We start from the raw sequence: 71406 nt of genomic DNA on the forward strand, positions 1-71406 counted from the left end.
ACTTCAACTTCACTACAGTAGATGGGGAAGGAAAATATTGCTCTTATTATGTTATGCTAATGTCTTATTTAACATAGTCAGATTTTTGTATACACTGCATATTGACAATATATGAAATGTACACAAGTAAAGCTGAGATGATTACTCAATAAATAAATGGGGCAAAATAGAAAAAAAATGAATCTGTGGGAAAAATTGTTGGAATAATTTGAATAATTTTGAGGTCTGGACTAACATCAGTCATCAAAAATCAATTGAAAGTGACTGTGAAAATTCCCATGGAAAAAAAATGAGCTGCAGCCTTTAATGAAATTGCCAAATTAGTTCCATCTCAACCACCGTAAAACCCAATAGACGAGACAGAACATGTTGATTAGAGACCTGAGACAGAGGCAGGCTTGTTGTTTCATCCCGTCTCCAGTCTTTATGCAAAGCTAAGCCAATCAACAGCACCATACTTTGCATACAAAGATGAGAGTGGTATCTATTGTCTCGATTCATGCGCTCAGAAAAGAAAAAGGAATAATAAGTGCACATTTTCCAAAATCTCTTTAACTACTAGTTGAATTAATCTCCTCTTCTCCACAACTCTAAATGATTGCAGTCTTTGCGAGGGATTAATAATTCAACCAACGCGGAGATTTCATGTCTTTTTGGAATTTGAATTTTGCTGTTGTTTCTGCTTGCGGAGGTGAGACTCGATCTCGTGCCTGAAGAACAGCATCCCCAGCTGGCCGTGCGAGGCCTCGTTCATGGCCTTGGACTGCATGCACATGCGGTACTGGTCCGGGGGGAGTTCGTCGGCGCAGTGCTTCTCGTGCCACAGGTGGAACAAGCCGCGTGACGGAGCTCGCACCACTAGGAGGTTGCTGTGAAGGTACTTTCTGTAGAGGTGGACATCTTCACCACCCCAGCCTTTGATGTCAATATCAAATCCCCCTACGGGAACAGAATATAACGTAAAGCCTGTTATTATATCATCATTAAACATGCAGATATGTAAAGTGGAAAAATTCAAAGCTCTTTGCATGCAGACACTTTTCTGAGCACTGTTTGTTTTCTTCGCAGTGTTCCCTACCTCTTAAAGGAATGCTGATTATGAACCCTGATTAGACTCAACAGTGTGTGCGATGATAATCAGTTGTCTCCACACTGCCTGGTTTGTTGTTTCGTGAGGGGGCAGTGAAGAAATTCAGGACGGATGGCGTGCTCACCAAAACATTTTACTGATCAGATATGTTTCTGTATCATCTAAATCACACATGTCTGCTTTTGCTCACACTCACTCTTTTTTATTTTTTCATTTACTTATTTTATTCTCAGTTTTTCTCCGTCTCCTTTTTCTAGGGTTAAACGTTTGAACCCAGCAGATGAATTGCTCATTAACTTGTTGATAGATGAGAAGAATGGTAGCTCTCTGATGTCTGTGTGGTAAATATAAAGCTACAGAAGCTGGTCAGCTTCATTTAACATTAAAAAAAAGGGGAAAACAGCAAGCCTGGTCCTGTTCTTACAAAACAAATCCACCTGGCACCACTTTTGCCCGTATAATCGATTTAAAAATGAGAAATTGTCATTTTATGGGAACTCTGTCTGCACATAGCCCCCCATAAAACTACATTTTTTTCATTTTTATGCAGATTTAGCACACGACAAGTCGTCCAAATGAATTTTCTATGCCGTCTGAAATGTCACGCAAGTATGAGCTCATCTCCGCTACTGGGTCACTGCACAAAAACATCTTGGTAGGGATCAGTTTTGGTTAAAGTTACCTCTTCATGAAAGTTGGTCGCCTTAAATAACCACCCTGGTCACAATAATAACTACTACTTAATTGTGTTACTTAATGAACTTAGAGACGCTAGTAGGCTTACCGTCAGAGTCAGTCCAACTCAATATATACAATATAAACAAAGTGAAGCTAATATAACCATCTGGTGGCTGGGGCTACATATTAACTGGACAGACATAATATTTGGATCCCCATTAGATGTTGCCTATGCAACAGCTATAGTTTTGGCTCCATATAAAAAAAATCATTAAAGGGATACTTCAACATTTTGGCAAATTGGCCCATTGCCATAATCCCTATAGTCTTAGCAGTAGGTTTGTTACCTTTAATTGTTGGTGCAAGCTATTTTTAGATCGACGGAGCAGAGCCGCGAGCTGCTCAGAGCTACTCTACGGAGGCTAACAGGATTTCTTGGTTTCCCTCATCAAACTCATCAAATACACAATCCAACAACTCCAAAACGCTCTCGTGGACAAGTTGTGACCTGCACATTCACCACACTATGAGATAATAACAGAACGTTACGAGACGGCGTTGTTTTCTAGGTAAATTCATGCAAAACAGCTGATGCGCGTTCCCGTCAGGGGCAGTTTTCCGGCAAGCAGTCTCTGCATTTGCCTCGAAAACAACTCGGTCTATGTTTTTGTATATAACACTCAGCTGGATGGTGAATGAGAATATTTTCCCCAAAATATCAAACCATTAATTTCCTACAGAATTCTGGCCTTTGTGTGTTACACCTTTGGCACAGTTAAGAAATTTCATTTGCATGCCTGCGTGTGTTTGTTTGGGTTCAAAACAATAAAACCTGCTGTATTTCACTGAAGCCTGTAATTGATTTCACTTTGGAGAGAAACTAAATTGATGTAAATCTGCTTTGAGAGCCAATATTCCTCACCTAATATACAGATGGAGAGGACATGGGGCTATGAGATATGCTAATATATGCTGCTACTGCTCCTCAGAGCTGTTTCCTGCAGAGTAATGTAATAAAATCCCATCCAAGTTAAGAAACGTAATGTAATATTGAACCATTTGTGTTCTGATCATGTTTTTCATATCCATTAAGCGATGGCACCATTAACGTAGCAGTGCATGTTGCTGGAGCCATTCAAGGAGGCGCATTTTTACTCTGAGTTATGCAACGCCTCTGCACAGATAATCAACCCCCAGGAGCAACTGTTTATAAATTCCAGCATTGCAAAGATGATGTGATGGATAGGACTAGAGTGCATACTGTGCTTTAAATGCAGTTTTTCTTCTTTAATATTTACCTATGTTGATGAAGTCTGACCTGTACTGGCAGGTCATACCGAAGCCGAAATCCCTCCAGAACCCTGTGTCTTTCTTGATCACCTGGAAAAAGAAGTGCAGTGCTTAGACTGTGAACAGAAATATATATCAGCTCACTTCACATGGGAGGTCCATCAATACTTCTTTGGATTCCTCCACTTAGCAGCTGGAGAGAGGAACTATTTCCCCAACCTCCCAGCTATAAGGCATCACACAGAGTACGATAGTTTCCACAAGTGGCAAGCAGGAAAATGGACAGGGAGAAGGTAGATTTGATTGCTGTGTGTTACCAGCTGTTGCTCCACAGGTGGGACATGTTCAGGGCTTCCATAGATCAGAGTGGGGTTGTACTGGCTGAATAACACCGGGTAGAAAACCTTTTTACCTGAGACATAGAGAGACAGTGTTGTCAGACCAGTGTATGATACGATTTTACAGGAAGGTGTGTATATCTGTAGGTTGCGTATGTATGTCTCACCGGGCTGTGTGTTGAGTCGGCAGCTGTTGAGGAAGTCGGCGGTGAAGTAGATGTCTACATCACAGAAGAACAGCAGCACGTTGCCGCCTTTCCAGGCTCGGGCCCCGACGTCCAGACCTCGGCCCCGAGAAAACTCCTCGTCCAGCTGCAGCAGAGTGTAGTTCTTAAAATTCGCTTCCCTGCGGACACAGAGAGAGGAGAGAGAAGAGAGAGGAGCAAGAAAAATCAATTTTCTTATAGCAAAAACTTGGATTTTAAACAAAAAATAAACTTGCTTTGCCGACATGCTTTGGCACAGCTCAACTGAGGTGAGGTGAACTGAAAGACAAAAAGAGATTGATGTGTTGGCTGAAAAACTTCACACCCTGAGATTAAAAAAACAACAACTTTAAATCCACATTAGTGAAAAGTAGAAAACTAACACTGAACAAATCAGTGGAGCAGCTCAACAACACTTCCTTTAGACAGCTTGAAAGATATTCTTCCGTTTTGGTTTTTAACAGTGTGGTAGGCTACAGCTAAGGAAAAATCCTACATCTAAAATCATCTGTGCTCCACTCCAATCTGTTGAATCCATGCAAACTCACAGAACTGTAAAGCAAACAGGAAAACCACAACCTGCTTATCAGCTCTTGCAGCTCCTTCCCTCAGGGAGGCGCTACAGGTCACCTTCCGCCGAAACTAAACGTTTCGCCTGCAGCTAATTTCCCCCTGTAAACTCCAGGTTCCACTAACACGCATTACCATGATTGTTTGCTGTAGGGCATTAATGTACTCGTCTGTTACGACCTATTTATATATTCCACAGTAGCAGTAACATACTGTAACATTTCAGGTGTATGAAAGGTCACAAAGTCCATTATAGCTCTGCAGCCAAACCGGCGTCATGATGTATCGGTTTAGAGGGGGGAGGATTAACAACAAAGTAAAACTGCTCCAAGCTCTCTGATTCTCTCTGTGGTAATTATTTAATTTGTCACTTAATTTGTTTGAGAATATGCAACGCTAAAGCACAGCGCACTGCTAACAGAAACAATGACGGCCCTTAAGCGAACATCCAGCGTTTTTACTTGATCAAAAGGCTCGTATTTGACCTTGTTTTTTCGCAGAGGTAGCCTGTGGCAAATTCCAGTTTAAATACGTTCATTATTCCAGTTAATTTTGTGCCGACGTGATGAATGCTCTTCCCTAAATAAATTTGCGTTCAATCAAATTACCACAAAACCACTACAGCACGGGGTTGGTGTTTCAGAGCAGCAGCAGCGCTGGTTGGATTGCATGACTCAAAGTAAAAAAAAAATATATATACAATGAAGCTGCCACATGCACTGTGGCTGGTGTGTATGTAAATGCAACACAGTGGAGAAGCTAAAAGTCAATGGGGTCCCACAATGCAATTTTGCCGCGGGCTTCTGAAGTGGCTTAATTCTGCCCCTGGTAATCCTCAGTTTTCGGGCCTTTAGTATTTTCCACCCCAAGATTAAAACATAATGACCTCACAAATCCTCTCCCAAGAACTTCACATCAGCACAAACTTTCTCGGAGACTGACTTCATTTCACTCCCCCGACATGTTCATGAGTCAGCTCCTGCTGCTCTCACTCTGATCCTGCTCATGATATGAAACGTAAGCTCCGACTGTGAACAAAAAATTAATTGCGTGGCCCATAACAAAGCCCCCTCCATCGCTGGACTGACGTTTGTCTAGCGGGATGTGGTGAGAGTAAAGAGAAACAGCTGGATTCAGATGTGCACAGCTGTGGCATTTGCCTCAGCCATAACAATTCACACTGTTAGTGACTAATCCTTTATTCACACACATCCACGCACGCACACACACACACACACACACATACACTTGTATCAACTTCAGATAAAGGATACTGAGGAAAAACTGGTTCACACGTTTGAATGCAAGGCAGAACAAACAGGATCAAACCTCCTCCTTCATTCATGTGATGCTCTGTGACATAACACATGGGAAACAGCAGGCAGAGGCTGCGAGTAGACAGAGGCAGACATACACAGCTTTGTTTAAGGAAACCAGGATGACCAGAGGAAACGCGGTCAGTTTTGTTTTTTCCCCTTCAGGCAGCTTGAATCACACTCCCCACATTTCCAACTCACTGCCGTGTGTTTGTGTCTGTGTATCAACACATTTATTCACGTCTATTAGCCTCCTGTGTGTAAAAAAGCCTTTGTCTAGCTGCCATCCTTTCAGCCTCTGCCATTAATAAGACATAATAAACCCTTTTCAACCTGAGTGGCTCTTAATCCCAGAGAAACAGAAACATGACGCCACTTGTGAGCATCTTGCCTGTCTTGTCCGATTAATAAACGTCTTAATCGTCTGCACGGCTAAAAAAAAACGTCTCAAATTGTGTTTAACTCCTCAGAAATGAACTTCTGAGGATGTGCTCACACATCTGTCTGTCTACTGTCAGCGAGTCCACACTGTCAGCAGACAAAAGCCAGTCTCCCTGCGTCTGTCCACAGTTTGTGAATCCAAACAGACTCGATCTGTTTCTCAAATCTACACGGAGTCCCAGGGGAGCTGGTCCCACCCACTGGCACTAAACTGTCCACAGATGGCAGAGACAGAGCACAATAGCTCTGGTTGTCTCAAACAACGTTTTAATGCAACACCAGCAACACTCACTTGTTGATTCAGTCTCGACTTTAATGGGGCAAGAGGCTCATTTGTCACAGACAGAGCCAAAACCTCAGAACAATTGTGTCTCACGAGAGAAGCTAATACCTTGCTACTTTTATTTTGCAAATTAAGCAAAACTGAATGATATGTTGAGTTGAGACAAGATTTTTTGTGCATATGAGCATTTTGTATTTATGTTTATTAGATGTTATTTGAAAAGATCAATACCACTCTTGTGTCTACTGTAGATATGGAGTTATGGCCAGCGGGTAGTTAGTGTAACGCTTAGCATAGTATTAAGACTAGAAACAACAATGAACACCTGGCCTGGTTCTTTTCAAGTGATAAAAAAAGAAAAGAAAAAAGAAAACAGCGCCTGAAGTCCATTAATTAAAAAAAGGGGGAGTTGTGATTTCCTACAAAAACAAACAATATTGTCTATGTATAGCTAATTGCTAATTGGTAGCAAATACCTTTGAACAGAGGTTAACTGTCTGTTTCCCTCTGCTCCCAGTTCTGGTAAACTCAGCTAACGTTACACATTACAACAAAAAGAAAGTATTTCCCTGAATTTAATATTATTAAAACATAAATCATGATATTCATATTTTTATACTGCCAACATATTCTATCCAGAGCATTTCTGTTGCTATACACTTGTGCACAAATTGTGCTGAAGTACACAGATGTAGTTATAAATAATTCATACATTTCTTATTAGCTATAGGTGAAAATGTGTTTGTTTCAAGCGAGCTATAGTGACGCTGTATTGTTCTTCCTGCTAAGTGCGTGGTTTGTGTGCATTGGCCTGAGCTTATTAACTGTTTAACTAATCCCCACAGTCAGACGTGCATTACTATTGTGTGCCAAGTGTAAAAGTCCACTTTAATGCTGCGATATCCTTGTTTTCTAAATGACTTCTATATCCTGCTTCTTTTTTTGTGCTTCCCTCTTTCCCACAGGCAGCAACACCCTTCTTAGGACCTAAAATAGTCAATTTGTTTACTGTAGGCGTGATGGCTGGTATCTAGTAGCGGCCAAATTATTGAAATTGTGTCAGAGTGAGACGCCTGTAAAGAGCTGTCGTCGTGTTGTGTCTCAGCAGCAGGCATGATCCTGTTAGTTCTGCTCAGGACAGGGAGGGGAGACCAGATTCCCTCTTTCTTCCTCTGTGAATCTGTGCCTCTGTATAATCATTTTATGTATTTGCTTGTGTGTGGTGATACTGTTGCTAGAGGCCTGACTGCAGACATGGTGCTTACTGGATGTCTCAACTGTAAACCCTATATATGCATCCAAAACCAGGCTGCTTTTCAGTCTCAGCAATTTAAAAGATACCAAAGAAGACGCATGCCTGCTTTTTAGCCATGCTGCATGGTGACAAGTAGCCCATAGCAAGTCAGTCTGTTAATCACTTTGTTACACATTGAATTACTTCAACAATTATACACATGACCATGAAATTTTGCACAAGCATGCATGTTCCTCAGAGGATAAATCCTACTGACATCAATGACCTTCTGACCTTTGCTCCAGCTCCACCAACAGGTCAACGTTCTCATCATTCATCCACTTAACTATTGTTTGTGTTCCCCCAGAGGATGAATCCTATAGACCAGTGGTTCCCAACCTTTATTGGCTCGTGACCCCATTTGACATCACAAATTTCTGGTGACCCCGCTGACGTGATTGTGGCCGTCAATCAAGATGCACCAGCTCAGATATTTTTATTATTCTGCATTTTAATTGAACTCAATTTATAGTGTAAGTGAAAGTGAAAAGTAAAAGTATAGAATACAGATGTTTAAGATTGTGTGTGGTGTTTTTAATCATGATATTTTTATCAGTAATTTCTTTTTTTTAAATCAATTATTAGACATTTCAGGCGACCCCATTTGAATTCCACGCGACCCCACATGGGGCCCCGACCCCAAGGTTGAAAAACACTGCTATAGACTGTGGTGATGCCGTGATGGATAATTTACAAATATAGCGTGCGTCTTGTGCAGGTGCCGGCTGTTTCTGTGAACTCGGAGGATCTAGTTTTTGCAGAATAATTTAAAACTTCCTTTCACTTTTATCCGTAGGGCAGTTTGAATCTTTCATTACATCACACTTCACTTTCAGATGTTTCTGTTTTGGCTGATCAGTACACCATTGTTTTAATGTTTTGATTCTTGTTCAGTTTTTATTAATTCTTGAATTTTTTTTTGTGGCTTTTATTGTTGTTCTATTTCTTGAAAACCCCTTTTAATTTGATGGCATTTTTGTTTCCAGCCGCTTTGATGTCAGAACAACACTGCTGTTTCTTGTCGAGGAACTTTTAATTTACTGCTATTTTATAAATGTGCTCTCCAACTAAGTGTATTCCTGAGTTAAAACAAGGGTTGAATTAACAAACAATGGTGAACATAGTCAACATTACCAACAGAATCACAATGTTAACATTACCGTTATGAGCACGATTAATGCCGATGTTAGCGTTTAGCTCAAGACACCACTGTGCCTAATTGGATCCTCACAGAGTTTCTTGCAGTCTTGTTGCCTCATATATATTTCCTCATCATCCCTGCACGCTCTCGGTAGCTTTCTTCTACCTATAGGCATTTTTTTTTTGTGCTTGCAATATTTAACAAGTTGTTTTCACACCATGTGACTGTCACCTTCCTGCTGTTTACAGAGCAGGGAGGCTGGTGTATCGTCTCTGGGCGAAGCTCAACAGCGAGTTGGAGGATCAGCAGTCTGTGCATGTAATAGAGAGGTAAGAGCAAGCCATAAAAATATGGTCTTGTGATCACACTAAGGGCTGAAAAAAACAAACCAAACAGCCACACAAGTTGTTAACATTGAGCAATTTCCAGAATGGGTTTGCACGGGCGATCTAAAACACACGCTCTCTTGGATACGAATATTTCAACAGCTTTCTAACTGCTCAGATTTATCGTTTCATCTGCTCATAATCTTCCCTCAGTCACCTTCTGCTCAGCATTATCCTCTTGCTTCCTCCGAGCTGTCAGTGGCTCTTCAGAGGGTTGTTGACCCATCTGTGAACCGAACGAAATAGCACAACAGCATCAAAGGCTCGTCGGAGAGGGTGTCGCAAGTTGGTACAAGGGGAAGATGAGAGAAAGGGTTGCAGTCGATGGGCGAGATGAGCGTGATCTCATCTTCCGTTTCTTTGTCTGCCCCAACATTTTTGGTCCTTCTCTTTCATCTGTGTGTCCAGTTTCCTCTGAGATGTGGCTGCTGACGCTCTTCTTCCATCCTCAGAAGATCCGTCTGTTTTTCCAACTTTGCTTAGCTCTCCCATCTTATCTTTTAACGTCTCCTCCTCTTCCTTTCTCACTTCTTTTCCCCTCTGCCGTCATCCTCCCCCCTGTTCTTGTGAAGCACTGTAATTATTCATACCTATCAATGGGTATCTCATTCTTCCCCCTCCGTTACACACAATCTCCCTCTCCTTATTTATTTTTTCTGTATCTCCTTCGTTTTATCTCACGTTGTTGGGAATCTTTATTCTTGAATATTCAAGCCTCAGAAACGTACAAGCCCCCCGATGGTTGGAGCCCGAGTTCAGGCTTTTGAAGTGAGGATGTGTAAGCGATATACTTGAAAGTTCGGCAGCTGATCCTATCTATTTTAAACGATATCCCTGGTGTCTGCCAGACTGCTTGAACGCTGAGACTCTGATGCAGACTCTCTTGCTCTTTCTGGAGCAACGTATTCCTTCGCCTATAGTCTACTTGTTTTGGCTTTTGTTACTGTCAAACTGGTATAGCTGTTGAAACGGCAAACGGCAATAAAAACCAACCCTTTTTAACCTTTATAAACCCAGTAGACGTTGATAGGGTTAGAAAACTTGGTGTAGTTCCAAGACAATTTAAGATCTTTTTTAGACTCATGGGAAATTTGCCTCGAGTAGTTTGTATTGGCTGTTGATACTCTAGCAAATGCTTCTTTGGAAGAATTTGAGCAGAAACGCTGTGGTACTAAAGCGCCTGGAGTGTGACTGCATGTGATCTCACAGGAAAAAAAAAAGGACAAATAGCTGGAGGTGATTTGGGAGCAGATTCAAACGAAACCAGTTTGTGGAGGTGAATTTAATTTGTAGGAAGGGCAGCGTGGAATCAGATCAGCCACTAATGATGCCATCACTGCTGGGAACAGATATTGACTTGTTTGTGAGTGAAGATGTCTATGTGTGTGTGTGTGTGTGTTTGTGTGTGAACCTGTGTGAGTTTTTCACAGCGAGGACATCATAGTTGACCCTCGGCTCTTCTGTTAGTGAGTTAGCAGCTGGCTCTTGGGGTTAAGCTTTTGAACTACAGCGTCCAAACCCTGGAGCACCTTGGCCTTGTGGAGAGGATACATCAGCTGTGTTTTGGTCTCTACTGGACTCGGTTGGTTTTCACACAACCTTGACAAGTGTAAACAATGTTTGAAACTTTCAAGCCTCATGATTCTTTCTGTGCAGAGCGTTTTAGGCTCCTGGTGCCATTGCAACAGTGGTATTTGGATTTTTTTTTTTTAGATGATTAAATGAGCGTATGTTGTTTAGGATTTCAGTCAATTAGTTAAACAGATCAGCCGATAAAAAAGCAACTGTGATAGTAACTGATTAATTATACTGGCCATTCATCAAGGATAATTACCCAAAACTGTCTCAATACAATTAATCACATGTGGAGACTGGTTTGTGCTTGATGTATTAGCCATGGTAGCCACGTGGCACAAGGGAGGGCCGTGTTGTTTGGTCAGTCTAATGCTATGGTATATATACATAGACTGAAATACGTCAAAAAGCACAGGAAATGTTATGAATGACTGTCATGGTCCCTTAAAGACGAATCTAACTTTGGAGTTCCCCTGACTTCTGTCCTCTAACACCACCGTGGCGTTGACATTTTTTCTTTTATGTGACATGTCTCAGTAATTATTAAACAGATTACTATGGCATTTAGTCCATTCATCCATGTTCTCTAGAGGATACTTTGATGACTCTCCTCCACTGGCACCACCATGAGGTTCACATTAGTGGTTTTAAAATGACATTTCTTGCAGACTGACAGAATGATTACCATGTAATTTGGTGCAAACAATGATTCCCTTTCTAAAGATCGACTGTAATAACTTGTTGAACCCATGAATTTTCCTCCAGCGCCAACGTTTTAATTTGTCTAGCCTTAGTTGTACTTTGTGTTTACTGCTAAATAGCTAATATTAGCATCCGCACACGCTAAACTAAGACGGTGAACATGGCAAACTAGATGTTTTCATTGTTAGTTTAAAGAGACCCTGAGGAGTTTGCTTTTGGTTATAAAATAGTCTCATATTAATGTGGATGAATCTACATAACATTACCAACACTTGTTAATGGGTCCATTTTCGATAAATATATCTTTTTGTCTTTGGTCCTAGTTTTGGTTTTCCGGACACTGCGCCGCCGGATCGCCATTTATGGTCAGAACTACGACGGTATCTGATCGTCTTCAAACCTCCGACTTTCATTCTTGATCAATGAAAACAATCTTGGAAAATGTTTTCACTTTCGTCCGTCTTGCGCCGGTCCAAGAATTCACAGTGCGCATGGAGGCTCATGGGAAATGTAGTGTGAATACACTTCGCTTTCCAAAACTCCTCGTAGTCCCTTTAAAAAAATAAGTTTTAAACATTGCTTTGGGATGTAGTAACTACTTTTATTATTCTTGGCAACTTATCGATGAAGTAATCAAGCTAAAAAAAAAAAATCAATGTTGCTAATTGTCTTTTTAAGGGTAATCATCCTTTAGCTTTCTGCCAAATTGCAAATGCACATATACTATACTTTCCACTGTGCCCACATCCTGAATGCATTATGGGATTGTATCTGTGTGGATAAAGCATGTGTGTATTATATATGTGTGTGTATGTGTGTGTCTATCCGGGGGTCCCACATAATGGAACTATAGGTAGTTATCTTCAATGATGACTCCCATTCATTTCCCCCGTCTAAAAGCCAGATAAAAGGAAATCGTGGTCCGGGGGTTGATTACAGGAACTGATTCAGACTCAGATAAGCTGCTACATAACTGATGAACACATTGTTAGACTGAGAGAACAATACAAAAAGCCTTAAAAAAAAGGGAAAAAAAGGGTTCAAAGCGGAGCCGCAGCTCAGGAGTAGAAATTACATGTCAGTGTGCTTTATTTAACACCCTCTCTCCCTCCGACTGCACCTTCACTTACCTTTGCTTCAAATGTTTCCCATTCAGTGTGTTTCTCTTACAACCTCCTCACTCCTTTAAGAATCCTCCCACAGTAAAATCAATACTACAATATCACGGGTTTTCTGGATGTTTGTGTTCTTTCTACACTCTGAGGTTTAGATTTTTTTCACCTTCTTTGTGACTCATGTGACGCTTCACTTCAGGAGTATTTAATGCTGCCTCCTTTTTGTTTTTTTTTCTTTTTTATCTCCACAGTTTCCCCCCTTAGCGACAGCAACAGGAGGAGACACGGAGAGACAAAGAGACGCTGTGTGATACTGGAGATAGTCCGACTGATTCAAGGCCGCACAAAAAACCTTCGGGGCTGGGAAATCGACAAGCATCACCATAGCAACTCCCTCAGGGAATCTGTGGCTCAATCCACAGTGGATCTGACTCCTGATCAGCCACACACACACACACACACACACACACAACGATCATCTCCAGAGGTGTGGGTGTCGAGGTCCCTGTCGAGGGGGCAGCGTGAATCAGGGACGATCACAGGCCCGTTTGTAATTTATCTGTGTTGGCTGGTGTAGCTCTCCGCTCCTCAGCATGGGTGGCACACTGCTCCATTATTCATCAGGCAGATGACTGGCTATGGCAGGACGCCGATCCAGGAGGTGTGTGTGTGTGTGTGTGTGTGTGTGTGTGTGGTGTGTGTGAGAGAGTGTGTGTCGTGAGAGAGAGAGAGGGACAGATTACAAAACAAGAGGAAGAGAAGAGGTTTCTGGTGCATGTGTGGAAATAGCAAAAAAATGTTTTCGCAGCACTCCACCGCCGGCGAGTGCATGACTGCGTCGGTCTTCATTTCATTACATTACATAAATTGCATTTCATATTCTGTGTTTTGGCCTCTAATTCAAAGATCTGATCTTGGCTGCGGTTCCCCCACCCACCTGGATGTGTTCTCCAGAGTGCTGCGGACTTCGCTCATCTGCTCCTTCCCAAAATACACCACCGTCAGATGGACCCGGCCGTCCTGACGCACACACACTTCCCTAGACAGACACACAAAACACACAAAGGAGGGGACATTACGGATGATGGCACTTACTGGTTTCAGCTTCTCATCTCCGTTTTACATCATCATACGTATACCAGCTCTGGAAAAAATAAAGAGACCACTCCAAAATGTTCTTAATAAATCGGCTTCTCTACATGTATGGCAGCCATCGATTCCAGTGTCTATTGAACTCTAACACAAGCACACCTCACTTTACTTAGCTGATCATCTGAACCAAATCATATTTAATGAAGAAGAAAGATTATTAAAAAAAATAAAAAAAACACTGCTGCAATAAAAAATTGGGATTATTCCACCAATTTTGATTTCTAAACTCTTCCTAAGTTTAAAAAAGTAGTGTTGTGTTGTTTTAAAATGAATATGAACTTGTTTTCTTTGCATTATACAAGGTCTGAAAACGCCATTTTCTGCAAATAAATGCTCTAAATGACAATATTTTTATTTCCAATTTGGGAGAAATGTTGTCAGTAGGTTATAGAATGAAACAAAAGTGTTCATTTTACTCAAACACATACCTATGAATAGTAAAACCAGAGGAACTGATCATTTTGAAGTGGTCTCTTAATTTTTTCCAGAGTTGTACTTTTGAGATTTTGGTTTTGTTAGTTGGATGAAACATACAGATAAAAGGTTAAGACACTGTAATGTGTCATTTCCTGATATTTATAGACTAAAGGATTGATTGTTTGTTAATTAAAAACAACATGTAATCCAACCCGGACTCTTCTCGTTGCGACACTTCACTGACACACACACACAGAGGGAAACGTGTGCGAGTTAAAGAGAGACCAGGTGGGAGATGCCTGCGAGCACTTTGATGCAAACGTGTCAAATGCATCACACACATGCTGAAGATAATTCACCGTCTTCTCCCACAAGGCGCACAAACATTTGTCTGAATTTCCCCCCGGAGCACAGGGAGGGGAAAGATGTCTCATAAAACTCAACCAGATGAACACAGGATGCTTAAAAAATGACTGAGGATATGCAGAGGGTAATGAGAAGTCATGAATAAAACAATACTTACTGTCATTTTAGATGCTGTTGTGTAAGAGACTCCATAAAAGATGGTATTATTAGACGTAAATAGATTTTTTTTTACTGGGATCTCACATGATGTTCTTAATCATATCATTCAGACCACAATATAGGGAGATAAAACTGTTATAATGATTTGATCATGTGGTAAGAGCGAGGATTTCTTTTGAAACTCGAGAGAGAACCAGACTGCAAATGTTTGCTGTTTGTGTGAATTCACATTTTATCTCTGGATGCTACACCGGGGAAACGGACCACAGAGGCTCAGAAATGCTGTTATTTTGGGGGGTCTAAATGTAAATAAAGAACATTTGTTGAATACACAGTTACTCACTCAGACACAGACACACACACACACACACACAACCTTGTTTGACTATATCTGTGAGCACCCACCAGTGGCATAATGCATTTCCTAGTTTCTGACCCTAACTCTCACTCTGACTGCAAGCCAAATTAATTCTGACCCTTAAATTAAGTTTCACCCCTCAAACATTTTTTTAAACCAGTGTGGGCCATTATTTTATTCACACAAGTATCCTGGACTCCCAGTTTCCTGACCCTATGAATATAATAAAACAAGCCCACCCACCCAGCCACACACACACACACAGACGCAGCACACCTTTAATATGGATGAGAGTAAAGTGTTTGCTCAGCGACTCGCCGGCTCTTTCAAGTAAGTACACTTCTTGCCATGCTTTATATCAACTTCTGCCGGTCTGCCCAGGGGGGCATTTTAATGGGCTTCAACACTGCTACTAAGCAGGATTTACCATGTAAAAAGAGCTGTGATAAGCAGCAGCGGCAGCACAATAAATCACAGACATTAAGGAGGATGTTTCCTCAGCTGATGGTGACGGACTGGGGAGCTGAAACAAGCACATTTTCCTTTTAGCTGATGAATTCTGACGGCTTGTTTTCTTCTTAAATGACAGCATTTCATTTTAATTTCACCTCGCTATAATAAACCCTTTATAGTTTTCATTTATCAAGATTTCCATTTGATCATTCATCACATACGTACACGTGGTAGCCTGGATCTGTTTGTGATGCATCAAAAATTGGATGAAATTGCATTTCCTGCAGCCACATAGTGAGTGATATAAACTGAGCTCCGGCCTGTAAGGCTATGTGAGGTTATCTTTATTCATAGTCTGGTCTGACTCATTATAATCTCTCAGATTGTTTACATGCTGATGATGCCTACCAGCAACCAAAATAAATGATGAAAGTGATGATTTGAAAATGTTAATTACATGTAGCCTACCTTCAGAAAAGAAAAATATCCCCTCTCATTTTAATTTTCCTTCCTCTAATCGCCCCCCTCCTTGTCCCCATCTGCCTGATCCCCAATTAAAATGTAAGACAGGAATCAAAACTGGGTTTGAAGAACAGAGTGTCACATTTCCGGCATTAGTTATGTGTGATACAGAGATCCGCTTTGAATAATTTATTGTGGCGTGTCTGTCTCAGTCACAACCGTCACAGAAGCTCAGTAAATAAACCTACAATCAATAAACAGCTCCAATCAATTGACTCTCACCTGAAGTTCTGCATAAACTGTTTGAACTTGTCTGTTCGCCTGGACAGTGGGACGATGATGTTGATGGGGACGTTGGCCGTGTCCACCCTCTCGTTCTTCACCTTCATCAGCGGTCCGAAGGGTCGGAAGAGGACCAGGCGCCTGAATTCGTTGGTGGACTCCCCCCTGAAGGTCAGCTCGTACAGCGTCCCCTTGTCCCTCTCTGTACGAGTGATACCTGACGGGTGACATGAACTCCTGATCAGACAAACTTAACAAAGTACATAGTTTTTATGATAATTAGAGATTGTGCTGGTATAAACGAGTATTATAAAGTATATAAATATTATAAAAGTATGTTTAAAAGAACAGTGAGATCAGTGTCAGTCTCCTATCTGTCTATTAAATATGAAGCCACTGGCAGGAGTTGTACTTTCTAGCTAAGCATAAATCATGCTGGAGATCACCAATCATCCTGAGGGAGGCATCAATGACTGCACCAACATGCTGCTAGAATATAAAGGCTACCTAATTCACTAACATTATGTACACAATGAAAACATGTTATATTTCATTTAGCCTATAAATTAGTTAGTTATCATTTGTGTTTTTATAAGATAAGTTGTATAAGTTGTAAGTGGCCTTTGCTATCGTTTTTTTTATGCTAAGCTAATGGTCTTCTGGCTCCAACTTAGGTAACAAAGAGGGCTGAATATATATTTTTATATATAATTTAGTGAGTTTTAATGTCACATGACACGTTTCTCTGCCTGTTGTTCCTCTGCGCTTTTTTAAAACTCCTCACAATGATTTAGTTTACTTTACTTTTCACCAGGGTGCGGTTTTGTTTATAACCCTTAGAGATTTCTGAGTTTCGAGTGCCAAGGATGATGTTTTTCTTTTCCCAGTTAGTTAATGTCTAATTTTAAGAAGAAATGCACAAAAAAATAAACATCTTTCAAGGGAATATCATTTTTAGCATCAGCTGCACCATTATTTCTCTCTCTCTCTATGTGTGTGTGTGTGTGTATGTCATCAATTCTCTGTGACAGCCTGATACTGTGTGTATATGTGGGAGAAAAACAGAAAGGAAAACGAGGGCATATGAGGCCAAATGAGACATTGTCCATGCACACTGCTGCTGCTGCTGGGCGAAGAGCCATAACCGTACATACACATACTATAACACACACACACACACACACACACACACTGCAAGGGAGACTATTGCGGTCATCAACACCATTTTTTTTTGTTGCTGTCACAGGCTTTGAGTCAGCTTTATCCAGAAAGACAGTTGTTTTGCAATTACTGCGCTATTCCTCGGATTATTATTACTTGCCCATTGAGGTCAGTGGTGGTAGAAGGAGAAAAAAAAAGGGAAATGGGGAATTATTAAGTCAGAAAAGAGTCCAGAGACAAAAGAGGTGGGCATGGAGAAAGGGGAAGAAAACACACCATTGGGAGGAAGTGTGGTCTTTAGGGAGAGTTTGGATGACAGAAAAAGAACAGACAGACACCCAGAGAGAAAGCCAAAAAAAAAAAAAAAAAAAAACGACAGAGAAAATGAAGACGCCAGAGAACAGAGCGATGACTGTGGGCTAAGAGTTACATCTGATAGCGGCTTGAATTAAACCTTTTCCTGTTAAGTTGGCCAGCTCCCTCTGATGGGAGCCTTCGGTTCCCAGGGGCAACACGATAATCTTTCATTTAGTAAATATGTAGAACGGTTTAGACTAAAATGCCTCCACTTCCTGTCTCACTCTTTGTGTCTGAAGTGAAGCTCCCTGTCCCCTTCTAAGGACTCAACTCTGTGGTTGGTCAGTTGATTTTGCATACCTCCAGTGTTTGTGTGCAGTTTCAGCTCACTAGACTTGTGAATGCAGCCCTGACAGCTCCCTGAAGATGCTTTTTGTCAGTCTGGCCGTCTGGATTGCCTCTTTTCTCTTGTCTGGCAGTTTGGATAAAAAGCTGCTTTTTCAAAGATTTGCTCAAAATCGATGGTTGAATCCATTAAGGAGCACTAAGAGCTAAATATGAACAGGAGGGAGTCGCAATTTCATTTAAAAGCACAATGCACTCTCCTGCTGCCTCACCATGGAGGCTCTTAATGTGAATATACACAGATGCAGACAAATGTATATGCATCACATAAACACACACTTACATTACATAAGACCACACACACAGGCTCGTGCACATGGAAGAGGCTCCTTATAGTGACCTATGGCTCATTTCCTCCGGGCCAGGTGCCCCTATTACTCACTTTTAAACCTCCACCCACTCACACAGTGAAGATGGTGACCTTCAAAGAGCAGATCACACACACACACAGAGACGCAGCAGATATATACATGCACACACACACACACGCTAAAATACCACGTTTGAAGAGATGCTCCACTGTGAATGAGGAGCAGCTGTGTTCATTTCCTGGGGGTGTGGAGCTGAGTAGAACAATCTAGGAGGATATCCTGCTTCTACTAGTACATGGAAACGCTCACAGGTTTTGACCTTCTAGGGATTCGTGTACCAAGACAAGATCAAAGTAACTGAAGGTAGCAGAAGACACTGGAGTAAAAAAAAAAAAAACTGAAAAGAAGTGTAGTAAACAAAAAGTACTGCACCTGTTTCCAGGAAATGACATTTAGATATAGAACCGGTTTGTTTTCCCAACTATCTTGTAATGATAAAACAGAGAATAAGAGACCGAGCTCTGACTGGCTGAGGCAGTAGGCTATGGTTTTTTAATGTGGAGGCCACCAGGGAACACTATGGCGGCCTCAGCAAATTGTTCTAAGTGCATTATAATAAAATACATTTCATATCATATTGAAAACTTATTTGTCAGGCTCATATTTCCATTTCCTACCAGTCAAAATGTCATTGAGCAGGTCATAAACTAGTGTTGGCCCGGTTCCTGCAGCCGCCATCAAGATGCTCTGGTTCTGAAATAGCTCCCTTGCTAACAAATCAACTAGTGTTGCAAAATGGACACACAATACAGTAATATTGCTTTGATAAAAAATATAAAAACATATTACGAAATTGGCCTTTTCTTTTTGCTGCAGGGGAGCTTGCAAAAGAAAGTCCCCCAGCCACAGGCTGATAGTATTCAAGAGGTCTTGGCATGGACATTTTGGGAACCCCTGGGCTGAGGCAATCAATGATTTACAAAGCACAAGTGTTGCAGAGTGGAGTTCATTGTGTTTGGGGAGGTCAGGGAAAGACTGTGGTGGTTTCTGTTGAATTTTAATAAACAAGTTGTGTGTGTCGTGTGTCCTCACCTTCTATGAAGTCAGACGGCGCGTACACTTTGCTGGTTTGACTCTTCTCCGCTGCCGCTCGGCCGTCCTGCTGCGATGACGGCGTGTTGAGGCTGTGCAGCGCCATCTCCAGCACCTCGCCCAGCTCCTCCCGCTTGTCCTTCCTCACCGGCTTCTCCTCGGGGTGACGCGTCAGCCCCATCTCCAGCTGGTACACCCTCTGAAGGGTGAAACTCTCAAATGGCACCACCGCGTACTCACTGGGGAGCCTGATGCCGGCGGTCACTTCGGCCTTAGACAGCTGGCTCTTCAGGAACTCCTGGAGATCGGCCTGCTGGCTCTTGGCTCCCGGAGCGTCCCCGAGGCCGCCGCCGCCGCCTCCCTGAGCCCCGGCCTCCTGTCCCTCCGCCGTGCCCCCGGCGGCTCTCTTCAGACTCTCCTGCACGCCTTTCAGCTGCTGGCTGCGCTCCTGCAAAGCCTCCTTCAGCTGAGCGATCTCCCTCTTCAGGGAGGAGATGTGGAGGCGGTGCTGCTCCTCGCGCTCCTGAAGGAGCACCTGGTACGACTGGACGCCCGGCGATCCACCGCTCTGAGCTGGCCCGGCTCCGGCTCCTCCTGCTCCTCCTCCTCCTCCTCCTCCTGCCCCGCCGGCCCCGGCTCCGACCCCGGGCCCTGTGCCCCCCAGGCTGGGGTGATTGGGTCCAGCACGGGGCAGAGCGTGACTCAGCGGGGGGTCGTCGGAGTGCGGAGGGCTGCAGGTCATCACGTAGAGCAGCGAGAGGGAGCAGCAGAGCAGCACCAGCACGCCCCCAACACGGGACACCCAGGCTAGCAGTCCACGCCGCAACATCGCTGCAAGTAGCATCCAAACCCACTCCTCTGAGTTAAAGAGCCATCCACCCACACACACTCACACTCACACACTCACTCACACACACACAGAAATATCATGTAACCTCACACACTCCAGCCTCTATGATAAGAGCCCATTTGTGATTATGTTCCATCACCCAGTGAGGAGGCAGGCCACTTATCAGTGTGAGGTCATATAATCTGAATTAGGTCATTGCCTCTCCGCCGCCTTGTTTCATTTTAACTTGTTTTGTCATTGGCAAAATAAATGCACGACGCTCACAAGCTGTTAAAAAGCACCGTTTTCCCTTTTTCCGCTGGTGCAATTAGCTCCATGGTCAGCAAGACGACCGTCCCAGACGCTGTTACATCATCTATCACTCATATGTGACTCATCTGTTCGAATGCGTCTCAGTCAGTCCATCGTGTCCTCTTCCTGTCTGCGATTTCAAACGACTGGATACGAGGCTGCCTGATGCACTGAGAAAAAATGTTCTGCTCCATGTGAAGACGAATCCTTGTTGGTCAGCGGGGGTTTCTTCATGTTGTTTTCCTGACAACAGAGAGAGAAAGAGAGAGACAGACAGAGATGTTTTTGTCATTAGAGAGATATTCATTCTTCCCATCCTGACCTCCACTGTCTGACTCGGTCTCATTACCGTTAGTCGTGTTGCTCGTAACAAATCAGAAACATGCCAGACTGCTTTGACATGTTAGTTTAGGATGGCAAAGGGTTTGACTGCCTACGCCAAACTAAGCATTCCTCCAGGACTACAGCTCCTGGAAAACAATGTTGTCACTGATGTGTGTGTGTGTGTGTGAATACAAGGCTGTGTGTGCAAGGGTGTGTGTGTTTGACACTGTAGCGTTTGTGTTCAGTCAATAAACAGCAAAGAAACTAGGACATATACCTGTAACTGGAGTATACTATACACACAGTGGGTGAATGTCGTATCATACTGACAGACAGCTCACTATCGGTGTCCTTGCCAATTTAAAACCATTACGTTCATCTGGAGGCTTTTTTTTATGTGCTGTTTGAGTAACTCATACAAACATAGCAATTCCCAAATGAAGTCTCTCTCAAAGTTTATTTTAAACCCTTTGGGTGCAAAACTGTTTCTGTTTTGCTCCAGTTTCTTCCCACAATCCAAAGACATGTGGAGTAGATTAATAAAAAATAACCCATAGGTGTGATTATGAACGTCTGTCTCTCTGTAACTGTCTCGGTAGAGAGTTGTGCAACAGGATAGTAGACGACCTTGCAGAGGATGTGCCAGTATTGATAATGGATGGACTGAATTCAGCATGGGCATTAAAATGAGGCCATGGCCAAATGATTAAAGTTATATCACATAACCCTGGTAAAAAAAAAAAAAATCCAATGAACAGAATAACACTGCATGTGTTCTTCTCTGATCTTTCTCAGATTCTTTCTTGAGAAACACTGGATGAGTTTATTTCTTCAGGCCTCTAAAAATGTGAAAAATGATCTTATCTGAAATAGAAAAATCACCCTCATGGTTCACGACCACACTAAGGCCATAATCTGCAATGAGTGGCCACAAGTTTACATTTGCTTGTTTACACTGAACCAAACAAAGTGGCGTGACGAGTAATGCGACAGAGTGGCCGCCTGTGCTTTTACACAGATGTTCATACCTTTTAAACAAAATGTGGAACGAAGCGCATCGTTCCCAACGTGCTACAGCTTCATTTTTATGGGATCTGAAGCCAAAAAGTAGATAATGATGACCAAAAAGCTAAAATTGTAAGAGTTAGAGAGTAGATACTGAGTTATAACCTGCACCAGCGTAGAGAAGGTGAGTGACGCTGATGTGCACCTCGATGTGGATGTGAGTGAGCATATTTTCATGTTTTTTTTCTGGGTAAGTGGTGGAGTGTTTGACTTACAGTACATATCTGTAAATGTATCTCTGTGTATCAGTCCCGGTCTCTCTCGACTCCCCACACAGTCGGCTCTTTTACGGGGCTGCCAGAAGCCGAGCCGACTGAAAGGATTAGTATATGGCAGGAGTGAATACTGGACTGTGCTCCAACAGACGGCTGAATCAGGAAAGACAGGGCGTCTCTCCAGCAGGACCTCCGCTGCCGACTCAGAGAATGTTTGAGGTAGAGAGGGTGCTCGGGGAAAAGTGGGTGAGTGAGTTGAAGTGATGGGAGTATCATCCTTTCAATTACAGGAAAAATCCTCATGATGTCATTATATGAAGCCATAAATCCTCAGATATATGACATTAATGACATTAATGGTGTGGTGGAGGTTTAATCACTTTCTTTCTTTCACAAGCGGCTCTCATTAGTTTCGCAGCCATGTGATCGCAGCCTGGGAACCTCCTTTAAAATAATTACATCACCTCTCCCTGATGACTTTGACTTTCCCGGTTTCATGATTTCCTGTAACACACACACACACAGAGAGACACGCTCGCTCTGGTGCCAGGGAAAGTGACCACAAGCTATTCACACAAATGAGAGCATGCACTTAAGCTCTGACATTGTGAAGGTCAATTTCCCTTTTCATTGGGGAGCAAATGCACCACATTACATTTTTAACTACACCCGGCCTCTGATGTTTGCACTTACATACGGAGCACACAGTGACCCTCATCAACACGCCACAAAAAAACATTAACAATAACATCAAAATGTCAATTTTTATATGACAATGTTGGACTTTAATGCTGGGACATTGCTCTCTAAATATACACTGGACTGGAACACAACATTTAATGAGCTTATTATCTTAATAATAGCTTGTTTTCATTATCGGTTAGTCTGTTAATTATTTTTCCGACTCAGTGAATCAGCCAACCGGTCTCTTTTAAAAGAACCAATTAAAAAATATTATATCTGAATCATAAAAAATAAGTCTAACACCTTTCATTTGAGGATTTTTGTTACCTTCACACTGAGCTGCTTTTGCTATTTCAATCTGCTTTCACCCTCTCCTGGATTCATATTTAATGGGTGTGAGGGTGTGAATCCTTCAAACAATTAATTGACTATTGAAGGTGATTCATTCTCTGTTCAACTAACCATTTCAGAATCAATACAAATACTGATTTTATACATGGCACCGAACCAATAATGATGCATATCTACACTCGACAGCGCTGTATTTCATCTCCTGACACCGCTCGGGCGCACTGCTTTTAGAAGCTCCTGCCAAATATATCACAAACACAATAGGAGCTGATCCCGGCCCCGGCGAGGCAGTCCGTCTCTGCTGCTGTAAAGTTATGAGAGAGAGATTCATCACCGGAGAGGAAACTGGTGTGACTGAGATTTACGAGCAGAGACTCACAGTCAAACCACTGAGTCTCACCGGGAATGAATGAGTTGATTCAGCCCTGGTTATTTGACTCCCCGTGGGGATAGGTACCGCTGCAACACGGGAACACTGGCAGGCAGCTAAATAATCATGTTTGATTTTATTGCCGCTGGTGATGTCTGAACAGTTGTCTCTAATTTCCTGCTTTGTGCCACTGCAGTCGTGCCCTTGTAAAGCTTATCTGTGACATTTACCGAAAGAATGATGTGATATTTATATTTCTTGTACAGACACTGCATGAGGCAGTTATTATTTTAGAAATGATGAAGAATCCACAGTGACAACACAAACATGTCACACTGGCAGAGAATGAACTGCAATGAACTTGGATAAACTTAATTTAGCCCTATAGGCTAGTCAAACAGTTTGTCCTGTACAGTATTTCACCAGATAAAACTACCACTAACATCAGCCTCAGCTCCACTTTGTTTTGAGTAATAATTAGCAAACAACATTATACTAACATACTAAACTTTGATTGGTAGCTAATCTTAGCTTGTTGATGTTAACACATGTTGATGTTAACACATCAACAGCTCAAAGCATTGTTGCTTCAGAGATCCGCTAGCATCGATATTAGCTCATCTGACCACCTGCAACTTTATTACTCTGGTTCAGTCTGCCTACTCTAACTATTTTCTTTCAGTGAAAACCAAGGGGGGAGTTGTCGGTCTGATACTGTACATCCATGGTCTGAGAAGTGAAGCTCACTTCCGGGTTAAAAAAACTGCAATCCTCTCGGCTGCCACTGGGGGCTGGTACCAGAAGGCAGCAACTCTCCATAGACCCCCATGTTAAAATCGCCGATTTTACATCCTCAATAAACATGATCAAAGCCTGGTGTCATCACGTTTTTTGGTCTCAACCGATAGTTTCTACCCCCGCACATACTCTGAGGGGGGTGAATTTTTTTTAACTCTACCGTTTTACTATTATTAGGTTTAAAATTGTCGCAGAAACGTTGAGCGACAGGTCCGGAGACAGCTGCTTCGAGGCCAGTGGGCGGGTTCTCGGCTGGTTGACCCGTTGAGTTACCGCCTCTCCTCCAAATATGGAAAGTACACGACCACCAAAATCCAACATGGCGCTGTTCAGGCTGCCATATTTCAGTCACAAAAACAACTCCCCAAAACCAATGGGTGACGTCACGGATGCTACGTCCATGTTTTTTACAGTCTATGGTGAAAACACACAGTTAAACTGGCGAACAAAGTGGAGCCTTGAGCTGCCAAATGACCAGATGTTTCCTTCCTTCAGGAGATGGTGGAGACCAAAAATGGAGCAAAAAGGCCGTAAATATAGACTCTCAATCATCAGGTGGACAGAAATCTGACTCCAAATAAATGCTATTGCTATTCTGTATCTGAAGGGTCACTTGAGTTCCACTTTATCTCCACTATATGATATCTGATTATTGTGCAGAGAACCGTGTCAGACTTAAGCTGCATCCATGAACCACAGAAGTAAAGATTTCCAGTAAACCCAAACTGACACTGAGAGGAAATTACACCATTCAACTGTGACTTTTCGTTTGGCACTTCCCACAACACCCTGTCCTGACTTCACCCTCACTTTTTTTTTATTTCTTTTTTTTTTATATAATAATCATTTTACAGTACATTCACAGTTGCAACAGAGACAAAACTCACACACATAAAATTTAACAGTTCCTGTTTTCTCTGTGTGCAGGACTGCGACTTCCCTCTCGAACTGTGCGCCTGGCACCTGATAACAGTTTCCTGCCGTTCCTGCTTCGACCTTAACTCGTTCGTGTACGTGCACACAGCCTATAATCAAAGGTCCCATGTAACTCCTGCAGACTGCTTTGCATTATGCAACTTATATAATACATCTTCGTGCTATAGAAACAGTGTCACGCTTTGTTTACCAACAGCAAGAACCAAGGCAGAGAATACATTTCCTCCACTTCCTGAGATGACATAGCTGATAAATGTGTTTTCCTGCTTATCACATATTTCATTCTCTTAGCTAGAAATAGACACACAGCTATGCCGAGATGAGAGTGGGAGAGGGTCAGAGAGACAGAGAGATGAAATAAATAATCAGGCTGTCATAAAGAAGAGAAGAAGAGAGAGGAGAAAGAGAATGATTTAGTATTTGGCGGCCAGAGATGTTTCCAAAGCATAACTCTGCAGTGTCTGGTTCAGCCTCCAAAATCACTTCCTCCCCTCCTGCTGCAGCTTCTGCCCACAGGGCATTTGTGTGTATATGTGTGTGTGTGTGTGTGTTGATGTGGGAATATGTGTATGTTTGTATCAGTAGTACTAGTACTGAGTGAGGAGTGGGAGCTGCAGACGTCTGCTGTGGGAAAACAAGAAAGAATGAATTTCTTCTCAGTCCTACGCTCCATGTCTGGTTGGTTGACAGTCACACTGGTGCAGCAGAAATCACACACAGGTGACAGGTTATCGCTGCACTCCAGCCCACACAGGTCAACCTTTACATGTACCTTTGAATGTCTGAAGCATCTGAGAAAAAAAAAAAAAAACCTTGTGACCCCTCTCATCATGAAAAATGTAGCATCTGAGTCCTGCTGTCAGGTTTCTCTTTGCTCTCCGCTGGTGTTAAATATATTCAGGCTGAGTCTTAAAGAATAATGTATGCAGTAACGACATACAGTATATAGTCTTCTCAAATGCAAAAGCCATTTGCAGATGCATTAATTGAGTATGTATGAGAGAGTCTGCAGGAAGGAGAGAAAACAGACCGCAAACCATAGAGGAAATAGTCTGTATCTCTGCTTTAAAGGATCTTATCAGTGATTTTGCACATTTCAGCTCTCAAACTGCAAATTCTACACTTATTATATATATATTTTTACTAATGATGTTCAAATGCATGTTTAAGGATTCATTTATTTATTTTTTAATATACTGGCCCCCCCTGTTCCCGGAACCACTGTTTTCCATTCATGAAAATGTATTAGCAGACAAATGAAACTTACTTTAGTTCCTTTATAACCCATCACAGTGAACACCAAGTCTGTATTAAGTTTTGTCAGTGTTTCAGACTGATAATTGTGAGGTTATTCATTTTAAAGGAGTGCACCTCCCCCCTGATTTAGTGCTGCACTTCCATGATGTCGGCTGACTTTAAAAGTGAAAAAATTAGATAAGAATATATTTTATTATAGCCGTATATCAAGCAGGAAGCGGCTGATATGGTTTAACGATACTAAAATAAAAAAAGGCAGACTGATAACTCATATTTGGAACCAATGTGGGAAGATAAAACCACAGCTACAGTATGAGGCTGCAGTGTCCAGGTGTTGGTATGATTCTGTCCAGTCCATTTATATTACAGTGAGAACGCCAACCCCTAATGTCAAGTGTGTTATGGTAATAAAGAAGCTGCAGTACGTACGTAGCCTCTGTGAAGCCACAGCAGCTATAAGTGATACCAGCAATTACTGTGACTAGTCAGTGTGAGGAAGCTCTGTTTTCTACTGCATCTGTTCCACCATTGTTGCTTATGATATACCTGGAAGTAAAATAAACAATGCAAACACCATTACTGTGAATATAACTGAAGTATCATGTGGCCAGTTCATGTGCAACACATGCAAGGAATGTGACACTGAACCATAGTCTATGCTGTAGGTGCTGTATTTATGACAGCTCTACTGGTAACTGCTAGTGTCAGGTATAAATCCGGCATTAAATATTCAGATTGGTCCCATTTATCTCCAGAAACACTGAATCCTAAATTTGACATATGTAACACAGTTTCTTGACAACATACATTTTGACGCCTCACAGAAGGAAAAAGCACACGTCAGTTTGATAAGTGTATGTAAAAGGAAACTGAGGTAAAGTTTTCAAAAACGTCTGTATTTTTCCTTTCAAAAATGACTAGTCTGAAAAAGCATTACAGTGACTCTTTGTCAGACTATCTTTACCTGATAATTGAGCAGATATGACACAGGCTTTTTCTCACACTCCTCCATACCCATGAAAGATATGTCACAGACAGAGAAGCAGTGTTAAGTAAACCGATGCTGATGTGTAAAATGTTGCGAGTTCCCCTTTTAGGTGTTGAGTCAGTGGAACAGATTGAATGACATTATCCCACCACAATAATGTAACTTCGACCAAAATGAACACAGACTTGATGTTGAGCAAAGACGGATTACACAAGTAACACCAGATACACAAACACAAACACAAACCTGGAACAGTTGAAACATTTCTAAAGCTAAAACCACAGGCTTTGGCCCTTTAGAAAAATGTCAATTCTGCCTTTTCTTCCAACTCCTCATCTCTCAGCTGGTACATATCCATAGAGTACACACACGTCCATGTATGTTTATACAAGAGAGCATGGATGCATTACTCTTTTAAACAGCACCCCTCCTCCGTAACCTGCCCCTCCCAAACACATCCACTCGCTCTGAGTAAGTGGCCTCTGTGATCACTGCAAACAACCTGATAAACCACTGAACTGTTGACGTTTAAACTGGTCTCCATATACCGTCCGTCTCACCGCACCCTCCAGTATTTGTTATAGGTCAAAGACGTTAATGCGTTTACGTGCACGTCGGTCGGAGCGAATGTCAGGGCTTCTTCTAAAGACAGCTCTGTCTCAACCTGCCCTTCGGCCGTCTCACTGTAAAAATGAGGAATGTCCTTTAAGGGAAGAGGAGGAGAGGAGATGTAGAAGCAGAGAAGGAGAGGAGAAGGAGAGGAGAGGAGAGGAGAGGAGAGGAGAGGAGAGGAGAGGAGAGGAGAGGAGAGGAGAGGAGAGGAGAGGAGGAGATTAATTAAGATAAAATTTTAAAAATGAGTGGGAAAAAAAAAAGAAAAGAAAATCTGCCGAGAGTGTCAGCTGCTGTGCCCACAGATTACTTGAGGGGAGCTACTAAGCAGCTAGATTAGATATATGGTGTGAGGAGAAAATGAAGAGCGGAGGAGAGGAGTCAGCGTAAAGTGGGCATGTGGGAGGGGAAGAACGAGCGAGCACGCGGCGGAGAAAGGTTTCTTTGATGTCTCTTGTCCCCTCAGGTGATTCTCCCTCCCATTCATTAGGGGCCCGTTTCTCCGGAACCTTCCTGTCGACATGCCATCTGGAAGGCCCTTAAAAAAAAACACTGCGCTCCTCTACTTCACTACAAGTGCCCCGTGTTAACATTCGCCTCCCAACCACCCACCAGCTCGCTCTCCCTCCACCCACCTCCTCCTCCTCCTCCTCCGTCCTCCTCCTCCTCCCCTCTCCCTTTCTCCACGTTGGTCCTCAAAGCGTCTCATTTCTTCCCAGTAGTTTTGATTGTATCAGATGAAACTTTAATGGCCCCCCTGCGGAAAACGGCTCATCTCTACAGCAGAGAGAGAAGGATAGATAGATAGATAGATAGATAGATAGATAGATAGATAGATAGATAGATAGATAGATAGATAGATAGATAGATAGATAGATAGATATGTCCTCTGATTACATCACCATTTACTCTTACATCAGATCTAATGACTTTGTGTAATGTGTAAGGAGGAACTTGCAGTGTTGAATCTCTATCTGTGAAGACTGGCTTCTGTCAGGTGACAAGAAACTCCACTTCAAGCACCCTAAGTGCTAATGTTGCATCATGTCAGAAAGTCACTTTGTTCACACCAGAGCAAGTTTCCCAACTGCACAATGCTGCACAGTGACACATTAGCACACAATCCAGGTCACAGTAAATGACAATTAAGGGGTTTCTTGTTGTGTTTATCAGCTGATACAGTGCTATTGACCTCAAAAAAGCCAGCATCAGTCAGGCTAAAGAAGGAGCGCCTGTGGTTCGTTAGTGTTTGAAGACACAGCATCTGTCAGCCATCAAAGGCAACTTTCGCTAATTTCAATTCAGAATGAACAGTGGGGATCTAAAGCATTGATTTTGATGCTCTCAGCAGAGTCAAAAACAATCTGTGATCCACACAGAGAGATAAAGCAATGATGCCATAACAACCGCCACCCAGCTCCAACTGTGTGTCTGTGCAGAGAGAAGGAGAAATTAGTGGGCACTCCCTCATTCAGTAAAACACAATGAAAAGCCTCAACACAGTCCTGATTGGACACAGCTCATCATCACTGCATGGTTATGATGCAGTATCATAAATCATAGTTTGTATAAAGACACTCCCTTTGTCACATGCCTCCACGAGCCAACACTTATAAATAGCCGAGATGAGAAGAGATGGCAAAGAGAGCAAACAGCTGAGCTGGACACTAAAAACGACCAAATCCACAGTGTCCATGAGTAACATCTGCTTCATCTCGCCAGCCGGAGCCACTCAGCCTCCTCCACGCAGCGTCACGGCTGCACGTCTCCTCTCCACCTTTTGCAGCTCTCATCATCACTTGTGTAGCAACAGAGGTTCCTAGGCTTTATCCTACAGCAACGTTTGGCAAAGCGCCGCCAGTCCAGAAAGACGTTAATGAGAGCGAGCCAAGTTCAGACTCAGAGCCAGAGCTCATTTACTTCCCTCTTCTCACCGGACAGTGAACCACCACCATGCAGCGGCGGTTGCATTTCACAACTGCAGCCTGTCCTACATGCAAAGGTAAAAGCTCCAAGCATTAAAAACAACAACATAAAAACAAAAAAAAACGTCTCTTTGTAATGTTTTTTTTTAGAGCAAAAGCTGCAACTGAACCAGCTCCACACTCTGTTGTTGACAATTTATACTGATTTTACTTAAGTGGAATTGACAGTCTTCCCTTGAGGCAATACACCCTTCAGTGCCCATTTAATCTAATAGATTTTTTTTTTTCTTTTTTTTGTAAAGCGACATCATCTAGATGCGCAAAAAGGCAAATGTAATATCATCAGGGGTAATTTATCAATGCACTGCAGGGACGTTACATCAGCGCCGTTAAAATGTCACTGGGTAAATGTCCTAAAAGATTCTGTTATCTGATCTGTGAAACATGAGAACACATGTACACAAAGCGAGAAGGCACACACACACAAACACACACACACAAACACACAATTACACTCCCAGACTCAAAGGCACACACACACTACCACATCTAGGACACAGGCATTGAGCATCCTTAAGGGGGGCAACTTTATCTTCCAGGCACAGTCAGCACATATATGTCATCGTGTATCACATCATTTTCTCACTCACATAAGGTAAAGTAATGTAGACAGTGACTGTGTGTGTGCATGTGCATGTGTGTGTGTGTGTGTGTGTGTGTGTGTGTGTGTGCATGTGTGTGTGTATATTTGCTCCTTTCAAGTCCCTCTCCTCTATGCTTGCTAAACAAGCTCAAATCCTACATAATCTCCAGATTCATTCTTCCAATATGAGGAAAAACAAGTCTGCCAGCTCGCAAACCAAATATTTCAGGGTGCTAGGTTCCTGTTAGTGAAATGCACTAAGCAGGATTACAGCAGTTTTCCCTGATAAAATCTCCAGCCTGCTCCACTGTGCTTGTGTTGTGGACTATATGTGAGTGAGATGCAGAGGAACACTGTTGCAAAAACCTGCACTTTCACTGAGTGCATATAATTTTATTATCTGGGTCTACCCACTACAAATTATTGTGGGTGCATTTTTTTTTTACTCACTACTCCACCATGTTTTACTTTCATCTGACCCAAAGCATGACTCACACACTGTCATCCTGACTGGGCTGGAACAATATTTGCTGTTTTCATTTCTATGAAATGTGCCAAAAAATGTGTGTGTTCACTCACAGTGGATGAATTAAAAACACACAGAAAACACAAATTGCACCCACATTGTTTTTTGTGCCAATGTTTGTTCCCACTGTCAACATCTGTCTGCAAAGTGTGTTACTGTAGCCTATCTGAAGAATGCAACTTGATTTAATTATTGTTTATAGTAGTTCCTAAAAAAAAAGTGGGAGTAATAAGCATAAAGTTTTCAATGAGCAGGTTGACTGCAAAACAAACAGTAGACGCACTATTAAAATATCACTAATTCTTTAACAGTGCATGGTTGTATTGGCGGCTTACATCTGTACTGTACCCCGTTAACATGCCCTCTCACCCGGACTACTTACCCCCTGTTCTCCCGGTCGTCAGTTCAGTCCGTTCCTCCAGAAGAGCTGTGATTTTTTTTTTTGTCCCGGTGCTGCGGACCCGGTCCCGGTCCCGTCCTGCAGACCTCCACCGGTCTACAGACTACACTTGCGGAGCGCAGGAGCGGGTGTGAGCGTTTGTACCGCGGAGCAACGTGAAGTCCACCGGAGAGAGGCACAGCAACACCGGAAACAGAGGCTTTCTACTTTCAAAATAAAAGAACATCCTCGATGACGCTCGATGAAAATCCGAAAATAGCTTGGGCTTAGGCTAATTTACGCAAACTCTTTTACCACTTAATTTCATTACCAATAGCCTACACTGCTAGGTGATTTTATTTAATGAATGTTTGTGAATGTGAAAATGCCAGACAGTAGAAAAAATATTTAGCTAGCCTATTTCAAACAAAAATGCAAAGATAGGGGCCTACCGAGTGTAGAAGGAACTACAAACAAACTACCCTACTTGTGACGATCAATGAGTCCAACAACAACAAATTTTGCCCTGGGGAGGAGACCCCCCTGGTGGTTAATCAGCCAATGGCTTTTATGACACTGATTATGACTCAATAACCAGAGATGCAAGAAGCAAATACCATTATCATTTGAGAGGAGTAAAACATTTGTGTAGTTAAAGCAGTTTGGAGCACGAGGAGAAAAAGGCAAGTTTCCACCCCCACAGGTAGTTGATTATTATCTAGCTTCAACCTTCCCGTGCCTGATTGGACGGCTCTGTCTTCTCATAGGCTACATTAACAAAACAGAAGCCAGACGTTTTCTAAAAGTTTCTCCAAAGTTGAGGAGCCAGCAGAATTAAGGAGCACAAAAACACAGGTAGGCCTATCCACTTCCATCAAGGTGCGCGGGCTGATGACGCAACTCCTTATACCAGGAGGTAAGGCAACCTGTCTTAAAGGTACATTTCACAATTTTGACTGTTATAATAAAGAAATTAAAATGTCTAAACAGGCTATACGGGAATTTCTGGCCCCTTAAACGCAGCTTTTCAGTAAAAGAAAATGTCTTCGCTATGAACAAAGCATATTGCACTTTGAAAATGAGAATATGTGATTTGCAGTGGGAGGGATATGTAATATAGTCCTATTGCGCCATTTTATTCAGATCTATTGCCTTGCAAGAGAAAATGTTCTTTGCAATAAGGCAACATATAAAACATGGACACAATAATGAAGTCAGAACCCGGGAGGGATGGCTCTGTCTACAGCACAGCACAATGTAAGGTTCAAGTGTCTCATGTCATTGTGTTAACATACAATTAGTTTTTATTAGAGACAATAAAGAGTTACAGGCAATAAGCTGAATGTTACCCTTGTGCTGACTTTAGTGCTACTGCTTCATTGCCTGGGGTTTTGCACAGACCCCACCGCTGTCTGTCTTCAAATCTGAACTTATTAAAGCTCCATGTATAGATTTTTTTTTTAAAGTGGCTCTTACCTTCGCCACATCCTGGGCCACTGATGTCCAGCTTTCACTGTCAAAAAAAAAGCTGTTCACACTGCATTAAGCACCTGACACTGAGAGGAGACTACAGGCTGTAGGAGGACACTCCGCTGGGAGCTGACTCTGCACTTTCTCAGTTTTTCTGCAGACAGATCACTTGCTCACACTGCCATGTCTGAATCACATGTGAGTAACCAGGTTGACTATGTGTTCTCTCTGAAATATTATAACATGATCCAGATCCACACTGGGATAGATTATAAATGGGAAATGGATCATATCGTCTGTGTGCAGTAGCTATTTCCCCAGTTTGAAGATTGTAGGTTTAACAAAAGAATATGATCAGGATAATAGGATAATATCAGTTATAGTGGACACACCGTACCTGTTAGTTTGCCATTTCAATAATGTTTAGATGAATGCGTTTCTATCTAGTCTTATCCTAACCTTCTTGTGTAATTCACACTGGTATCACCTCTCATGGTGTAGATCCATTACTGTACGCACTGAAGGTTGCAGGACATAAAATTAAGATAGATGTTGTCTGAAATATTCATTTAGCCTATATAATAATAATAATAATAATAATGCTGGCTTCTCAGAACAAAACTTGATATGTTAAAATCAAGCAATGGAAGACCTAAAACATGTCTGATTTACCCTAAATCAAATTTTAAATAATATTGTATCATAAGAAAATGATTTTTCCAAGCACATTTTTGTTGACATTGTCAGAAATGTGTAAAATGTGTTATTATTGATGTCAAATTTAAAGATATTGCGCGACATGCTGTATCCATTTATAGATGAATCGGTATCTTATTTTGAAGGTTTTCCTGCAGTTTCCTGTTCGTCAACGCGTTGAGCTTGACGCTGGCGCTCCCTCCGTGCAGGTCCGCCGGTCCACCCAGCGCCCCGCCTCCCCCTCCTCCCTGCCCTCACATAAAGACAGCCTTGTTAGTTGCTTCAAGACACCGTTACAGCAGCAGGAAACACTACTGCCTTTCATTTGTGAAGCCGACAAGAAGTCCGACTGACTCCAAAATGTGAAGTCGACATACAGATCCGTCTTAATCTTCAGTGACCCGAGGGGTTGCGCTCTGCGGCCTCTCAATCAGGCAGCAGGCGGGAAGCAAATACAAACAATTAAGAGGAGCTGAAGTGAGATTTAGCCTACTCCATCCCATGTCACGTAGCCCATACTGTATATTTTATATCAGTCACGTTAAAGTAGCGTGACTCCTTTTACCATTACAATTTAACCTAATTAGAAGCTTTTAGCATCAAAACATAATGGTGGCACTGTACATTCAAAAATAGAACTGCAGTTAATCTGTGACCTTGAAGTGGCCATTCAGTGATTGTGTAGCAAGGTTTAATCACATGGCTTCCCAACTAGTAGCTAGTGTTGCATCAACATCATCTTATGTGCACATGTTAAAGTCAGATTTACCTTTTCATACTGGCATCAGGCCCCTGGACCCAGATATAGCCTATTAGAGATCCCCTGAAACTACACCTCAGAGAGGTCAATTTAGGTCAATTTGTGTGCGTTGTTGGGTTTCAGATGTTGTGTGTGTCATCTTTGGTGTCACTTTGTGGGTATTTAATGTCTCTGTGTCGTTGTTTTGTGTCTCTAATTGTCTGTGTATAGTTTTCATCTCTTTTGTAGCTGTTGCTCTTCGACTCGTGGAAGCGAGGCAGCCAACTACAAACATCTTGTGTTTCTTTGAGGCTGTTTTTTTTTTTCTTGTTGTTATTTTTAGTCCCCTCGTCAGCATTTTTCCCTTGTTGTTCTTGTTTTACATCTATTTGTGGTTGTTGGGTTGACTTTCCAACAAGAGATGATAAGAGTCACTTCACTGAGGCTCTGATCCCTTGGGCCTCTGGGCCTGTGCCCCGTAAGCCTGTTCAGTAATCCATCCATGGATTTAAAGGAAGGTGAATAAAAAGACACGACTGAATGTGAACAGTCTGCTAGTGTCACACTGTGCATTATAATTCTGCACAATGAAACATCCAAGTGTTGTAACAATAATAATCTTTACGCGAACTGGACTTTGAATGGTGCATCAAAATGATTCAACCCCCTAGATTCAATTGTGAGTGAAAATTACATTGTAAATTTTATTGATCGCACTGCTGGCGATATTTGTGTACACAATATCCATTCTGTGTCAAGTGTAGCACATGATTGGTGGGGTAGACTTGAGATAATTGAACATATTTTCATACATGACAATATAGTGACCCCAGATGGTGGATTATGAAACTGCAGCTCTGTGCAGAGACACAGCAGAAGGATAACAGGGTTCCTACACATTTGAAATTTCCAAATTCCATACTTTTTCCAGACTTCTGGGTAAAAAAATTTAAATAATTTGTGATATTTGAGTAAATAGTTGTGCATTATATAAAAAAATCATGCAATTAATCATTTGTTTTCATCATTCTGAATGTGTATGCCATTATGTAACCAAGTAATTTCCAGGAGATTGTAGCTAGGTATAATAGTGCATACAAAATAATTAATCCAGATAACTTCAGATAAGACCAAACGCAGATAAATATATTTCCATACAATAATTTCCATTTTCCATACTTTTCCAGACCTGGAAATGTATAAAATCAAATTCCATACTTTTCCATACTTTCCATACTTGCGTAGGAACCCTGGGATAATGATGCAAACTCGATCAATAAATCTCAGCGTCTACTGGGTCAAACACATTCACTCAGAGGTGCAGCAGACTCCTGCGGCTTTTGTTGTGTCTCTTAAAATGCCAATTTGAATTTTGTGCTTCATTTTCCGTCTTTCTCTTTCACCTTGAGGAGTTGCATCATTTTATTCTGCAATAAGCCGTGAGATCTGAGAGAGAGAGAAAAAGCTCAGTCTCTCTGTACATCCCTGTGAGACCCGCCGGTGATGAAGGACGACATAAACACACCTGACTCTACCTGAGGAGAACCATCATCCTCGGCTGAACGTACCCTGAGTGAAGCCTCGGGCCGTTACCTGGTCTGACACGGTGTTCTTTGAAGACGTGCAGTATTTAACGGCACACCGACCGAGCAGACAGGCCTATGCAGACTCATCACAATATCATAACGCGTGTTGGATGTTTGTATGTACAAAGTGATAACAGCAGCGTCAGCGTACACCGGGGAAGAAGGCAATTAAAGGCCCAAGGATGTGAAAGTGCTAGCACGCTGGAAACAATGTCCTGCGGGCTTTCAGCACCTTAATGAGACAAAAGGGAGTTATTCTGTTTATATGTTTACGCTCCTTGGCGCCATGACAGAAATGTTAGGTGACAGAGTAAAAATAAATAAATAAATCAGCATGAAAAAAGTCACAGAATATATATATTTTAATAATAACCAGTCTCAGCAACTCATAAAAAACAAAATATAAAAATAAACAGGCAGCTCAAAGTAGAACTACAAGTCAAATATATAGAAAGGCAAGCTCTCCGTAAAGAAGCTATGTTACGTATTGAGATTTACCTGTAGGTTTTAATTAGTGCACTAGCTTATAGAGAACATAAGCAGATAGGAAACTACAGTGTCTATAGAGCAGAGCCTCTTCCACATGTGAACCACAACAGACACGCCTGAGGTTTGTCTTAAATGCATAGGATGGTTGGTTTTGAAAAAAAAAAAAAACCTCATCAAAGCATAACTGTTGAGCAGCTGAAGCAAAGTCTTGTGTTTCTCTCTCATTTTGTTTAATTTAAGGATTTTACCATAAAGACTTGACTTTGGTTTTGCTCAGCGCTCTCTGTGGTTCCTTCAGCCCACCTGCAAATAATGGGCTGACCTTGTTTTAACCCTTAAAGTTCTGAAAGATCTCTGCAGCGTCCAACCAGGTCCTGAAGCAGGCCAGGCCTCGGTCTCTGATCTGCTTCCTGCCCTTGTCCGTGATCACGTCACCGTTCTCCTTCACGATCACCAGTTTGGGCACCGCTGTGATCTTGTAGCGCTGCTTCAACTCACTGAGAGAAACATGGAAGAGAGAGAGACAAGGATGACACATTTACTATAAAAATAACTATATGCATGACAGTGAAGTCCATTTACTCATGCACAGTACTTATGCAAATCTGAGGGACTTCAGCATTTACATTTTCTGCAACTTTTGTACTTAATTTCCAGTTTAAGGAGGATTATTGTGTAAATTTTAATACATCGAATCTACAGTATGTAACGGATGAAAAGTCTTGTGTAAAATGCTGCAATGAACATATATGGTGAATGACTCAAGATAAGCCCGACCGCGGCCAGCTACAATATTTAAATGCTGACTATGCATTAATGCAGTGGTAATAATTATGTGTTTTATATTAAAATAACTGGGCCACTTCTCCAACACAGTGAGATCTCTTACTTTCATAGTGCAAGTAAAGTTGACAGTAGTGCAACACAAAACTATATATTCACTATTACTGATCACGGTATCGGTATCAAGTAACAACTGTTTTCATTATTGACTACTCTGTATTTTAAGTCAAAATGTCTAAATGGCTGTTATAGGTCATTAGTATCAATCCAAGCTGAAACTATTAACAATTAGTTATTCAACTGTAAATAAATAATTATTTTGTTCACTGTCAATAGATTCACTTATTTCTTAAGCATATGTCCCAAAAGACACTAACTTATAGCCTACTCTATCTATTGAGATTTCCATTTCCATTGAGATAATTAATTAATAAAGCAATTATCAGCAGATTAATTTATAATTAAAATATTTGAGTTAATAATACTCACAGACACTAAAGGGGTCAGTGTTGGCTTCATAATGTCTCTAACACTTAAAACCTGCACCTTTACCTGGCAAACACCTGATGTGCAGGACTTTCATTGTGGTATTAGCCTATATTGTGGTATGAGAAGAAAAGGAAAGATTCAGTCCAATTTAGGACTCAGGACACTCAGAGGAAAAAAAAAAGAGAGAGATAAACTTTTCAAGAAGTAGAAGATTAAGATTGAACAGATCATTGTCAGTCACCTGGGAGACTCAGCTGTGGGAGGAAGTTTTGTCTGTTCTTCACTAAAACCTCTCTAATCCCTGAGAGGGTGACCCTCATAAGCATTTTACATAAGCTGGAGCACTGCAGTCTAATAAGCTGGAGAGACACAGTGGTGTTAAATCCTAATGAGATAGACGGCAAATAAAGCGCAACTAATTTGACACATCGAGTTAAATAAAGTTAAAATAGACGCCTAACAACTTAGACTTTCCAATACTAACTGTTTGTAGTCATCCGTCCAGGGCAGAGCGAGCCAGTCTCCGTGCATGTCATGGTAATATTCAACCATGTCATCGCTCGTCTTGTCTGAGGAGACAAAAACTATTTCAAACTGAGCCGGAGGTTCACCCTCCTCCACCAGCTCCGTGTAGAAATCACACAGGATCGGGGTGAAGTCCCGACACGGCGGACACCATCCTGCAGAGAAGTAGATCCCCACCACTTTATTCCTCAGCGCCTCCTCCGGATCCACGATATCCCCGTCTTTGTTGAGGAGATTCCGCCCGGTGAACACCTCCACCATGTCGGCGGTGCACCACTCACACTTCACGGTAAAAAAATAAATAAAATAAAAATAAAAACAGTCCCGGAGGTTTGACAAGTCTAGTGTTTTATCTCATTCTTCTTCCGGTTAAGTTTTAAACAGCTCGACGCTGGTTCTTCTGTGACACTTCGCTTTACTTTCCTTCAATGTTTACGTTTGAGTCAAAGCTACTTACAGCCAATCCCGGGTAATCACCTGTGGACCAATGAGGAGGACACGAGGGGCCGGTGTTGTGGCTCGTTAACCACGTGGGTTTCAGCAGGGGCGAGAGAGGGAGAGAGAGAGAGCAGCGGCTGTTTCTAATCATCAGGGACGGAGCAGCAGCAGCATCACGACACTTCATAACACTTTCAGGCAGTACACCTTCGCGCATGCGCAGATCTGTTTGTCCTGAGCGTTTTCTTCTTTTGGATAAGGTAGGCCTATGTAAAATTCTGTGAAAATCAGTCAACTTAAAATTGTAACCAAAAATAAAATATACAAACTATAGCCTACATATACAATTTATTAAAAAAAATAAATAAATAAATAAATAAATAAATATATATATATATATATATACAAACAATTATGTAATAAAGAAATAACTAAACAAACAAATAAATAGCCTACATAAGAAAAATGAATAGGCAAACTCAATAAAATAAGTTAACTCATTCATTAAAATAGTCGCAAGAATAACATAAAAAAGCAAAAAGCATTAAAGGGGACATATTATGCAAAACTCACTTTTTCATTGCTTTAGTATGTGTATTTGCTTATCCAGAGTGCCTCTTCACCCCTTAAACGTCAGTTTTGACAACTAGGTCAACATTTTGTAAACTGCCATAGTCAGAAAATGTGTCTCTTAACAAGCCGTTTTAATTTTCACCCGGCTTATTACATCACAAGCCGGGTGATGTGAATATTCAAGCCCTCGCTACCATGGTTACCTCGGCTACCAGAGCGAAGCTTCTAAACAGATTGTTTAGAGCAGGGCTGTGAAACTGGTGTGTAGAGAACCAGCTGTGCTCAATCTTTTGTTTTTTCTGACCAAAGCCTGTTACTAACATTACTTTTAGACATCAAGGTACCATGTCAAGAAGCAGAAATGAGCATAATATGTCCCCTTTAAAAAAAGGAAAAGAAAATGGATTAATCACAGAATATATATAAATTAACAAAGGGAATACAAATAAATCAAAAAATCAATAAAATAAACTCAGAATTTAAATAGTGAAATAATTTAAAGAGAAAGTAAACAAAGGCAAAAAAAACAAAAACAATTATGAATACAAATAACACCGCTGCGGGGCAACAGAAAGTGAGTTATACTTTTCATGAATTTGGGGCATGTTATAGGCTAAGTCCATCCATCCAGTCATTAGGGCTCACTAGACAACTTACCCAGAGCTTGTAGGATCAACAAACTCTTTAATAAAATGACAAACAAATATAGAAAATAAACATCTCTCTATTATTGTTGGGGGTCTAATATAGATAACTTCAGTTAACAGTTTCATTTTACATCTAGTGAACAAACCTACTGTGAAACAGCTACAAAGTGTGTATGGTACATGTGGAGGTCAGTGTGCTTCCTTGTCTCTTCAGAGTAGTAGCAGGACTCAGTTCGTTTGGAAAGAAACCCGGCCACTCCCTTCTTGTTGAGCTTAAGCTGCCTATTAGTGGAGTCAGCGTCTGTGTTGAAAGACTGAAGGGACTTTTTTCCCCCCCAAACAAGCAAATTCTTCTCTCACAAAACAATTTCCAACAACATGACCTCTAATTCCAATTTATCCAACATGCGGCGGCTGGTAGAACAACTGAAGCTGGAGGCCAGCGTGGAACGAATCAAGGTAAAGCGAAAGATAATCAAAAGAAGACGATTCATTTAAAGAGCTTGGCGTTTAATCTGTTCTTTTATTGGTTTTCTTTGATTTAATTTTGTTACATTATTAAACAACAGCATTGCCCGACTATATTGGTTGTAACATATGTTGTTTTGCTTCTATTTTACTCAAAATATAATTTTTTGAATAAGTTATTAATACAATCTCACAAGTTTCTTGCTTTGTAATAACATCATATCTACTGTAATCAATGTTAACAAATAATAATAAAAGAATCGTATAGTAATCCATCAAGTTAGCAATACAGTATAGAGACTTTTTTCCAGATCTATAAAGCAACAGTAAATTATCTATTAATAAATCCATCAGTTACTGCATATAAACTCTCTACAAAGGGTAACTTATCACACATTGATACTATATAAACAAACATATCTGACATATCTGTGTTTGTGTTTCCAGGTGTCCCAGGCGGCTGCAGAGCTCCAGCAGTACTGTCTGCAGAACGCAGGCAAAGACGCCCTGCTGGTCGGAGTCCCCACAGGCAGCAACCCCTTCAGAGAACCACGCTCCTGTGCTGTGGTGTGAAGGTCAGAGTCCACTAACGTCTTCTTCACAGCCTTCATTTGTAAGTAAAGTAAAACACATACAGTATCACCTATTGTTGTTGAGTAGCAAATTACGTTTAAAAGGTCTTCCACTCTTTGCAGAAGGAGAGGAAGAAGTGGACACATGTGGCATCTCACCCATAGAAGGAATAATGGAGAATACAGTTTTTTTTGTACTTTTTTCTACTGTTTTGTGTGTTTATATGCGGTTTTTGTATTTTAATGTCTTCTTTTTGAATAAATGTCTTGTTTTACTATGTATCCATTCTTTTTTTTATATAACAAATTAAAATGATTTATGTTCTTCATCTTAGTCTTTATTCAAATGCTTTATGAAAACTAGTGCAGTGTTAAAAGTGTGATACAACGTTACACAGTGGATGGTTGCAGAGCCATATAGTGATTATCTATGGGTTAAACAAAGCGGATGTTTATAGCCAGGCTCTAAATTACACCCTGGAATCTCACGTCGTCAGAGCTTCCTGATGTTCAGTCTAAGTTAGGAGCTCAGCCAGAGAGAGGAAACGGGCTCTTCCTGTCCAAAACTGCAAAGACACTCCTCACAGAGTTACACTTCAATCAGCCTTTGAGCTTTTTAAAGCTTTGTTAGACTTTATTTTATAATCTTAGACTTTCAATCAACGCCAAATTGGATTAGAAAGAGGACGTGAATCATCATGGTATAGAAAGTGGATTATATGAATCATGTTGCCTGGTTTATTTCAGTATGTTTAGTCATTTAAATCAGTATATGTTCATTTTATTTATTACTAGTGTTTAACATGGATCTTATTTTATAGTTGTTTATAGCTGTATATTGCCCAAGAAATAGTCTAAATCAGCATACAAGAGGTCTGGCCAGTCTGGGGATGGCTCTCTAGTTTGTCACTTCCTTTTCCCTCCACAACACTGCAGGACGAGTTTCAATAGTCGTATGCCTCCTTGCACAACAACCTTTGTTTGAACAAGTCAGAGGAGATGGTGAACACATTCTTGTTGTGACTTAAAATGACATGGTTTGAGAAAATTGGCAGTATTTGACATGTTAGTCAAACAGTGTTATCAGGTTATCAGCTTAGATAGTCTTCGATGAACACTTATTTGTTTTGAGATTTAGTTTGGGAAATATAAAACAGTTTTCTCTAAAATATTGAAGAGAGATGCTGTTCACATCAGAAACAGACTCACTGTTCACACAGTTTTCAGGTTATTAGTATGGTGCAGGCTCCAGGTAACAAAAAACAGACCAGTCACATCTGAACAAACAGGAAGGCAACACAACAACGTAACAAAACTTTTTGCAGAAGTTGATTCAGATAATTTTGTTTGGTTAGTCATCCAAACACGTCTTAAACATTGGGAAACATCCGAAAATGTATTGTAATGTATGTTATTTCTATAGAAGCGGTTCTTGGACTTTGGTTTAAGAAGTGGGTTAGAGATTATGAATGACATGACCTGGACAGTTCACAAAGGGTTAATTTAATTTGTGTAATAAGCTGTATAAATAGATACAGATTTTAACACTTGTTCTCTAAGGAGTTTTTGCTTTTGTGCTATAAACAGACTCTTGATGTTTTAATCTCACTGTTTCTCTTGTCATGTTCTTATATTATGTTCTTATATATTATATTTTCTTTTCATGGGTTGCAGACTTAATCATGAGTATAAGAGAGGCATAGAAAGGTTCAATTATTAACTGAAGTGTTCTGAATTCAGAAATATTACCAATCTAACCAAGATGTTAGAAGACATGTTAAAATTCATGAGGGGAAAATGTCAACTTCTGCCACCTGCTGGTCATGAGTAGAGTTTATAAATATCTGCATTCAGTTTTTCCAGGGCAGCACACAGTGTAGCCAGTGGTGGAAGATATATTCATATTTTACCTCAGGACAAGTGACAATACCTCAGTGTCGAAACACTCAATTATGGGATGAAAGTTGAGGCTCTGCACTTGTTATCAGCAAAATGTGTTTTAAAGTTAGAGCATTCAGTTTAAAAATGCCCATGTGACTGTTATGTATTATGATATTAAATGTATAAAATATCATATGTTTTGTCAGCTGAACAACAAAAGCAGGCAATTGAAGTATAATGTGTTATGAAATGAATAACCCTAACCCTCAACCTCACATTGAACCCTCCAGCAGCTGAACCCTATTCTGCAGGAATCCAAACCAACAGATGTTGCAGCAGATGTTACTGAGTGATTCCTGCATTCATGTTCTTCCTGTTGGCCCAGAGAACCTGCAAAACTTAGGGTCAAATATCAGTGTCTTCTTCTAAACAACAGAGCTATGGAAAGTATGTATTCTTAAGAGCTTTAGTGCCGTTCAACAGGTTGTTTGTTGTCAACCACGGCTCCACCTGTCACTCCATTAAGAAAAAGAAAAGCCAGCTACAAAGGTGCAGTTCTTCTTTGACGAGGAAACAACCTGAGCAGCTTGAATGGAGTGGTATTCTCCTTTAAAGGTGTGGGCGGGGAGCAGAGAGAAGAGTTGGGTTTCGGTGCCACCCCCTTTTTCTATTCTCACACACAGTGTAGCTGCAGTCCAGTCACAGTCCAGGGAGACACTTTGGGCTGTATGTGCGCTTTCATTATAGCCTGAAGCTCTGCTGCCTGACCATGAGCTCAGCTTCCATCAATGACGGACCACAATACAACCCGCCACTGGGGAACTTTCACAGCTTGTCCACACCTTCTCCAAAGGTCGTTGACCTCTGAGAAAGGACTGATCCGGTTTGACTTCTACTCACCAATGACACTGAACTTTCATTTTTCGGATGAGCACTTACATCAAGTGAGGAGATGTCCAAGGTGTACAGACTCTATGTGGGAATACTAACAGGTAAGGTGTATTATTGTTTTTATCCTTGAACTTGAATCAGTCTTTATCTTCATTTGTAAACAGTGGGCTGGTTTATAGTATGATAGTGTAATTATTATGATCATAGTAGAGTTTAGCAGCCTCAGTGATAGTTTTTAACACATGTTCCTACTGGCAGCTTTCCTCCCTGAGGACATAATACAGTATAGAGCCACTGTTACACCGTTTTCATAGCTGACACACTTTATACCTGATTTGCTATGCAGTTACATCAGGTTTTTAGACAGTGCTCCAACTACAACTTAAGCGTTGGTTAATGATTGAATGAAGAGTCCACACACTGGCAATATATCCCTTGTGATTACTAATCATTGTCAAAACAGGCTTCCCTAATATGGAATGAAATATGGTATCTTGGAAATATCCTCTCATATGGGTTTATACAATCAAAGGTTAAACTCTCTGTAATTAAAGTGTTTTGCTAGGGATTAGGGCAGGCAGTGTGGGTTGTGTTTTGAATTGTAAAGGTGTGTATTATATTGAAATTGGTTGACTGTGACACAAGTGGGCGTGACCGTGGGGAATACAGGCTCACTGCCATCATGACTCACCAGATTTTTTGCCAATAACACATATTGTGATTGTGTTTTTGTTAGGTAAGTGGTATGTGGTTTACAAATTGGTAGAAATGTTTGAGCTTAGTGAACCTGCATATATCTGTTTGTTGTCACTGTGTGTGCGTGATGGGCTTTTGTGCATTTGTGTTTGTGGCTGCAGCTCTGGCCTTATGCAAACACTGCCTGGCACAGGGGAATGCCACCGAGGAGTCTGCCAATCGAACTGTGTCCCACTGTCATCTCCATGGCAACAGAGACAATTGCACAGGTAGATATGGACACGGAGGTGAGGGGCGGTTCCTTCGTGGTGTCATAAATGGTTGGCTGCTTGGACGAGGGTTTAAGGTGGTGGTTTAGTAGAAGAATGGGCAAAGCACCACGGTTGTGGGTATAAACACGCGAACACACCTGTGCACAGACACACCTCACAGGAAGGAAAAGGAGAACAGGACTTCCTTAGAACAACTATAGTTTCAAATCACTGAGTTGTAAATCAGCTGCCAAAGACCTAAAAAGTAGCTAAATAGTAAATCAGTGGCTTGGGAATACTTGCAGCACTGGCTGACCAAGACCAATGAACTATGTAAACAAGAAGTCAGGACACATCACAAGATATTATTACGCAGTGCCTTCAGGAAGTATTTCATTTCAACCCCTTACATTTTGTATTGTATCAGCCTAATGCTAAATTAATTTTCCCCTCATCAATCTACACTCAAAACCCCATAATGACAAAGTGAAAACAGAGTTTTCAGCAGCAAGTATTCAGTGTCAGGTGCCTGCCATTTATCTTGATCATCTTTGAGATGTTTCAAATGCTCAAGGAGCTCAGAGAGACGATTGTGTCGAAGCACAGATCCAAGGAAGGCAACAAAAACATGTCTCCAAGAGCACAGTGACCTCCATAAATCTTATATGGAAGAAGTCTGAAAACAACCAGGACTCTTCCCAGAACTGGCTGCCTTTCAGAACCGAGTAATTGGGGGATAAGGGCCTTGGCGGTGAACAAGAACCGGATGGTCACTCAGGCTTAAGCGTCTGAGATCCTCTGTGGAGATGGGAGAAGGACAATTATCATTGCAACACTTCATCCAGTGAGGTTGTCAAAATCAGACTACGAAAAAACACGACTCTCTGAAACCGAGCCAGGTTCTGCTCATCTCCTGCCCAATGGCATCCCAATGGAGAAGCAGGGATGGCATGGACAAGGAGACGGGTCTGGGTTTGGATAAAATTGAACAGGACAAAGTTCAGAGAAATCCTGGAAATGAAAACCTGGTCCAGAGTGACATCATCAGAGTGCTCAAGACATGATCATGGACCAAAGGTTAACTTTCCAACAGGACAAAGACCCGAAGCACATGGCCTACACAATGACTTAGACCCAACTGAATTTTTTTTGGAACGACCTGAAAACTGATGGTCAACATCAAATAAGACAAAGCCCGAAAAGATCTGCAGAGATGAGACCTCCAAATTCAGGTGTTTCAGCTTTAGGTTTTTAGTTTTAGGTTCTTCCTGTTTTCCTTTTGTCATCATGGGATATAGATTGATCTTGGGAACTCGTGCAATGTCTTTGTATAAACTCTTGTAAGGAGGCAGCTTCAACTGACTCTGGGTATTTGTTATCAGATTCACAAGTTTTATGACTTCCAGGCATTGGCATCATTAGACAACTCATTAAAAACTAATGTAAACTAGATTTCTTAAAAGAACACAAAATACCTAGCAGGCTAACTGTTTTCAGAAAAAAAAATCACTGTTAATTGCTAAGCAGTATAGGCCGAGTGTAAACTGAACAAAAGCTATGAAAATACTTTCTCCATCTTTACCAAAATCTACTTAAAATGAATAAATTAACATTTTTGATGGACTGCTGTACTCATTTCAGCTTCCTCATCAATAACGCATGTAAACGCGTGTTTGTCAAGCTATCCCTCTAAACTTTGAAACTGGATATTATTCTTTTCAGCAATGGGGCCGCGGCAGCAAGTTGAATATCATGTTTCAGCTAACAACTGAAGCGCTCTCATTGATGTCACCTGAACAGCAGTATTGCTTTACGAGCTCGTTTTCAAAGATAATCTCCTGAGAATGAGTTGTAAAGATAGCGGCAGCCTGTGGTATGAGAGGTAATATAAGTGGTGGTCAGAAGTTCAGTGTTATGGCCCACTAGCAGCTGTGTGTGTGTTTGTGAGTAAAGAAGATTGACAAGGTAAAGAGAATGGAAATTTAAATTGCGTCCCAAAAGGACTATTTACTTCATTTAATGAAGTATTATAAGACACGTGATTATGAGAACTTGATGTCACCAGACTTTTCCTGGCACTGAAATGATCAGGCTTCCTCAAGGGATCGCATTGCAAAGAGTCTATTTATACTATTAGGCCATGCCAAGAGGTGAGGGTGCAAGTTAAAAAGGCACGCTGATAAAACGTGACACAGTTCAAGAAGTACTGTAGATCACTTAGCTGAGGAGACGGATCCCAGTCCTATCTGCACATTAATCAGAGGCAGAAAAGGAAAACGTTGTCACTTGTTTGAGTAGATGACCAAGAACGACATACCCTATCTATGTTTAACTGGAAAAGCCAATCAGCATCTGTAATACAAACCAAACCAGTTCCAGATCCAAAAACGGTTTAATATCTGAAAACACAAGAGCCCATGGCATTGAATATCTTAGATATTTTTAGCCTAGCCTAAAGACTGGAAATACAACTAGCCTAGCTCTGTGCAAACGTTAGAAAATCCACCCAGCTGCAAAAGGTACAGTTTCAAAAGGGTTTAAGACTATTTCTTGGCCAGGAGCAGAGGTGTGTTAATCTGTGAGCAGCAGAGGTGCTTGAAGATGTTCAGTGCAACTAATTACCACTGTTTGGAAAGTAACATAATATTAACAGTTAAGGAAATTTTAATTTTAATTTCTGGCACTTCTTTGAAAAAAATCATCATGTATTTACAAAGGAGGGCTGCCAAAACTGTTGTTGTCAAAATGTTGCACTTATCTGACAAAGAAAAAGGAAAATAAATAAATAAAATGTCTTGTTTAATTTCTCCACCAGACATAAATGATACAGGACAGTGGAGCGGCCACTTCTCAAAATGTCCTGAGGAGCTGATGAACTACTGCGTCCATGGAGAGTGCCGTTACATTGAAGAGCAGAAGGCACCGTCCTGCAGGTGAGAATCGCACACTGGGAGATGAATGGCCTAGAACTGACACGGAGTTAGATGTACTTGTTGATAAAAAGGGCAGGAAGGAGAAACTTGGCATCAAAGACGGAGTCAGATGATCCCATCAGAGACAGGACAGATGAAAGAGAAACAGAAAGACTGTCTCATTGTTTGTTATGTTCCTGCAGTATCATGGGTTTGGACTGGTACAGTACACTCATAATACAATACATAATCGGACGAGCAGACAAAACAGATGATCACGAGGAAAAATGGTGTGAATTCAGTCATTTTTCTGAAAATGAAAAGCCATTAAAGTCTTTTTTCTCTCTCTTTACTTTGTTGTCTCAGGTGTCTGCATGGTTTCGTTGGCTCCAGGTGTGAATATGTGGACTTGGACTGGCGGATAGGAGAGAAACGACAAATCATCATCGTCTGTGTCATCGCGGGGCTCGTCTTACTCATTCTGCTCGTTGTTTTTATCTGCATCTGCTCACAGTAAGGTTTTGTGCATATGTGTATTTCTAGAATAGGAACAGTTTGACATCTTGGGAATAATATTTATTAATGCTTCTGCCAAGAATTCACAATTATCTTGAAGACTAAACAGTCTTTTATGATAATTCAGGTAGGAGACTCTCATGTCAAGCCAAGCCAGAGTAATGTTATATTAGTAGCTGCTCTTTGTCTGTCTCCAGTCTTTATGCAAAGATAATTTAAGCCAAACTAATGCTGCTGGCTCTACCTTCATATTTACAACACAGCTGTAAAGGTATCTAACTTCCCACCAGACAGCGAACAGGTGTTTTCCCCCAAACTGTGGAACTATTTTCTTAAAAAATGGACGATGAATGATGATTGGAAAACTGTGCTGTTGCTATGTCTGCTACCACATGAAAACGAGAGGTTTGTTGAACTGCAGTGTTGATGATGAGTCTGACTCTCTGTCAGTCGTAGGTTCAGACTGTGGCGGCGGAGGGGCAGGCGGAGGGAAGAGCCGAGGAACGGGACCGAGAAGCTCAGCATGATGGACACCGGAGCAACACACACAACGTTAACCCCAGACTCAACAGAGCCACCTCACACAAATACAGTATGAGGAGTGTGTGTATGAATACGTGTGCGTCCAGAGGTCTGGGATTTGTTTAGATGTGAGGGATTTCGCCCGTCATGTGACAGCTGCTGCCTTTTGTCTCACAGTGACGGGACAGCGGGCTATAGGAGGTGCCTCTGTGCCGGACAGGGACTTATGAGGCCTCCTCCAAAGGGCCGGGAGGAGGGGGAGGTTTGTCGGAAACTTCACAGCAAAGAAAGATGCCAGCCTGGATTTATGATAAACACGAATTGGAGATGAGTGTTTGGCTGGCGATGATGCTTTTTTTTCCGACACTGCAGAGCAACAGGGACATGTAGCCTTTTCACTAAGTGCTGCTGACTGCACAGCCCCGAATAAATTGTTGCTATGTTGGAAAAATCTGTGACACCAGCTGGCTGCCAGAGATAACAGTCGATCAAGTTATTGGTCTGCTGCGTCCGTGTGGGAGACACTTCGATGCTGAAAACGAGAGGAGAGAGGGACTGTGTGGTGATACGATGCTCCAAGTTCTCATTAACGAATCAATGAATGTATAGAAATACACAGAAAAAAGACAAAACAGTACCAGAAACACAGTATACTATAGTCTCGTGTCATATTATTCCTACTTTGTTTACTGCTACTTTCACAATAGTGTTTTGTCATAAATGCACAGTATTGATATTTGAACATCTTAATCACAAAATCCACAGCTATGTGCACCTACTCCTCTATGCACTGCGATGTCTCCATGTAAGCTCACACAGAATATTGTTACTCATAAACATTAGCAATGCAAGAAGAGCCAAGAAGAGTCTCCTATATTATTAAAGGGTGCAGTTCTGGACTCTTGGGTTTGGTTGAGGACAAGGAGAACTTGTGCTTGGAGGCTCTTTTGATCTGTATATTTGGAGCCGGGCAGCCTCGGAGCTACAGAGGCAGAACAGCCGAGCCTGTGTGTGGAGGCCCGACTGAGGTGAAAGTGCTCCACTGTATGAGACACTTTCCAAACTGCCAGCCTTTCACTGGTAAAGTGTATCTGTATGTGTGTTACGTCTGTATCTAAATGTAGAAGTTAGAGAGAGAGAGTGAGGAGAAAGTCAGTGAAGTCTGCTCCTGCTGTTTATACTAATAAATGCGTCTAACTGTACATGTGCTGTCCAGTGAAGTTTATTTTTCACACAATCCAACAGAAAAATGTCGCTGCTAAAAATCTGTTACAATCGCAAATGTGCCACAACAACAGTTGCTCAGGCTGACTCCATGCTGCCTAAGAAATGTTACTCAACATGACCTCAGTCTGTTTTGATCACATCACGATCCAGTGAGCGCCAGTTCACAAGACCACTGACTGCTGACTGTTCACTCCTCCGCTGTAACCCATCCTCCAGATGACCAGCGCCAGCTACATGGTTAGAAAACCAACACATGCCCTATTTAGAGCATTACCTCACAACCAAGTGAGCCTGAAGTGTTAACATTAAGTAATGATTATGTAAAGTGACGTTCAGGTGATTGCACTTTGGTTATAGTTTTATTGTGTTGTGTTGATGTTGCCATGGTGCTGCTGTGTTACCAGCTGGAGCCAGCGGTGTGAGCCAACAAATTCCAGTGTGAGAGTGTGGACATAATACAGTGTCCTCCTCAGTCTGACATGATGTGATTTTATCCCACAGGCGCATGAAGGGCCACCTTGTATCTGCCTTTGTCCTTGAAGCTAACACTGTTTCTAATGTAATTCTCGAAGAATGTGCTGGTCAAAATTCAATAATGCGCGTTCGCTAATTGTATCAAAATTCAAATATCCAAGATCACTAGAAAGTGGCTGAACAGGTGGCAAAGCTACATTCATAGGCTGCATATGTAGGCTACTCTAAATGTTGTTATTTATTTAATTTAGCTTTACAGTTAACAGGAATTTTCCTAGTTTGTCAGTTTCTGTCCAGTTACACAAACTATAATTTCAATTGGAAAATGGATGCATGAATATTCACACATTTTAGACACAAGACATGATCGGGCCCTAATTTCTTGGCGCAACTCACGGGGGCGCAGCGAAGCGAGCCCTGACGCAGCTGGCGCAGTGGCATTTTCCTCCAGTGCAACAAGGTGCGCAGCGGATTCGGTAAATTGGTGGACTGCTGTGCGCTGAGATGGGAGTGGTCGCGCAGCAGGGGGAGGTGTCGACAGATTCGCCGTGGCGCAGTGACAATTTGTTGCCGATAGACCGCGCGGAGAGTGCGCCGAAAGCTCGCCAGCTCCAACCTGGTCTAATGTCAGCGCAAGGCGAAGCGCAGCCAGCGCAGTGGCAATTTGACTGCCCAGCGTGCAGTGCAGACACGTCACCAAGACCTCACAGGCAGATTTCCACACTTCCAGGCACATTTAAATGCAATTAATAATAATAATAATAATAATAATCATCACAATAACCCCTATTTATTGTATCTGAATCAGCACATACACCTATATCTATATAGATTGTCCCGTCACACTGATGACCATCAAAGGCTTGCGTAATGGAAACTCAGCCTGACTGAATTAACACAGATGAAACCAGGGAGGGACTGAGACAGCCGTGGATGTCCCAAGAGCAGGTGTTGACACTACACACTGTGCCGTTGCAGATGATCAGCTATTTATTTATTTATTTATTTACTTATTGATTTATTAGGGGCCAGCGCCGCATCGTCACGCGACCATAACAAATACAACTGAAAACAAATAAACTATCATCTCTCACAGCAAACCACAATCAGCCTCGGCACCATAGTGAGCAGATATTAACATCTCCATCTCAGGTAAATTCTAAAGAAAAAAGAAAAAGAGAGACGCTCCGCGATGCCTCGTTACGCCCAGCTGTTTGTTATGTTGTGATCTGTGCACACTTGTTTAAATATAGGTTACTAAATATGAGTGTCTTTATTAATGGAAAAGGGCTGTGTGTGTTTTTTTTTTTTTTTTTTTTTACTGGGCAACAGCAATCTGTCAGAGCAAACATCATAACCTCCTCCCTCCCAGACTACTTTTGCACCATCAGCCCGTGAGGTCTGTTCGCGTGACCTGACACTGCCAGCTTGGACCGGACCAGAACATCAGTTTCCTCCCGTCTCACTTGCTCTGACAGATTGAGAGCTGTTGCCCAGTAAAAAAACAAAAAAAACAAAACACACACACCCCTTTTCCATTAATAAAGACACTCATATTTAGTAACCTATATTTAAACACGTGTGCACAAACAGCTGTGCGTAATGGATGCATCGCGGAGCGTCTCTCTTTTTCTTTTTTCTTTAGAATTTACCTGAGAGGGGAGATGTTAATATCTGCTCACTATGAGCACTATGCCAGGCTGATTGTGGTTTGCTGTGAGAAATGATAGTTTATTTGTTTTCAGTTTTATTTGTTATGGTCGCGTGACGATGCGGCTCAATAAATCAATAAGTAAATACATAAATATAGCAGATAATCGTGTAGTGTCAACACAGCAGTAATCCATCCTCATCTTTCATCTGTGCAGCCTTTGATCTGTCATCAGTGTGACGGGACAATCGATATACTGTAGATGTGCTGAATGTGTATGCTGTAATCTGTATGTGCTGATTCAAATCTTCTCTTCCACGGTGAAATCAAACGTCCGCCTTGCGCGCGCGGCGGATTTAAAGGTGAGGAGAGGAGCTCATTTGATTGGTGAAGATCTGACTCGGCTGTGTCAAACCCACTCCACGCCTTCTCTCCTCCCTCTATGCCATTTGCGCCGGTGGGAGGGAAGTAGGCGGGATGCGCTCCGCTGCGTCTCGAAGCAAAATCGCAATCTGCTCCTGGCCACTCCCCGTTGGCGAAGCGAAGGCGAGGCGCAGGGCAGATGCGCCTCGCCTGCACCTAGTCTACCAAAGTAGAGCCCAATTGTATTAATTAGTGAGCTTCATGCTAAGCTAAGCTAACGGCTGCCACTTCATATTGAGTGTTACACTTGTTATTTTACTCTTAGCAAGCGAACATGTGTTTTTACCTTAAAGCTTTTCTTTGGATATTCCTGTTCACTTCTTCTTATTAGAGTATCTGGTAGCTGTTGCTTTATTTATCATGGTTTCACTGATGAATGTATCAGTTCATGTTTTTTAATCACTTTTTAAAACCTCATCTCTAATTGTTTTGGTCTCAGTCTGCTATAATTGAATCATTAGAGAAGGACGACTGCATGTGTTTGCTTATACATACCTTAATTCATTTTACAGAGGCAGAGACCGGACTGATTCACCCTTGGCCTCCGTTACCATGAAGTGCTTTGATCTAAATGCCAAATAATTCAATTACAAAACAATTTCCAGGAATATTAAGTTAAGTATGGAGAATGGATTTATTCCATTGTCCTCAAATGCAACTAAAACAAACTGCCAATAAATGATAAATTGTGTGGTGTGAATATTTGTTTTTATTGGAACCAAACAAAACGTAAGGCTGCACGTTTTTCTGCCCTATAGTTTTGTAGTCAGCAAGGACATCTATTCTCTGCTCTGTTTACAATGAAGGTGTTAGGATCTTTGACCTAATTTCAGGTGGCCTGAGCGCCCGGCTGTCTTCAAACGAGTGACAGCTGAGGAATGCAGGAGTTTCTATATGAGGGGTGTGTCTGCGAGACTTAGAAATGAGGCTGATAAGAACAATAGATACCAGCCAAACTGTTGTAGATGTTTGATTTGGAACAGACACGCAATAATAATAATAAAAAAAAATCTCTTTCAGAAACCTGCAGTGTAGTTTTGAAATGCTTCAGTGGACCTTTAGTAGATGTTAGGTGTAGCATCCCCGGCTAAATGATGGTCGGACTCTCAAACTGATGGTTCACAATGTTTTATTCCTTGGACCGTATTCAATGCAAACACACCGTAAGAGCTATGAAAAGAAGAAAACAAAATACAGTTACCTTTACTCTTACTTGAAATTACCTTTAACTGCCTTTATCACAAACAATCATGTAAGTTGACTCTCTTTTTATCTGATAAACTTATTGTAGACTCACAGGTTTTACTCCATGAATTTAAATATATATTTTAACTGCTACGATTGATGTTACAGTCATGAGGGAAAATGCACATTTTAACTTAAAGACAACCTCACATAGAGTGCAATATAAAACAATATTTGACATGAAATTAGCATTTTTAACCGTTCGTTTTTAACCCAATAAACAGTTTTTAACCTTAGCAGACCTCATATAAAACAGACAAAATACGTCCTGTTGCATTACCAAAACAACCTACGAGTTAGCTTATAGTTTCATCTCACTTCAATACAGACCGACACGGCAGCTCGCCGATGCTAATAGTAGCTACCGCTAACCACAATACGTTTTATGCATGAAAATATCCACGGCAACCAAACTCGAGCCGGACATAAATACAGCATTAAATGGTAACAACACAAACCTTGTGCCCCTTATTAGCCAGGTGCTAGGGCGTTCCATGTGGGTTAGGCACACTTTGCTTGCTTTTAGCATTGAAGACACTCTTTTAGCCTTGCAGACAGACTTTTCCTTCTGCCGGTAAACTCCGAAGCACCGGATGTGTACGAGGTCTCAGCGAGACGCTTTCAAAATAAAAGCACTGAATATCCGTCTGCTTAATATATAAAAAATAAAAGCCTGGCTTTAAAGAATGTTACTAAGTAAACATAAAAACACATTTATAAAAATACTATGCTCATATTAAAGGTCATTTACACTCCCACCAAATCATTACTGGTTTTTCATCCCCTTATTAGATGTAAAGCATGAATGATTTCTAAACCATGTGACCTTTAACCTTTAGTGCTTGAGTCAAAAATGTCCATAAACTCTTCATACTGTAAAGGATAGGTTGTGGAGTGAAGGGGGTGATTAAACAGTCTCTAGGAGCAGGATCAGCTTCTGCACTGGACGTTCAACGATGGATGGCTTGCCAGAACGCTGTCCCTCCTTTCCCATCTTCTGATCTCCTACACGAATCTTCACTCTCCTCACTAGTCCATCTTTATCAGTCACTGTCTCTACAACTTTAGCCAATTTCCACTCGTTGCGAGGTTGATCTTCTGTCTTTTCCATCACAATGTCACCGATTTTGAGGTTTCTCCTTGGGGTATGCCAGCGTTGTCTGGTGGCGATGTTGTACACATACTCTCTTCTCCACCGGCCCCAGAACTGCTCTGCAAGGTACTGAACACGGCGCCACCTCTTCCGAGCATACATGTCCTCTCTGATGAATCTGCCAGGAGGTGGTAAAGCTGCAGTGGGTTTCATGGTGAGTAGGTGATTGGGCGTTAGCGGCTCTGGACTATCTGGATCATTTAAGTTGTCAACGGTGAGTGGACGACTGTTCACAATAGCTGCTGCCTCATAAAAGAATGTCCGTAGAGAGGCATCGTCCAGCCTGCCTGATGAGGGTGAAAGAGTTAAACGAAGAACATTCCTCACCGTTCGGATCTGTCTCTCCCATACGCCTCCAGCATGGCTTGCATGCGGAGCGTTCATGCTGAAGTCACACTGTTTCTCAGCCAAAAACGTAGTCAGACGATCAGCATCCAATTGCTTGAGAGCTTCATTCAGTTCATTTTTAGCTCCAACGAAGTTCGTTCCTTGGTCACATTTTATGTCACATACTGCTCCTCTTATTGCAATGAAACAACGAAGTCCATTTATGAAGGCATCTGTCGACATGTCGTCTAACATTTCAATGTGGATAGCTCGACAGCAAAGGCAGGTGAAAAGCAGTCCGTATCTCTTTTGTACCTTGCGTCCTTGTTTGGTGAAAAACGGACCGAAACAGTCCATTCCACAATAGGTGAAAGGTGGTGATGGATCCACACGCTCAGACGGCAAATCTGCCATTCGCTGCTCCTCTGTGAATCTTCTGAGTTTTCGACATGTAACACATTGATGCAGATGCGTTGCCACAGCTCTGTTGATTCCTGGAATCCAGAATCCATTTGATCTGATCTCATTAATAGTCAAGCCTTTTCCTTGATGTTGGACTTTCTCGTGACAGTGAGCAATTATTGCCTTGGTGATGGGATGACTCTTTGGTATGATCACTGGATGCTTCAGTGAGGTAGGGAGTGATGCATTTTTCAGTCTTCCTCCCACCTTGAGGAGTCCATCCTGATCAAGAAAAGCATCCATCTGAAACAGTTTACTCTGAGAGGGAAGTTGAGTTACCTTACTGAGCAACTTTAACTCTTCTGGATATGCGTGTCTCTGTAAGTCTCTTATGATGATGCAGCGTGCGTCTTCTCGTTCTTGGACGGTGCTGTGGTCTGTTGACTTATCATGTCTGACACGACGAATGAGACGAGCGACAGCCTGAGTTGCTTTTGACCACGAAGAAAACTTTGACAGGCGGTCTGAGAGACTCAGCTGTTCCCGTGTCTGTGTGTTTAGAGTCTGAATCCTCTTGACTTCAGGATCTCCAATCTGTATTTCTGCGCTAACATCTGTAGCTAGAGGTATCTCTTTCTCCCATAGAAACTGAGGTCCTTTGAACCAGCTTGATGTGAGAATCTCACTTGCGCTTGATCCCCTAGATGCGATGTCTGCAGGGTTATCAGTTTTTTTCGAGTGATACACTCCGTGGTGAGGAATGTACCACTTCTCTCCTTCCTTCCCTTGATCCTGAACTTCCTCTGCCTCACCCTTTTCAATGATTTCATTCATAAACTTCACATAATGTTCTTTGTACTTGTCATCCTTCGCCAGCTTTCTTTTAAGGTGACTGAGCCGTACCATCGCCAGTTGTTTGTTGTCAGGGAGATAGGGTCTCTCTTTAAAGGGGAGTGGCATCTCGTAATGTCCATGAATGTTCCTCTTGATCCCTTCCTTTAACACATCCAGGAAGCGGATGTCATCCTGAGACACAGTCTTTCCGTCCTTATTGGCATCTTTAAAGTCAGACTCGAGAACCCTGAGTGCCTCAGCTGGGGTCACTGGAGGAAGCTCTCTGACTGAAACTCTGTGACACATGTTGGTGATGCTTGGTGAGTTGTGGTGAGGTGAACAGCCTACGATACTCCACCCCAAATCCGTCTGAACTGCATATGGTTCGCTATCTCCTCCAAGGATTACCTGCCGTGGTGCCAGTGCCCTTGAGCAATTGTAGCCGATCAGCAGACCGACTTCACATTCCAGCTGTGGTGGGATTTCATCTGCTATTTTGATGAGATGATTCCAGTTCCGTGCCGTGTCACAGGTAGGAATGTGTGTTCGATTCACTGGTATACAGTCCTTGGTGTAAGCAGGGGGGAGATCAATGTGGATAGCAGAGCAGTAACCTCTCACTCTCAAACCTGACACTCTTTGAATATGCATTAATGCATCCTTTCCTGTCATGGTTGTTAGTTTCAGTCTTACAGGATGAGTTTCAGTCTGTAAACTATTGCTGACTTCTTGGTCAATGAAGACTGTATCGCTTTGGGTATCAAGCAGCGCATAAACAAGTCTTTCCGTACCTGGATTGCTGACAGAAGAAACCCACACTGGCACTATCATTGAAGTGTTGGTAGATGGCTCCTTAGTTGCCACACTGAGAGCCAATGTGGTTGCTGTTTCCTCTGTGTTACTTTGATTTGAGACTGACGTGGGCTTGGCCTTGGTGTAGGTGTCATCATGGAGAAGCGTAGGATGTCTTGCTTTACATTTGTCGCATGAATGTCTATTGCGGCAGTCCTTGGCGTTATGGCCCGTCCTCAAGCAGCCATAGCAAAGCTTCTTTTCTTTCACATATTTCCGTCGTTCCTCCAGAGCTTTCCCTTTAAACTCAGGACAGCGATGAAGTTGATGTTTACTGTCTTGACAAAACACACATGGTGGCTTTAAACCTGTTCTTAACTGTCCTTGTGTTTCATTCTCTGTAACTGTCTGTGTGTGATAAACACTGGATTTACATTTCTTTTCTTTCAGATGACGTGATGAGTTAGCCTCTGATGAGTGGAGAGCGTGGAATGAAGTAATAGGATTACATGCAATTTCTGCCTCCGTTACAATGAAGAAGACAAACTCCTGGAAGCTGGGAAACTCCTGGTCAACTCTCATGACTTGAGTGACCTTGCGGTTCCACTGTGATGCTGCCCAATCAGGTAGCTTTTGGACCAATTTCTGGTTTTCTTCACAATCGTTCAAAATGTTCAGACCTTTAACATAAGGCATGGCTTCCAGACATGAGTGTAAGAAATCAGCGAATGCTCTAAGTCCCTCAGCATCTCTTGGATGGACCTTTGGCCAGTTTGTTAGTTTTTCCCTGAATGCTTTTTGTATAACAAACGGCTGACCATACCTGTGGTTGAGACGGTTCCATCCATCTTTGTAGGCTTCATCATCATTTCTATAAAATATGCCATCAAGTGTCTTTCGAGCTGGACCTCCTACATATTTTTTCAAATAATGTAATTTGTCAGCTGAAGCAATGTTCTTTTTGTCTATGAGGGATGTGAAGGAAGCCTTCCACTCAATGAACTGGATAGGGTCACCAGTAAATACAGACGGTTCTGGCATTGGGAGCCTGTTCAGAGCTATGCTATCTTGGACTGCCTGAGCCAGATAACTTACATCTGTCCTTGCAGGTGATGCTGTCACTGTGATATCAGTGGGCTGCTGGATGAGAGCTGAAGGAGGAGGATACACAAACTGATGTTCTCTCGTTCTCATCTGATCTACAGAATGAACCCTTGCTTCCTGCATTACTTCCTGATCATAAGTTGTGAACCTAGCTCGTGCAGCTTTAATGTCCTTCTCTGCCTTTAATCTTTCCAACTCACGTTTTTGAGCTTCAAGTTCTTTCCTTTGTTGTCCCTCTAGGAGTTGAATCTTTTCTTTTTGTTTCTCCTCTAAGACTTGAATCTTTTCTTTTTGTTTCTCCTCCTTCAATAACACTTCATACTCTGCTTCCTTTGCTGCTAATTCTGCTGCAGCGTCTGCTCTTTTTGCTGCTATAACAGAGTGTTGACTTGAACCTTTACTTGAGTGTTGACTTGGAGGTGAAGCTGTGGATCCGTAGATGGAGTGAGCATAGTCTCTGTTAAGAAGCTCATGAAGACGCTGCTTTACTGCTTCACTATCAAATTCTTCATCTATGCCTGATATCCTTTCAAGAGCAATTTTAACAATGTCCCTTGTAACTGCCTCACAGGCATCAATACGACGTCTTGTCTCATTAGATGGAGTGAGGTGAGCTCTGATGTCTATGTACAGGTTTATAACACAGTTTTTTCCTTCTTCTAGTGTGTCTATAAGAGTTGCAATGTCACTTTCAGGAATGTTTAACTTTAACTGTTTTCTAGCCTTACGTGCCTGGATCTTCCATTGTTCATAAATGTGAGTCAACCTTTTCTCCTTTTTGTGGGCCTCCTCCTCATGAAATGCAAGCATCTTTTCCGTGGGATTCCGTAGGCGACCAGAGCGACGGAGATCCTCCTCTTCAGTATCCTTATCCTTCATCTGTTCGGAGTCTCTGTCGTCTGGAGGCGTCTTTACTGATGCTTCCATGTTGTGAGCAGGTACCACAATCCTTGACCATCACATCAGGTCCCTCTACAGTTGTCCTTGGTCAGCGGCGTGATGTGACGGATGAGGTGAAGCTCTTACTGTAGCATCCCCGGCTAAATGATGGTCGGACTCTCAAACTGATGGTTCACAATGTTTTATTCCTTGGACCGTATTCAATGCAAACACACCGTAAGAGCTATGAAAAGAAGAAAACAAAATACAGTTACCTTTACTCTTACTTGAAATTACCTTTAACTGCCTTTATCACAAACAATCATGTAAGTTGACTCTCTTTTTATCTGATAAACTTATTGTAGACTCACAGGTTTTACTCCATGAATTTAAATATATATTTTAACTGCTACGATTGATGTTACAGTCATGAGGGAAAATGCACATTTTAACTTAAAGACAACCTCACATAGAGTGCAATATAAAACAATATTTGACATGAAATTAGCATTTTTAACCGTTCGTTTTTAACCCAATAAACAGTTTTTAACCTTAGCAGACCTCATATAAAACAGACAAAATACGTCCTGTTGCATTACCAAAACAACCTACGAGTTAGCTTATAGTTTCATCTCACTTCAATACAGACCGACACGGCAGCTCGCCGATGCTAATAGTAGCTACCGCTAACCACAATACGTTTTATGCATGAAAATATCCACGGCAACCAAACTCGAGCCGGACATAAATACAGCATTAAATGGTAACAACACAAACCTTGTGCCCCTTATTAGCCAGGTGCTAGGGCGTTCCATGTGGGTTAGGCACACTTTGCTTGCTTTTAGCATTGAAGACACTCTTTTAGCCTTGCAGACAGACTTTTCCTTCTGCCGGTAAACTCCGAAGCACCGGATGTGTACGAGGTCTCAGCGAGACGCTTTCAAAATAAAAGCACTGAATATCCGTCTGCTTAATATATAAAAAATAAAAGCCTGGCTTTAAAGAATGTTACTAAGTAAACATAAAAACACATTTATAAAAATACTATGCTCATATTAAAGGTCATTTACATTAGGCCTTGGCGTGAAGTGTAGATGATATGACTGCAGGGCTCGTTCTATACAGTTTCCACACTGACTTCTAATACCTCCATCTGTTCTCTGGTATGTCTGCAAGCTGGTGGCTCTAACAGCTGCTCTGACCACCACACAGTTTGACTGGAAGATACAACATCACACACATGCAGATCAGTACTGGAGGGGAGCATGGAGGGGTGTGGGGGGGGGGGGGGGGGGGGGGGTTGTGTTATATGTAAGTAATGTTTCATGTCCTCACCATTGTGTCAGTTTGTTGACAGTTTTTGTAGTTTTCATGAATACCACTGGAGGTCAGCAGAACACAACAGCCTTTCAAAACACTATTGAACACAGGCAGAGTGAAAAGTCCATCTGCTAAAGTAAATTTCAAGGCACTTTCTTCATTTATGCTCACTCATACTTCTTCTCTCCTGCATTTCAGCTGGAAATACTGTGGTTTTTATTCACCCACATTTATTTGATGTAATTTTGCAGTTTAATAGAAAGTAGATTTTGTGGTTTAATATATACGTCAAAATCAGTAACCACTTGAGTTTATGAGGTTTTTTTTCTTCTACTTTTACAACTTTATTTAAAAAAAATGCTCATTATGCTTAGATTGAATGCAGGGGCTGTAGTTTGCTTTGAGGACAGACTTTCATATGTCTTTGACCACTTCATTTTATATTTCATAAAGGATGTGAGCCTTAAAAGCTACAGTAAAGTCAGCTATTATTTCTTCCAATGCAACTTTAGTTCTTATTGTGCCAGGGGGGTAAGGGTAGGGGTAGGGGGGGTTATAATCTGTTTCTTGTAAATGAAAAATAAATCCATTTTGGTAAAGAGGACATTTTAATCATGGAGGTTTTAGATGCCTGGTGGACTGAAACAGTATGAAGGCTGCAACTATTATCATGCCTCAGTAAATCCATCCACATCATGACGTGAGCTGCCAAGTGAAGATATCCTCCAAAACCAGGGGGATCAAAAAGCCATTACAAGGATGACAAGTAGCTGTGTGAGTGGAGCAGGTTCCTGATATAGCAGAGATTTCTTTTGTTTTTCTCCTTTTAGAAGGGATCTGTGGTGTTGATATGTTGTGTATGTGCTCAAGACAAAGAGTTGGTGAAGGAATATTACACAGATGATTAAGGTTTTCTTTTGTCTCGCACTTCGATACCCACAGATAGAAAATAGATCAGGGAGCAAACACATCAATATGATTATCTTGATTATGAATAAAGGTTTGTTTTTCTTTTCAACTGGTTATGATCAGCAGCTGATGATGCATTACTTCACCCTTGTGATCCTGTCACTCTATTCAAATCAAATATACAGGATGATGAATACTGGAAAATTACAAGTAGAAATCGAGACACTGTTGTGGAAGACCAAAGTACAAAAGTGATTATTGAGTGATTTCTGAAGCAAAACTGATTTACTTGCATGAGCTGGTGAAGCAACCCAGGGGTAAAACCCAAACCAATCAACGATATCTCACACTTTAGATGGGAACACAAAGACTTTTCGTTTGCTGCTGGATGTGTTAGAGTGGGAGCAGCAACAACTTTATGAGCTCATACTGTGAAGGCTTGATGGTGTGTTTCTGCCTCCTGGTGGTGCAACAATGTATAATGTGTCCATAAGTAGAAAACAATATAGAGCTAACATATTGAAAATAGCAACATGTTTCCACTGTAATTATAAACATATTCATTCTTGCATTAAAGCATCACTTTGCCTCACAGCTAGCACACACTTTTTCATTTTTCAGCCAATCAGTCTGTTCAGCTGGGAGTCTATTCTCACTATTTGCAGCCATAGCAACTAGTTGGTAACAGCAACATTAGATGGTGATTATAGTGGAGCTTTTGCTCTTAAAAGGCCAGCTATTTTCCAGTAAATGTTACGTAGGTCAAACGCATTTATAGGCTACTGTATTTAACGAGAAAGACTGTATAGCTTGATTGCTTTAAGAGAAATGGTTGATATGCAATAAAACCCGAGTGACTTACAGTATAAAGCCATAATATAGGCTGCAGAAATGACAAACTATAAACCGTCAAACCCATTCAAATGTATTATTGATTATTTAACTGTGTGTTTCTTACCTTACACTAGTATGAGGAACTCACTGACTGTGTGATTGAAGCATGGGCAACAGATTGTGTGGAGGTATTCCCAGCATGCAGGCAGCCTGTTAGGCAGAAATAGATACCATGTTAAACAAGTCTTAGAAAAAGTTTCAAAGTATATCTAACTTTTTGTGATATGTTATATAATACTGTACATTCTTCCACTCAACTCCCTCGTGAGTTTGGTCTTTTCCTCAGTTGAGGACCTATAGCTACAGTATGCACATTTCTTCCATTCTTCAACACCACAGGCAAGTCCTCTGAGATTTAAAAGTAATTACAAAAGTAGATTTGACTGGAATATCTTGAAGAACTGTGAACCGTGAGTATATTTCCGGGCTCAATGTAATAGCCTCTAGCTTAGTGAGAATTAAAAATTGTAAATGGAAAGCAAAAGGAAAAACAAAACCACAACATGCAGGTAACTGGAAAAAGCTTCACTGTGCTTCTCTAAAGCTTATTGCTGCTAAATATGGATGAAGAATCAACTCTTAAAAGTAAAAATGTAGTCTTTACAGTATATCCACCTGTATGCATGATCATTCCTTTATTATTAAAAGGATTAGATGCCAGTGAGATGGGGAGGTGCTAGACTATTCTCTAAAACTTCTAATTTCAGCCTAACAGGCAATAGACGTTATTTCTGAAGCGAAAGTGGTTAATTACATATCCATGATTACATAGATAGATATGTAATTTTCTAAAGAATGAACGTTTTGCCGTTGCATAACAAAGGGTATAGGCTACCCTGGAAACTCATTATTTTCCTCTGCTATAAAAAAAAAAGACCAAAGCAGATGAAAAAACACCTGATATCTGGAGTGTAATATAAAGCTTGAGGCCTTAGCTCGTTAGCTTAGCTTTGTCTAACGAGGATTCATGCATTTCTAGAAACCTCATGGAGCCCCTAATGATACACAGTCTCACACATCCCTTAGCAACTGAGATATAAGAACTACCAGTGGAGTTAACACTGTTGTTTCACAAGTTTGTACTGTAGCCTGCTAATGAAGCAGTAGCCTGGTAACACATGTGGAGAAGTTATAATCCCTTTGTGGCTTCAAAATATGGACTTGAAGCTATAATAGCTGCTGCAATAGCATATGAATGCATGCAATGTCTATGTTGTTTTCCTTTTTGTTTTAGTTCATTTTCATGAGTTTGAATGGTAAATTCTAAATCCGTGGATTTTGAGATACATGTAGTTTAGGGAGGCTGGCCAGATTTAAATCACAAATTTGGCTAACTTTATCATCTTTAGTTATGCAAGCATTTGGTTTGTTTAAGTTGTAAGTTTGGTTATAGCTTTAAGTCTTATTCATGGTTAGCTTCAAGATTATTTTGTGTCTTGTGTTTTTCTATATTTTCTTCACTTGGTTGAATCATATGTCGTAAAAAATAAAGAAAACATTTTTGGATTTATCTCGAGATGAAACTGGTCCCATAGCTGTTTCTACCTGTTATAGTCTTCATGAAAAGATAAGCTGTAGCAAGTCTAATTGGCTGTTGGTTGTAGCTTATTGAATGGGTGGATATCAGAAGTGTTTCAAACCCTTTGCCATTCAGACCATGTAGCCTGCTTTGACAGCAACTGGCCCAGTGTAGACTACAAATGTGAAGGTTTAATGCTCTTTGGCAAAGTAGAAGATAGGCCTATCAGCAATCATCTACCATGGATCACCTTGCAACCTTAAAGAAATTGCATGTGCAATATCAAATACATAACCACTGCTGTCCTTTAATTTGATCACAATCTAATGTACCCCCCCTCTTCTCTCTCCTCCTCTCCAGCTCTTTATCTCCAGTCATGTCCCCTTTTCTCTACTACTATTCAACTCACCCTTCATCCTCACTTTGAATTATTTCCCCTCATCTTAACCTTCATGCACCCTCTCCACCGATGGCATCCAGTGAGGAAATATTGGTGTTGAGATCTGTGGGCTACTCCCTCAGCCAAGGCGAAGTGGAATCAATACCTTAAAGAATAAATTAAAATGAATGGACAGCTGAACCCATAGCGAGAGAGAGAGAGAGAAATGGAGAGAGAAAGAAAGAGAGAGGGGATGAGAGGAGAGGAGAGGGGAGGGGGTAATTACCTACAGTACCGTAAAACATTATGGTCAGAACAAGTAAAACAAACAATATGGAAACAAATATCATCCCCATCTGTTTAAATTTTATACCCAACACAAAAACATGGTGGGTTTTGGATTTCCCCCCTCACGTGAATTTCAGTTGGCATCTATTCAGAACCAAGGACAGCTCCAGATTGCGCCTGAGCGCTGCGTCAGGACGCGTCTTCTCGGCTGGAGAGCTGAGACGCTCATAAACCTCAGAGCAGCACAGCAACCTGAGGAGGAGCTCTGGTGCCTGCACAGCTATACAGTCTGCCTTTCTATCATTTTCTGCTCATTTCGATTCACTGTAAATGTTTTGTGTGTTTATGTAGAAGCTAAAGTGGGAGTGCACTCGGAGCATTTTGGATCTGGAGATGACTTTACGGGACATCCTCGGGGAATTAAGTTAAAAAATGTCTGAGGAATTGGTCGACACTGGTTACGAGGGCTCAGCAGAAGAAGTAGTCTACGCTGCCTCCTTCAACTTCAGCTGTGTTTTCAACACGACCAACCGCTCCTCGGGCGACTACTTCCACCAGTCAGACTTGGACAAAACTGATGTCGTGGGAGACGGAGCCGCTGTTGTGAGGATCACCATCTCCATCATTTACTCTCTGGTTTGCGCGCTGGGTTTGGTTGGGAACTTACTGGTCCTGTATCTAATGAAGTCGAAACAAGTGTGGAAAAAATCCTCCATCAACCTTTTTGTCACTAGTTTGGCGGTGACTGACTTCCAGTTCGTGCTGACTCTGCCCTTCTGGGCGGTGGAAAACGCGCTGGACTTCACTTGGCTGTTCGGCAAAGCCATGTGTAAGATAGTGTCTTATGTGACGGCTATGAACATGTACGCCAGCGTGTTTTTCCTCACGGCCATGAGCGTGGCGAGGTACTGGTCCCTCGCCTCTGCGCTCAAGGGCAGACGGCGGCGCACGCACTGCTGCTCCGCGCGCTGCATCACCGTCTTCATCTGGTTCGCCGCTGTCTCCGCCGCGCTGCCGCACGCAGTTTTCTCCACGACCGTCACGGTCTCCAACGAGGACCTGTGCCTCGTGAAGTTTCCCGAGACGAACGGCACCGCGCAGTTTTGGCTGGGACTGTATCACTCTCAGAAAGTGCTGCTGGGCTTCGTGGTGCCTCTGGGCATCATCTCCGCCTGCTACCTGCTCCTTCTGCGCTTCATCACCTCCAAAAACATCAACACCTCCAGCGCCAAGCGACGCGCCAAGGTCACCAAGTCTGTCACCATCGTGGTCTTGTCCTTTTTCCTCTGCTGGCTGCCCAACCAGGCGCTGACAGCCTGGGGCATCCTCATCAAACTCAACGTGGTTCACTTCAGTTACGAGTACTACACCACGCAGGTGTACGTCTTCCCCGTGTCCGTGTGCCTGGCGCACTCCAACAGCTGCCTGAACCCCATCCTCTACTGCCTGATGAGGCGGGAGTTCAGAAAAGCGCTGAAAAAACTCTTCTGGCGGATGACTTCTCCGACCATGACCACCATCAGGCCGATCACAGCCTCCACCAAGCCGGAGATGTACGATCAGGGGGGAGTTCCGGTGCCCAGCGCGCCCGTGGAGCCCGCGATGGTGTTTTATCCTCCCGGGGCGGTTATGTACACTGACAGGAGAGAACTGCCACAAAACAGCACTTGAAGCACTGAGGGACAGTTTTTAAATCCTTTGTTAGTTGTTATTTCTATGCATTTGTGTTAAGTGGACTGTTTCTTATCGCGCAGTTGTCAGGAGAACAAACAGGGCGAGAGAAGAAGCTCAAACGGGAAATGACCATCGACCACTTCACGATACATTTCAGGGCAGGAACAGGACTTTTAACTCCTGTGATTTAGAAAGAAGAAGACACTGAATGTGCCAGCGTCAATGTGCCAATGTCTTTCTCTGTTTTCAGGCTGAGAATGTGTTATCTACACTCAGGTGGACAGTGCTTTTCATTTCATGAACATGTCATTCATTCAGGTTTTAAGCCACAGAAATTGGTAGCCGGGCGGTGGACCAATTTTAAACATCGAAATTATGAAAGAAAAAGAAATAGTTGGATTGATGCTTCAAATAGCCTATGTTTGGTGTTAAAAATATTTGTTTACATCAGATTATCATTATTATTATAGAAACTTTCTGTTGTGCATTCAAAAAAACTTTTTTTTTTTTTGGTTTTGAATAAAGTAAGAAAGATGTGACAAAGATGTTGTTTTTTAAATCTCTAAACAGTTACAGCTTTTAAATGTTGTGTAACTTTCACTGACATCACATTGAAAGGGAGCAAAAATGTTTTACACATCCAGCTGTGAAGGAAAAGACAGACTGGAAGAAGAAGACGATATGTCTCACTGTTAATGACTCAATGAGATTCACTATGTTTGGATGATTCTTGTCTCAGGGACTTTGTGTGGAGGGGTGCATAAGAAATTCATGAGTTCTGTGTCATAAATATTGTAAATAATCTGATCAGTGGCCAATATTGCTGTTATTGATCAGCTCAACCAGGGACCCACATGCACCTGGGCTGAACTGGGTGAAACTGACATGTGGGCCGTCCTGGTCACATGCTGAACATCAGCTGATGAAACATCACATCTGTGTTCAATAAATTGTCTTTTTGGAAGCATTTAAACAGAGTGTATTGTTTTTTCTTTCTTTCTGGAGCATCTGAGAGTGCATTTTGATGTGTAAACACAACAGACACTGACATAAGTATATCAAACCTGACATACATAAAATAAACTTCTATTAATTTACTTTGTCATAATTTATGCAGAGCTAGATGAACTAATTCACCCTGCGATTATTTTAGACCAATTTCAAAAGGCTATTAATTTTTAATTTGTTTATATACTTTCGCCACCTATTAAAAAAATTAATGAGGGGAACTTGTCATTAAAACAACCTTAATCTCAACATATTTAAATTTTTGTGATATTTTCCATTAAAACTAAAAAAAGAAAAAAAGAGTACAAGTTTATACTTTTAAATGTCAGAGCGAGCACGACTCATCACTTAGTGGACTTTGTTTTTGGACAAATTTAATTGGTAGAAATTTGAATAACTCCTAATTACCAGAAACAACATGAGCCCAGGCTTCAATGATTCATTCAAATAACTCTTAAGAAGACTTACTAAATGGCAAAATTTGGCACAATTAAAGAATAAGGCTGTGTGTTTTGTATTATTTGTGCTGGCAAGAAGTAAAATTAAGCACTTAAGCTGCAGGAACCAGTTCCATGTGCAGGGAGTCAGAGGAGTAAGTCACATGGGTAAACCACTTGCTTCATTTATTTGAGACCATGTGCAAGAATATCATCAGTGACTTGCTTTTTAAATCACCACACTCCACACTCACTACTTCCCTCCAAATATGAGCTTGTAACAGAACAGCAGTTCAGTGTGAAAGATGGCTGACCAGTGCAGATAGTTGGACAGCTTTTTTGGGGCTTAGGGTGCTTTATTTTGCTCAAGGGAACTCTGAAGTAAGCAGCAAACAGATTTCACAGAAAGTGCAGGATTCGATTCATGTGCCGAATTCAAAAGTGCCTTTTGAAATAATGATTTTAATAGTCTAAAGAAACTCTTTTTGTTCATATACTTCCAGCTGCTGCCTCAAAGGTCTCTGTGTGTGTTTGTGGGTTAGACAAAACAATAACAGAAACAGTACATGCATATCTGCCAGACGAGCCCATAGGAGTCTGCAATCAGCAGCTTGAGATAAACACTGTATAGATTTGTTTTTTTATTTCAAACAGCTGAGAGCAACGGGAATCATTTTACATGCACAGCAACAGGCTAATGTAAATAATTAGAAATAAATAGCCATTGGCCCAGAAGACTTGGGTATCAAAGTGGTGCACCAGAGCAATCTGTTGTGTGAATATATAATCTGGTGGTACACACAACATGAATCAGTTTAACACACACAAAAGAGCATTTCCTGTGGTAGTGGAGGGAAAATGACATCAATCACAATCATGATTAGAAATTCAAATGTGCTCCTCAAGAGATAATCTCCAATGATCTCCTCAGGCACTGGAGCAAAGTCTTTGAAGTGTTTCAAATGTCTAGTAAACAGATTTTCAAAGTTATTTAGTTGTTTTGTGAACCTATACAGCACTTTAGCTTACATTTGAAAACATGTATGAATGTTCACAATCACAGCGATGAACACGTGAAATCTGTGAAACACTACAGTATAGCTTCAGAGACAGCAGCCGTCTTCTGTAGATGTCAGTGCAGGAGAGGAAGTATAAGCTTTTGAAAAGTGAGTGAGTCACTGATCTTTCTCTGCATGACAATACCCTGGAGGCAGGAACAGAGACATAATCAGGGCCAGAGGAGGACAACTTCTGCTCCTCCTCATGACTCAGTGAAAAAAAGTCAGACATGGCTGACAATGGATGGCAGCACCCATGGGTTACCACACATTAGTCACTCTTCTACTCTTTCCGCTCCCCGCCAATAGCTAAATCAGCCAGGCTGGTTTACTGAGCAGTGGCAGGATTTTGACTAGTTTGATAAGTTTCTAGATTCCCTTCAGATATGTCTAAAGACATGGAGGGGGGGGGGGGGGGGGGGACATTATGCTGCTTTGAATAATTCTTTTTTACACACAGAAAAGTTTTACTAACTCGTTAAAAATATGTTATACAACATAAAGTCTATGGATATTTTCCCTTCTGTTTAATATATTTTACTAATCACTCATTCTTTACTATGGATTTTTGTTTTGTTGTTCTGCATTTTTTTTATTGCGTCTAATATAATCATCAGCCTGTTTGCATTTTATTTATTTAACATATCCTTCAAAATTAAAGGTGTTATCGTCACTATATCACTGCTTTTGTTTTGTATGTTATTATATTTATATTATATTATATTTGCTTATTGCTTATGGCCTATTTGTGGCCACCGAGAGCTTGTGCTCATTTCTGTATTCATTATTTTTATGTTTGTGTTGTCTTTGTTATAATATGTATGTAGATCGTTGATTGTTGTTCTGTTCTGTTTTTTGTCCGTAATATACAGTATGTTAAGACCCCTTGAAAACAAGAGGATTCCTCTCAAGTGGTTTATCCTAGTCAATCAAATTTTGAATTAATGAATAATTGCTTATTGTGACACATTAGACTCAAGTGTCCACTCGACACTCACAGGCCTGCACAATCTGCTTTGTGGGTCCCTCACATTTGTTGTTAAGTCACAGAATCAATCATCCTTGTGCATGTGCGTGGGGGTGATGGTGAGACACTCTAACTCAATAATGTTCGTCATATTTGCCACAAGGTCGATGTAGTGGGTTATAAAAGATGCTAATTTCTAGGTCCCAGTCAAAATGTTTTGGCTCCACCACTGCTGCACAGCACCGAGCTGCCAATCAAATCAGACACTGAAGTAACATCATAGGAAACATGAGAATCAGAGGTTTTAAGCTTATAATAAAGAATCTTTATTTATTAAAACAACAACACCATTTAAAATACTTTTATATGAGCAGAATCATTCCACGTGTCTGATGAAGAGAGCGATGAAGATGCAGCCGAACAGAGACATGGTGGAGGCCGAGAGGACCACCACGATTACACTTCCTACCACGTTGACCAGAGCGCCGAGCCCCGCACCCACGATGATCTGAGCCAGCTGGACCATGCAGGTGAGTGCCGCGCAGTCCACCCCGGTGCCTCGCGGACTTTGATTGCCTCCTCCCAGCTTAATGAGTTCCTGGAAGCACAACCGTGGTGGTGGTGTACGGGAGCAGGAAAACAAAAGGAGAAGGAAATCTGATGTCATCAATTTACTTCATTACCTGGAAATGTCTATGACAGAAAGCAATCATCACTTGAGTAAACAGGTTCAGCTCTGGGAAAATATTAAGGGGCAACCTCATATATCTGTTGGGTTTTTTTTTTTTTCATTGTCTCCTCAGGCATCTCAGCCATTTCATCAGCAGCTCACCTGATTCACCTTATTATGGTATTGACAGAAGATGCCAGTAGACATCACAACAGCGACTCAAGGAAAAGTGTTTTCTGCTAAATTATTGATTTTTCAACCACCCCCTAACTATATTGCATTCTATTATTCATTACATCTACAATATATGAAGAGAAAAATAGATGATCAAGTCTGCAGAAATATTATTACACCAGCTTTCAAATGAGTGGGAGTCATTTTTGACTGTATGTTTTTTGTTCATTCAGCAAAAAAGAAAAGTTACCTTGTATCAAGAGGCCATCAAGAGACATTTAACCATCTTCCTTCTCATCATTTTTGCACTTCACACACTTTCTCAAAAGCCAGGGACAGAATTATGATCTCCAAACAAGTGGAGTGGACATCAATGACAAATCTATGCTGCCAGAAAATGTTGTGTTATCAAGAGCAGCCTGTTAGTGCTGTGCTGCCAATGTCTGGGGTCGACTATGCAGGTCTAAAGGGAGCCAAGAGGACCATAGCTTTTTAAATATAATATTTTACTGAAGATTACCCTGATGGAACCATCAATTAAATAAAATGGCACCAAAAACAAAGCACTTTAGACCAGTTTGCACTGTTCTGATGGACCAGACAGGCATAATAAGAGTATGGAGTGAGTGCTGTTTCAAGTTTGATTATTGGAAATCTGTCCATGAAAAGTTCAATGTCACAACAGAAAACAAACAATTTGACAACCTGATACACACATGCACACACGCACACACACAAATATATATACTATATATTTTGGTGGTGTAAGTTTCCTTTATGCACAGGAATTTATTGTCATTTTTAAAATGACTCTTTGATAAATTAAATCAAAAGAGCAGTGTAGCACTAGATTATTGTATTGTTTGTTTGTATGTCTGTCAAATGTTTTGTTGTTTTTGT

At 41.5% G+C, this 71406-nt stretch overlaps 6 protein-coding genes across 7 annotated transcripts in view; 3 read left to right on the plus strand and 3 right to left on the minus strand.

The window, feature by feature from the left end:
• Positions 1-509: 509 nt before the first annotated feature.
• csgalnact1a (chondroitin sulfate N-acetylgalactosaminyltransferase 1a) lies at positions 510-31695 on the minus strand. Its single transcript, XM_083982968.1, has 8 exons — positions 31558-31695; positions 19341-20724; positions 16075-16291; positions 13363-13464; positions 3564-3742; positions 3376-3470; positions 3067-3148; positions 510-939 (listed from the first exon to the last, which is right to left on the minus strand). The coding sequence occupies exons 2-8, from the start codon at positions 20182-20184 to the stop codon at positions 644-646; spliced, it is 1815 nt and encodes a 604-aa protein (XP_083839094.1). The 5' UTR covers positions 20185-20724; positions 31558-31695; the 3' UTR covers positions 510-643.
• A 4697-nt stretch (positions 31696-36392) lies between these two features.
• Positions 36393-38847, minus strand: nxnl2 (nucleoredoxin like 2). The gene is made up of 2 exons (XM_083983477.1): positions 38291-38847; positions 36393-37031 (listed from the first exon to the last, which is right to left on the minus strand). The coding sequence occupies exons 1-2, from the start codon at positions 38590-38592 to the stop codon at positions 36863-36865; spliced, it is 471 nt and encodes a 156-aa protein (XP_083839603.1). The 5' UTR covers positions 38593-38847; the 3' UTR covers positions 36393-36862.
• A 1428-nt stretch (positions 38848-40275) lies between these two features.
• gng10 (guanine nucleotide binding protein (G protein), gamma 10) lies at positions 40276-41259 on the plus strand. The gene is made up of 3 exons (XM_083984211.1): positions 40276-40448; positions 40905-41070; positions 41153-41259. Exons 1-2 carry the CDS (start codon positions 40368-40370, stop codon positions 41028-41030), a joined length of 207 nt encoding a protein of 68 aa, XP_083840337.1. The 5' UTR covers positions 40276-40367; the 3' UTR covers positions 41031-41070; positions 41153-41259.
• Positions 41260-43607: 2348 nt separating this feature from the next.
• btc (betacellulin, epidermal growth factor family member) lies at positions 43608-49888 on the plus strand. 2 transcript variants are annotated; one of them, XM_083983011.1, is made up of 6 exons: positions 43608-43902; positions 44659-44766; positions 47564-47681; positions 48027-48173; positions 48627-48768; positions 48876-49888. In XM_083983011.1, the coding sequence occupies exons 1-6, from the start codon at positions 43863-43865 to the stop codon at positions 48876-48878; spliced, it is 558 nt and encodes a 185-aa protein (XP_083839137.1). In that variant the 5' UTR covers positions 43608-43862; the 3' UTR covers positions 48879-49888. The 2 variants fall into 2 exon arrangements, with proteins under 2 accessions (XP_083839137.1, XP_083839136.1); XM_083983010.1 differs by having other exon boundaries at positions 48627-49888.
• A 15062-nt stretch (positions 49889-64950) lies between these two features.
• rxfp3 (relaxin family peptide receptor 3) lies at positions 64951-66189 on the plus strand (the record flags this gene model as incomplete). Its single annotated transcript, XM_083984193.1, has 1 exon — positions 64951-66189. One exon carries the CDS (start codon positions 64951-64953, stop codon positions 66187-66189), a length of 1239 nt encoding a protein of 412 aa, XP_083840319.1.
• Positions 66190-70038: 3849 nt separating this feature from the next.
• slc45a2 (solute carrier family 45 member 2) overlaps positions 70039-71406 on the minus strand; it is a gene marked incomplete at both ends in the record, with an annotated part of 17212 nt that continues 15844 nt past the window's right edge. Inside the window, one exon of the mRNA XM_083983173.1 lies at positions 70039-70260. Within this exon, the coding sequence (XP_083839299.1) occupies positions 70039-70260 (222 nt within the window). The remainder of the gene's footprint in view (positions 70261-71406) is intronic.

Source organism: Trachurus trachurus (genome assembly GCF_905171665.1).
Source record: "Trachurus trachurus genome assembly, chromosome: 12".
NCBI lineage: Eukaryota > Metazoa > Chordata > Actinopteri > Carangiformes > Carangidae > Trachurus > Trachurus trachurus.

What these genes read in the sequence shown, in the direction of transcription:
- gng10 (XM_083984211.1), top strand. Translation starts at nt 40,368, where the DNA reads ATGACCTCTAATTCCAATTTATCCAACATGCGGCGGCTGGTAGAACAA. An exon ending in CCAGCGTGGAACGAATCAAG is followed by an intron (nt 40,449 to 40,904) that starts GTAAAGCGAAAG and finishes TTGTGTTTCCAG; the next exon opens with GTGTCCCAGGCGGCTGCAGA.
- csgalnact1a (XM_083982968.1), bottom strand. Translation starts at nt 20,184, where the DNA reads ATGCTACTTGCAGCGATGTTGCGGCGTGGACTGCTAGCCTGGGTGTCC. An exon ending in CCGACTCAACACACAGCCCG is followed by an intron (nt 3,471 to 3,563) that starts GTGAGACATACA and finishes TCTATGTCTCAG; the next exon opens with GTAAAAAGGTTTTCTACCCG. An exon ending in CACCTGTGGAGCAACAGCTG is followed by an intron (nt 3,149 to 3,375) that starts GTAACACACAGC and finishes TTCTTTTTCCAG; the next exon opens with GTGATCAAGAAAGACACAGG.
- btc (XM_083983010.1), top strand. Translation starts at nt 43,863, where the DNA reads ATGTCCAAGGTGTACAGACTCTATGTGGGAATACTAACAG. An exon ending in CAGAAGGCACCGTCCTGCAG is followed by an intron (nt 47,682 to 48,026) that starts GTGAGAATCGCA and finishes TTGTTGTCTCAG; the next exon opens with GTGTCTGCATGGTTTCGTTG. An exon ending in TTTATCTGCATCTGCTCACA is followed by an intron (nt 48,174 to 48,626) that starts GTAAGGTTTTGT and finishes ACTCTCTGTCAG; the next exon opens with TCGTAGGTTCAGACTGTGGC.
- nxnl2 (XM_083983477.1), bottom strand. Translation starts at nt 38,592, where the DNA reads ATGGTGGAGGTGTTCACCGGGCGGAATCTCCTCAACAAAGACGGGGAT. An exon ending in TGGACGGATGACTACAAACA is followed by an intron (nt 37,032 to 38,290) that starts GTTAGTATTGGA and finishes TGTTTCTCTCAG; the next exon opens with TGAGTTGAAGCAGCGCTACA.